The sequence below is a fragment of the Pseudochaenichthys georgianus genome, chromosome 8 (assembly GCF_902827115.2).
Source record: "Pseudochaenichthys georgianus chromosome 8, fPseGeo1.2, whole genome shotgun sequence".
Lineage (NCBI taxonomy): Eukaryota > Metazoa > Chordata > Actinopteri > Perciformes > Channichthyidae > Pseudochaenichthys > Pseudochaenichthys georgianus.
Genome location: NC_047510.2, coordinates 5,522,446 through 5,594,534, shown reverse-complemented (window position 1 = coordinate 5,594,534; position 72,089 = coordinate 5,522,446). Strand labels below are relative to the sequence as shown.

The following is a 72,089-nucleotide window of genomic DNA, read 5'->3' as shown; positions in this document are numbered from 1 at the left end:
CCTGCAACAACTCGGACGGTGGTCCTCCTCCGCTTTCTCATCTTACATTCGCCCCGACCTCAATGCCGTGCTGGCTATCCAAAGGTCTCTCCAACCTTAAACAAATTGGTACGTATGCATATAACTGGTGGTGGTTCTTAGCATGTCAGCACGTATGTTGCCCCACGGCTCATGTTCAATTCTGCATATTTAAACCTGCATGTCCAGGCTGTAAAACCTTCGGGTCTGTATAACGTGTCCCTGCTAAAGCAGGTTGCCCCGCAAAAATGTTCGGGAAGCCTCGCACGTTCCGGGCACCCGGGGCACTGGTCGGGTTGCTCGGTGCGTCCGGGTAGTCCCCGCTCACCCGGGATGCCCCGTACGTCCGGGACGCCCTGTACGGCCAGGATGCCCCCTCCGGGATGCCCCGTACGTCCGGGAAGCCCTGTGTGGATGCCCTGTACGATCCAGGATGCCCTGTACGATCCAGGATGCCCTGTACGGCCAGGATGCCCCGTATGTCCGGGTTGCCCTGTATGTCCAGGATGCCCCGTACGTCCGGGAAGCCCCGTATGTCCGGGTCGTGAAACCTCCGGTCCGTATTATGTTTCCCTGCTAAAGTCAGGTTACCCCGCACATTCGGGAAGCCTCGCACGTTCCGGGCACCCGGGGCACTGGTCGGGTCGCTCGGTGCGTCCGGGTAGTCCCCGCTCACCCGGGATGCCCCGTACGTCCGGGACGCCCTGTACGGCCAGGATGCCCCCTCCGGGATGCCCCGTACGTCAGGGACGCCCTGTATGTCCAGGAAGCCCCATCCGGGATGCCCCGTCTGTCCGGGATGCCCCGTACGGCCGGGAAGCCCTGTACGTCCAGGAAGGATGCCCGGGAGGCATCAGTCGCTTAAATCCTCACACGTATTAACCTCTCCTTTTCATCCATAGATTTCCGCTGCATCCCGCAAGGTAAGATTCACATTCAGTACTTCATCCTTCATTCTTTTGGGGGTTCATCGGAAATGGTTCTTCCCTTCCCGATTGATATCCTACTAAAACCTGGGCCTAATCGCCAAAACAACATTTCATTCATTTGTGATGAACTGTCATCATTATGTTCCATTGATATAATGTGACCGATAATAAATATGTATTCCATACATCATGTCTCTCCTGATTGAAATGAAGCTTAGCGCAAGTTCAGACAGGAAGACCTAACACTCCGTATTGCGCGTCATGGCAATACTTGCTCCCTGCATCTAAATGACAGCTAAACCTATCACGCCCCTCCATTTACAAGGCTAATCATCGCACCTGTTAACCCCTCTATATATGCTCTCCCCTGTTCTATCAGCTGTCTTCCAGGTGTCAACGCGCAACCCTCCTCCACCCCTTCGCCTCCTGCTTCCAACTCAGGGCCAAGCTTATCCTCCTCCCTTCCAACCGGACCTAACCACTTATCACCACCACCAGTGTCTAGACCCAGGGGGGTTCATCGGAAATGGTTCTTCCCTTCCCGATTGATATCCTACTAAAACCTGGGCCTAATCGCCAAAACAACATTCATTCATTTGTGATGAACTGTCATCATTATGTTCCATTGATATAATGTGACCGATAATAAATATGTATTCCATACATCATGTCTCTCCTGATTGAACTTATAATAAAGTCAAAATTGTTTTTAGAATATTGAATTATAGTGTATTTTTTCAAAAAAGCAGTTACTGGTATACGATCAAAACTGGTATCTAAAAGGTTACATTTTTATTGTAATTAATGAAATCATTATGTAAATTAAACACTTCATGAAAAATGTGAGGAACATTTTTTGAAAAATATTGATCCGTCATCATTTTATTGCAGTTCAAATACAAATATTTTATGTTAACATTCCCAATTTTACTTTTTTTAACAGGGCATTAAGTGCAAATTGAAATTGTTTACAAAATATGAAAATATATTAAAAGATTATACAGATAATACAAAATAGGACCAATGTTGTCAATGGCTGCCTACTCCACTCTCCCCCATCTCATAGAAGTTTCCAAAGATTTTCATAATCATGTTTTTTGGTCTCAATTTTTCTGGCTCTTGCTTTCGGATTGTTAGCTAAGCAATGGCTTTGAAGCCAAGTCTTGACATATACATCTGGTCTGAAGTTCTGAACTAGTTCAGTGGAGGGCCAACACACTTGATGAAAAGCAAGGCTGACATGCTTTTTACCTCTAGGGAGCTTCTAGTTGTGGTTAAAATGTTCATCTGACTAAACCCACGTTCACACTCAGCTGTGGAGATGACCAAAGTGTTCACTGCTTGAAGGAGGGGTTTCAGCTCTTCTGGTGCTGGTGGTATCATGTCATCAACAGTTTTGAGTCTTACCAGCTAGCTAACACGAGAGAAAAACGTAGCTAAACTCCAAACTAAGTTGTTATTGCTGCTTATGTCCATAGATTCCACCTTTGTTGACTAAAGTAATAAGTAATGACTAAGATTACTGACTCTTGACTTACCTGAAATGTTATTTTTAGTATTTTTAAATATGAAGTCCCTCAGATCGCGTTATCCTCCTGGTCGCTTGGCCAAGACTGATACTAAAGTCTTCAAGGAAATTAAGTGTAAAGAGGATGCAGAAAAACTCCAGTCAGATCTCAGAGAAATACAAAGATGGTCCGAGTGTTGGCAGCTCAAATTCAATGCAGCAAAGTGCAAAGTAATGCACTTAGGTTTTCTGAATACAAAATATGAGTATAATATGGGTGATAATTCAAACACTATAAACCTATCCGAGACTCAGAATGAAAAGGACCTTGGTGTGAATGTTGACAATACCCTGACATTTAGTGACCATATCCGTCGGGCAAGTAACAAAGCGAATGGTATCCTAGCAATGATCCGCAGATCATACACTTATTTGGACTCTGACGTAGTACGTAGTTTATACATCTCTCTTGTACGGCCACTCCTCGAGTATGGGAATGTCGCTTGCTCCCCCATGTACAAAAAGGATGCTGAGCTCATCGAGAAAATACAGAGAAGGGCAACGAAGCTGGTTCCAGAACTAAAGGACCTACAATATCAAGAACGACTGCAACGTCTTAAAATCCTGAGTATGTATTATAGAAGGGCAAGGGGAGATATGATCGAAGTTTTCAAATATCTCCACAACATCTACAAAACATCATGCCCACTACAACGGGATTATAACACCAGGACTCGTGGACACTGCCTCAAGTTGAAGAAACAGTACTCAAGACTGGCTATCCGCCGCAACTTGTTCAGCCTGCGTGTGGTGGACTTGTGGAATGATCTGCCAGAAAGCGTTGTCACATCCAAGACGGTTAACTGTCTCAAATCCCGCCTCGACCACTACTGGTCAAACATCACCTTCACTTTGGACTATGTGACTGTTGCCAGCATCCATAGTAAATAAAGAATCAGTGATCTACTCATTTATTTATGAGCGACAAAAAGGCCTTAGGCCTATTACAGCCGTATCCGATTGATTGATTGATTGTGATGACCGTTACCTGCGCTTCTGGCATCGATCAAACAGGCGCATCACGGCGCTCTGGCGCCCTCTAGGGCACTCGCATAGTATAGCGTCAGTGACTTGGTAAAAATGTCATTGCATGTGTGCGTGCTCCCTCACCCACAGTATTTTACTCAAAATGCGCAAAATGAATGTTAAAGTAGCAGTAATACCAGTGCCACGTTCATTGATAAAATTACATAAGGGATGGAAAGGGGGAATGGCAGTTTTAGAAGGGGGATGATTTTGACCATTTTTATTTCAGGGGGGATACCATCCCCCCTCATCCCCCCTCAACTCGAGTACTGCAAACAGCAATACATATTCAGTTGCCAGTTCCTTTGGCATTAGGGCAGGGATATCTAGATACTTTCCAAGGTTTGACATAATGAATTGTGCTACTTTTAAAGCAAGCAACAATGTTTTCAAATCTGTAATGAAAAAGCTCTGCAAAAGCGCTATCGAAGCAGTTCTCATTCATAACACTCCGTTCGATGTCTCACTATGGGATGCGCCTCATCGCGGAGCAAACAGAAGCATCAATCTCATTACGCCAATCCTGATTGGCTGGTGATCTTGACGTCAGGGGAAATCACCCCCTATAAGTAGCTTGCGCCACAACGCATGCGTCATTCAAACACCTCTTCTCGCTTCAGAGCACATCTCACAGTAGCCGGGCAAGCTTCACTGTCCACAGACTGAACCCAAAATACCATTTCGGTCGACGGGCGCTAGCCGGCTACTCTTTCTGCTTCGCAGGAAGACGGTAGTACTAACGCCGTTAGTACTTAAAAATCTACCTCGCCCTTCTCTACGAGAAAGTAAGGTAGGTCCGATTTTTTCAAGCTAGCAGCACACCTGTTGCTAGCTCGCTCCCTCTCTACCGACACCACGGTAGCGAGGAAGTTTTTATTTTCTCTTCCCCACGGAGGGGAAAAGGATTAAAAAAGGAGCATACTGCCACACCAGTCAGTATTCTCCGGGAATAAAAGACCCACACCGTCCTTTTTCTCCGGATTAAGGACAAGGTGGTAATACCTTTTTTCCCGTCCCACCTGTCGAGAGCGGGCCCTCTCCACGCCACGAGGCGACAAGGATGGACGCCCCTCTCCCTCACACCAGAGGAGTCAGGGACTCGGTGGCTCGACTCTGCGGCTGCGGGTTGAAGATCTCGGGCACAGACACACACCAGGTCTGTTCGTCCTGCCTCGGGCTGGAACACGCCCGAGGCGCTATTGACAACCCCGGCTCATGCGGACATTGTGTCCGCTTCACAGTCAAGAGCCTCCGCCGACGGCTAGCGAGACAAGCTAGCCTGTCGGAACAGGACCCCCCCATGTCCATGGACCCGCCGGCCGGCAGTCAGGACACGGGGGCGTCCGCCACAGAGAGCAAACCCCTCTCTGTGTCGGTCTGGGGCTCATTGTCAGCGATGGCCTCAGAACCGGAATCCCGCGCCCTGGCATGCCGGGACACGGTGACGACAAGACACGCGGGAACGGATTCCCGCGCTTTACCAAGCTGGGGCTCCCGGTTAGACCACACCATGGTCTCACCCGCGGAGGATGTCCTCGAGTCGGATTATGAGGAGGACGATGAGGAGGACGATGAGGAGGACGCCCTGGCGTTCCTCCTGTCCGAGTCAGATGAACAAGAAGAGGACACCTTCATGTCATCGGCCCAGGCTGCAAAGCCTGGAGCGAGGGCTGCTCTCTCGGGCGACAGCACACCAGCTTCGCCCGGTCTGAGCATGGACCTGCAGGCCGTGTGCAAACTCGCTGCGGTCAGACTCAATGTTCCGTGGCCTGAAATGGCCAAGGAGACCTCCAGGACCTCCAGGTCCCGCTACGAGGGGAAGCATCTTCCCCAAATAGCGGGTGGCGGGTGGCAACTCCTCCCGGTTTTTCCAGAAATCTTGGATGAAGTGTCGGTCTCGTGGAGAGACCGGCCCTTCAGCAACAAGGTCCCAATCCAGGGTGCCTCCTCCCTGGACTGCGATGGAATGGAGAGGCTCGGCCTGCTCCGCATACCGCTGCTCACCGAGCAGGAACCCCACGCTGCCAGCAAAGGCGGACCGCTTTCAGTCTACAATGACTGAAAAGTCCTACAAGGCGGCAGCGCTGTCCGCCAGGGCCCTGAACGTGGTCGGGTAGCCCAGGAGCAGCCACTCTGGACGAGATGGCAGCGGTCACGGACATTTGGAAGGGTCCAGCCGCTGCCTTCGCAGCAGCAGTCCTTTACCCAAGCTGTCTCGTACTCTGCTCGGTTTAAAGCACCGGACAAGCAGAGGTCGCAGCCCACCCCGAGTCCCCAGCCCAGGCTGGAGACAAGGGCAAGTTGGACGAGAAAATCTCCGGTTCCGGCTGCAGCTCAGGCTGAGCCAACCCAGAATTTCGGCCAGAAGTCGAGGAAGAAGAAGCGAGCGGCGTGACAGCCCCTCCTTCTCCCGTCCGTGAATGTGTTCCCGCCGCCTCGAGAGATGCCTAAACACCATCCTCAAGTCCGCACAAACACATGTCACACATTGATTGATTCCTCTGTCATAAAACATTTGACGCTGACGCATCCAGGCTTCAGGCCGAGGGCGCAGCTCAAAAAAATGAAAAGAAAATCAATAAAGCCAATAAACAGCCTGTCAATTGTTCCCCTTCTGAGAGCAGCTACGGCATCTCTCAAAAGGCGGATTATTGGCGGGTCTGTGAAGGCACCACCGCCACGCGCACGCGCAGTGCCGGCTGGGGCTTTAAGGGCCCCACCGTCACGCGCATGTGCAGTGCCGGCTGGGGCTGTGAAGGCACCACCGTCACGCGCATGCGCAGTGCCGGCTGGAGCTGTGAAGGCACCACCGGCAGGCACAGGCGCAGTGCCGGCTGGAGCTGTGAAGGCACCACCGTCACACGCATGCGCAGTGCCGGCTGGAGCTGTAAGGGCACCACCGTCACGCGCATGCGCAGTGCCGGCTGGAGCCGTAAGCGCGACATCTCAGCTGGCTCTAAGGAGCATACAGCAGGAGATACTCACGACATCTGCCTGGGCTTCTCAAAACAGTTACACTTTATCTGTTTTCACAAGCCCAGAGAGAGTCAACCCATATTCTGGAGAGAGAGGTTCTCTCTCTCCTAGAAAGAAGGGTTTTATCTATAATGCCCGCCGAGCAGAGTCAGATTACGCAGACAAATGTCCTCGTAAGGCACCCACTCAACATGGGTCTCATAATAAAACTAAACCCCGCGCGCCACGGCGTGCGGAGAGTATTGGTTATTATGTAATGCGTAGTGGCACTACACCCGACTTTTCTAGTGCGGGACGCGCCTACGGGTGCTGTCCTTTCACGGAAGGTGGTCACCACGGACCCAGGTCAGACAGGCTGATAGGGTATTTACGAAGGTCGCCCGGTGAGAGGTCTCTAGACTCTAGAGCAGAGACCTCCAGCGGGCGCACGTAAATTACCCAGAGCTTTTAGCGGTGTTCCCCATCCTAAAACGCTTCCTGCCTTCTCTCAGAGGACACCATGTCCTCGTGAGGACAGACAACACGATATCGTGTATGAACCGCCAAGCGAGGATGCGTTGTCTCCAGTCACACACACTGGCACAAAAAATTATCCCTTGGAGCGGCAGACGTCTCCTCTCTCTGAGAGCGACACAGGTACCGGGAGTGATGCACCTCGGGACAGAACTACTGTCCAGAGGTGCACCACTCTATGCAGACTGGACTCCTCATCCAAGGATCGTGAGTCCGCTGTAGGTGCGTTACGGCGGAGCCGCGTTAAATCTGTTCGCATAAAGAAAAAATGCTCAATGACAACTGTTCTCTTTAATGCACGATTTAAACGCACTGTTAGGCGGGGACACACTCGTACACGATTGACCTCCGGGTCCTCTGTACGCGTTCCCACCCCTGGCTCTGTTACCCCCAACTCTGGCCAGAGTGAAGGAGCAACGCCACACACTTACTCTGATGTTTCTGCCCTAGCCCGCAACGTACGGGCTGGCGGAGATATATCAGCTGTTGTGCGGGCAGCCATGGCAGCCCCCACCACGGAGGGACAGATTGTCTCAGGCGGGGAGGGCGATCCTTCACCCACGCCCAGAGCACGGGGCACTATGGGCCTGACCAGTGAGTGGTACAATCTGAATACAGTGGGACTCCCTCAGAAGGTGATAAACACTATTCAGAGTGCGAGAGCTTCCTCCACCAGGTCTCTTTACGACTGTAAGTGGAGGGTGTTTGAGGAGTGGTGCCTTCAAGAAGGGCACATCTCTTTTCAATGTCCTGTCGGGGTGATTTTATCATTTCTACAGGACTTGATCGATAAACACAGAGCTTTCTCCACGATCAAGGTGTACCTGGCTGCTATTGCTGCATGCCATGTGGGCTTTGAGGGTAAGACGGCTAGCCAACATCCTTTGGTTTGCCGTTTTATGAAGGGAACTTGCAGGCTCCTCCCTGTCTCCAGGTCGCTGGTGCCCTTATGGGACCTGGCAGTGGTTTTAAATGGGCTCAAAATGACCCCATTTGAACCCCTGGAAGGAGCTGACATGAAATATCTGTCACTCAAGACAGTGCTGTTACCGGCCCTGGCATCCGCCAAGCGGGTCAGCGATACTCATGCACTGTCTGTACATCCCTCATGCACTCAGTTTGCCCCAGGGCAAACGAGAGTGTTGTTGAAGCCCAACCCTGCCTTTACACCAAAGGTGGTTGGTTCGTGTACCCCGATTGACATTGAGGCATTTCCTCCGCAGCTGGTTTCCTCCGGGGAGCAGCAGCAGGATCTGTTGTGTCCAGTCCGTGCTTTACGCACATATGTGGACAGATCAAAGGAGCTTTGTCTTAATGACCAACTCTTCGTGTCCTGGGCTAGCCCTCACAAGGGCAAGCCTGTTACTAAGCAACGGCTCTCACACTGGATTGTGGAGGCAATTGCTTTGGCCTATACGAGTCAGAATTTGCAAGCACCTTCGGGTCTGCGGGCTCACTCGACTCGGGGCCTGGCTACATCCTGGGCTTTGTTCAAGGGTGTTTCCATCCAAGACATCTGTGCAGCGGCGAGCTGGTCCTCGCCGCTCACTTTTGTCCGCTTTTACAGGCTAGACGTCTCCGCTCCAAGCGTGGCCCGAGCAGTGCTGGGCACCTTGTTGAGTCAGGACTCTACCTGTTAAATTCTGGTTGATCGGTGATTTTCGAGATAAGCTCGTCTGGCAATACGGGAGCTACAATATCCCATAGTGAGACATCGAACGGAGATGAGAACTATAGGTTACTTACGTAACCCCAGTCCTCAGAGTAACATGAAGTGAGATGTCTCACCAGACGGCCCTCCTTGCTATGGTGAAGCGAGAAGAGGTGCTTATTTTGAATGACGCATGCGTTGTGGCGCAAGCTACTTATAGGGGGTGATTTCCCCTGATGCTGACGTCAAGATCACCAGCCAATCAGGATTGCCGTAATGAGATTGATGCTTCTGTTTGCTCCGCGATGAGGCGCATCCCATAGTGAGACATCTCACTTCATGTTACTCGGATGACTGGGGTTACGTAAGTAACCTATAGTTCCTGCCGTTGCTACGTAGTTCAAACAGTAACAACGGACAATTTTTCTTAGCGGATGCATGTCATTTTAAATCAATACAACTATTTTTTAAATCAATATTACTATTTTTCAAATCAATAAAAACATTTTCTAAATCTATAAAGCATTTCAATTAATATTGAGAGTCATATCGTTACTTTGTTGAGAATGTGGCCATTTAATAAGTGGGATAATGTGCAGTAACTTGGTCATTATGGGTAAAAGAACACCCTTCATGCTGATCAAGATCCCTCCGCTTCACGTCGGGCTCCTGATCTGGTTGTTCTTTTACCCATAATGACCGCCTCGCTTCACATTATTCCTTACTACAGGGCAAACATGTGCTGGTGCAACACACTCTCACTCCCTAAGCGTCCAATAGCGACGTTTGGTCAGTGTCCGTGGCGTCCAATTTTGACGCTCCTAGTCTCCTTCAGCGTCATAAAGGGACGCAAATAGCTTTCAACTGATTGCAATGTATTCCCATCTGCGTCGGGATTTGACGCTCATGGCAGCACGGCATTCGTTTATGCCGGCTGCCCTTAAAGGCAATGTGAGCATCCATTCCCATTGGATAACGGAGAATTGTACACCCGGAAGTAAGTACTCCTCTTACTGTCGATTGATTTTACAGTGATATCTGCACTACTCATCGACTAAAAAACACCGGATTATCCTTGTTAATTGCACAACATTGATTGGTTTAAATTGTGTGCAATGCTTTTGTATTTTTCCCCTTCGATTCGGAGAAACAAATATGTTTTCTGAGTAAAGAATGGCAGAAGACACTACACTACCCAGAATCCCCAGCTATCGTTTGGCCTACACCATGTGCTCTGTTTGACAAACCCGTTTCTTTCACCATTCATTCCGATGGCTGGCGTCTATGTCACGTGATCTTCAAATTTCTCCCTGCAGAAAAAGAAAACATGGCCGAAATTCGTTTTATTCTGGGTGTAAAATGCCTATTTTAAAGTTAGTTTGGCCATTAAAATGCGTTTTGATGTCATTTGATGCGAGAAATATGAGTTGTTATTTCAGATTATGTGTGCAGTGGATGTACATGATCTTTAGTTTGCTAGTTATTACGAAGATTACTTCAGGAAATCGCGACGTTTTCATTGTTACCAAGGTGGTTGCTAGGGACGCTGCTATCGATATTATTTCTGTTATGTTGTGTAACTGTTTAATGGTGTTATCTTTATTGCTACCCCCTTCCCCGTCAATGTATAGTGTTGGTCCACAGCCTAAACATATTAGTTTAACAAAATCCGCATCTAAAGATAGCCTACGTTATTTCCCCCCTGTGCAATTCCAGTCTCACATCTCAGAGCACATCGTCATTAACAAATACCGGAAACAGACCAAAATAATAATAATACCTTATTCCGAGTGTGCTTGCTTTTCTCTTTGAAAGTCATCACATAACGGCATTGTAATACACGGTTCGGCTGCATTACATATTACATATCTGCCGTAGTTCTGTATTTATAGAGCCCTGATGAGAAGACAAACATGAGGAACTGAAAACGTGACGTGGATCATAAATATATCAGCCATTAAACAACATCTTACATTTATTTTCACACAATACGTCTCCTTGCAGTATCAACACTAATTCGGCTCACTTTTATATTTGATCCAATTGGTAGATAGGCTGTATTTACACCATAAAGGTGCACAGCTGATATCAAGGGACACCTGGTGGTTAAAGCATGTTATTGAATTTCAATATTTTTATTATTAGATATTAATACGATCCCTATAAAGTATATTCATTACTCGTTATTCTCTACTAATAGTTAATTAAAGACTGTATGTAATGACTATTTTGCACATCCCGTTCAAGATTTCATGATTTTCTAAGGTTTATTGACATATCATATAGGACTACACAACTGTGGTGTAGTTCTGCACTGAATAAAAAACTTGGGTTGCAGGTTCCTCAATAGTGCATTACAAGACATCTATCAATATGTGTGCATACCTCCAGCAATGTTAACTATGTTGAAGCACTTATTTTAACTGATATTATACATAATGTATTACTCTTATAAGATGTATGTAGATATTTCATCTCCGGCCTTGTCAGGTATTGAACAATCAATAAATAAAGAACACAGAATTGTTGAATATAAAACACAGAATTTATGTGATTATACTAAATGATTTTCAAATAAACACAACTGCATATTTAACTGTTACACATGCTGATGTAACGCAAATGTTCCAACTTGGGATCAATAAAGTATATCTTATCTTAAGCTGATCGATGGCTACTGCCATATTTGCAAAATGTGCCTCTGAACCTTGACAAGTGCATGTTTCAGGCTTATCAATTAATGTAATGTAATGTTATCACAGGGGTCACACACATAAGACCAGCTGTTAAATAAAGCTCTTCTGACCTTAGCTGGCATGTGGGTATATATATTAATACTGCCCATATTGGGCACAAGCAATTTTCACCCATTTATTAATTATATGTTTTAAATGTGAGTGTTTCCTGTCCCCTAAACCTCCAGGGATGTACACAGTTTAATACGGGCAACTTCTTATTATGGGAAATACGAAAACGTCTTTTAAAACTACAACTCCCAGTAGAGACGTGCCATAGAGAACATGTTGCGAAACAGAATAGCCAGCATGTGTAGTTCTGGGGACGGGGTGGGGGAGGGGGGACGCGGTGGACCCGTTCAAATCCAGTTTTGGACAGTCTGCCGTGGTTCCATCCCATTTCAAGTGCTGTTCGAGAATCGGCTTAACCCTCGGAGCACACTCTCCAATCACAGAGCTTGAGGACTATCACGGGGTTTGTCAAGAGACCATGGTGTAGTCCAAACGATAGCTGGGGATTCTGGGTAGTGTAGTGTCTTCTGCCATCCTTTACTCCTGGGAATGGACGCTCACATTACCTTTAAGGGCAGCCGACATAAACGAATGCCATGCTTCCATGAGCGTCAAATCCCGACGCAGATGGGAATACATTGCAATCAGTTGAAAGCTATTTGCGTCTCTTTATGACGCTGAAGGAGCCTAGGAGCGTCACAATTGGACGCCACGGACACTGACCAAACCTCGCTATTGGACGCTTAGGGAGTGAGAGTGTGTTGGCTGGTGAGGAGCGACAACCGCACCACAGTGGCTTACATCAACAGGCAGATACCTTTTATGATTAATTTACCTATTAATCCATTTCCCATTTAATTCACTTCTTTCATTATTATTACTGTTATTTTTCTGTTTCTTCATAGCTCATTTCTCTTTATTTATATGTATTTATTAATATATATTATTATATTTATTGTTGGCAGCCGAGATGGTTTGAGTCCAGGAAAGCCCTTATCTTATCCCAAAACCTGTTGTCTGGCTTAACCAAATATAACAGGGAGAAAGCAGCTTCTTCCATACTTAAGATGTTTAGGAAGTCCTCCAGCCATCTATTGAAATTGAAGCAGTTGGGCTTTCTGACTTTCCAGTTCATAAGAACGAGGCGTTTAGTTGAAAGGCATATGGGCTATAAGTTTATTTGCAAATGTTGATGTTATGCCATTGAGCGGGGATCCCAGCAAGCATGTAGCTGGAGTTATGAGTATCTCTATGTTCAGGATCTCAGCGAGAGTATCTCCAACTACATCCCATAGAGATTTTACAGCCGGACTGACAGGACCAAAGACAATTTAAAAGGGTACCCACTTCCGCACAACCATGCCAGCATAGGACTGGCCTGGCCTGGCCTGACCTTTTTAGACAGATTTAGCAAATAAAACCTCTTCTGGGGCCATTTGGGTGGATTTTCTATATCTCTGGCCCCCCTTGGTCGATTTTGCTGATTGACATCTCTAACCGTCAGAACCAATGGAATCGAGGGGAACTCCCACATACTCCTTATTTGGTAATGTGTGTAACCTGATCTCACCAGAATGCGTGACTCCACCACAACTCCCTAACACTGCATTGCATGGTGGAGTCACAAACTTTGGTATATTTACGTGTCTGCACCACGCGAAAAAAAGTGAAATAGTGCAATAAGAGCCTACAAGTGATTGGAATATGATATATTAGATACATCATTTCTAAGTAGCAGCCAGATGAATGTTATGGATGTTGTTTCAAAGTTCAGGTGTTTCAAACCTCTTAAGCCCCACGGACCCGGTTCCGAAATTGCGTCATTTGCAGGAAACAACTTCTAAGGAACCTTAATATTTAATAAACTATGAATATTTTATATCCATATAACGGGAAAAAACTCATTTAACTGATCTATTTCATTCTTCTTCTTTTTTTAAAACACACAATGCTAACAGTGAGCCTCTGAATTAGCCCCGAGCGAAAAATGCTAACCTATTACTGCACCGAAAATCACTCCTAGCTCCCTTATTACTTATCCTAGCGGCACATCCAACACATCGTTTATGATCGTAAAGACACAGAATCTAACGGTGCCCCCCTCAACACTGAAAGATACAAACTTGCGACGTTATCAACAAAAACGTACATCAAAACATGTGGCGCTAGGTAGTCTACAACGCTAACATGGCTTACCTTGGTTTTGTCTGGTCAAAACTGGTCTTCAATGGCATTAAAACGATAACAACGATGCTGTAGTTAATACATAGGTTAATATCTAATGTGACTGTGTCCCCTTTGAAATGTTCTGATAATCTGTTGCGTCCTGGCTCAAAAGGCCACAACAAAAAGGAGACACAACATGTCAACGGGTAGGTAAAGGTGTTTATTTGCACCACACTGTTCAAGTCAACTCGTGGTTTATACTCATCAGTGCCTGCAGGAAAAAGCAGAGAGAGAGAACAGACAGGAGCAGAGAGGCTTTAAAATAGCTGTAGAGCACCAGACCCAGGTGCCCTGAGTTACTGCAATCAGTGCGATCAATGCAGCCAAGACAGGACAGCCACATCCTCTCCACTGATGAACCCACAGGGGCATCACAGTCCCCTTTGAAATGTTCTGATAATCTATAAGCAATAAAACTGCAATTCCGTTTTAAAATATCAGAGCAGGCCATTCCTACGCTCTGTAGCAAGATTGAAAGCGCAAAGTCACAACCTTTTTTTAACATGAGTGTGTGGGGGACGATTTCCCTTCGATTCTATTGGCTCTAACGGTCAGAAAGAGATGTCACATGTCAAAATCGAAGAAGGGGGGCCAGAGATAAGGAAAATCCACCCAAATGGCCCCAGAAGAGGTTTTATTTGCTAAATCTGTCTAAAAAGGTCAAATACCACTTGTTTTGCATCAATCTTGATACAGGGTACTTATTATATGTTGTACTTTGGATTCCTAAAGCTTTTAGTCTACTAACCCATCATCCAAGGTTAGTTTTCACTATAAGTACAACATATTTTTTGGACGGACACTATAATTTACATGTTTTTACTCTGCACTTTCCCTCCTCACCTCATACCTCAAAGACCGCACCTACAGGGTTATTTGGAGAGGGTCGGAGTCCGACCCTTGTCAATTAACTACAGGGGTCCCTCAGGCAACTCCTTCGCATTCTCAGTTTGCATTTCCTCTTGTGTATTTTACTATACAGGTCCATGATGGCGGAGAAACTGTCAGATATTGTGACTTTCTTGAGAGGTTGAGGTGTCCCGGAAGACACGATCAATTTCATTGAAGAGCAAAAGGTATTTTTCGGGAATATAAGATGGACCACTCACATTGTGTTACTCAGAGTAGGAACTTGAAAGTTTTCTTTTTTTGTCCATTATTAGTAATAAATATATTTACCCCTACATTACTTCATCATGATTGTGGCCCTTCAAATAAAGGGCTGGGCTTGCTCAAAACCGAACATATGATTATTGGCAACCACGTTGGAATCCACATGTAATAACTATTTTTGGATTATATGTACATGATAATTAAAATTAACCTTTTTCCAATTATATATAGCGGTTCAACTATTAGTCGAACCGCATAATCCTGCTTTATCCGACCATTTCATAGTAACTTTTGAAGTACTGTTACTAGACTACAAACCATTAGTCAAAAGTTCCTGCAGCAGAAACCTATCTGTTAGTGCTATAGCCAAATTTAAGGAAGCGATTCCACCAATACTTAACTCGATAGCATGTCTGCATGTAAGGGAGGAAACTTATACAAAATGTACACCACCCCAAATTGATCATATTGTTGATAGTGCTACAGATGCGCTGCGAATAAAATTAGACTCTGTTGCTCCTTTGAAAAAGAAGAAAATAAAACAACATAGACTAGCTCCATGGCATAATGCCGAAACCTGCAAAATAAAGCAAAAGTCGAGACAACTTGAAAGGATATGGCATTCCCCTAAACTTGAAGAATCTCGTTTAATCTGGCATATTACTCTCAATGAATATAAGAAAGCACTGCGTAAAGCGAGAGCAGCCTACTACTCTTCATTGATAGATGAGAATAAGAATAATACAAGATTTCTTTTCAGCACTGTAGCCAGGCTGACAGAGAGCCACAGTTCGATTGAGCCTTCTATTCCCATAGCACTCAGTAGTAATGATTGTATGTGCTTTTTTAACGATAAAATTGTTACTCTTAGAAACAAAATTAATGACCTCTTGCCTTTGACCAGTATAGTGTTATCAACAGCTCCCGGAAACGTAAGTTCTAATATTACACTAGATAGTAAATTAGAATGCTTTTCAGCCATAAACCTTGAACAATTAAATTCAATGATTCTCTCTTCTAAACCATCAACGTGTATCTTAGACCCAATTCCAACTAAGCTGTTGAAGGAAGTTTTTCCATTAATTAGCACTTCTTTATTAAATATGTCTTTATTATCAGGCTATGTTCCACAATCATTCAAAGTAGCAGTGATAAAACCTCTTCTTAAAAAGCACAACCTCGATCCAGAGGTTCTAGCCAACTATAGACCTATTTCTAGTCTTCCGTTCCTCTCAATAATTCTTGAGAAAGCAGTCGCAAAACAGCTGTGTGATTACTTAAAAAACAATGATTTATTTGAAGATTTTCAGTCTGGCTTTAGAACACATCATAGCACAAAAACAGCTCTGGTTAAAGTCACAAAATACCTTCTAATAGCCTCAGACAAAGGACTTGTCTCTATTCTTGTCTTGCTCGATCTTAGTGCTGCATTTGATACTATCGACCATGACATCCTATTGCAAAGACTAGATCACTTAGTTGGCATAAAGGGAACTGCTTTAGGCTGGTTTAGGTCCAATCTATCTGAACGCTATCAGTTTGTATGTGTCAACGATGAATCTTCCATGCAAACCAAAGTTAGCGATGGAGTGCCACAGGGCTCAGTGCTTGGACCTATTTTGTTCACATTATATATGCTTCCCTTAGGCAATATTATAAGGAATCATTCTGTAAATGTTCATTGTTATGCAGATGATACTCAACTATATTTATCAATCAAGTCTGATGAAATTAATCATCTAAATAAAATTCAAGACTGCCTCAAGGACTTAAAAACGTGGATGACTTTAAACTTTTTGATGTTATTGTACTCGACCCAAAGAATCTACTAAACAAATTATCTAAAGATATACTAACTATGGATGGCATTAATTTGGCCTCCAGTGAGACTGTAAGGAATCTTGGTGTTATATTTAATCAGGAATTATCCTTTAACGCCCACATAAAATCAATTTCAAGGACCGCCTACTTCCATCTACGTAACATCGCAAAAATCAGGCATATCTTGCCTCAAAACGATGCCGAGAAACTAGTCCATGCATTTGTTACTTCAAGGCTGGATTATTGTAACTCTTTATTATCAGGGTGTACCAAGAAGTCAGTTAAGTCGCTTCAGCTGATTCAAAATGCTGCACCACGTGTACTAACCAGAGTTAGGAAAAGGGACCACATTACTCCTGTTCTGGCTGCCTTACACTGGCTCCCTATAGAACACAGGATAGAATTTAAAATGATTCTTCTCGCCTACAAAGCCCTTAATGCGCAGGCGCCATCTTACTTTAAAGAACTCATTATACCCTACTGTCCTACTAGGGCATTGCGTTCCAAGAATGCAGGGTTGTTGGTTGTTGTCTCTAAAAGTATAATGGGAGCCAGTATGAAGGAAGATGTGGTGCAAAATGCGAGAGCATGTAAAACAGGGCTTCTCAAACTCCGGACCAAGGTCCGGATCCGGACCGAACTACAAATCAATTCGGACCGAACCCTGTGTCCCATTATTAAAAAAAAAAAAAAAAATAATAATTATTGGACCTATTATGCTATATTGTAAAAATATATTGTAGGGCCATACCTATACAAAACATGTATGTGAAGCTTTTTGCTTAAAATACCAAACAGTTCACCCATTGTAGCCATGTCTCATACTGCTTATACCCCTCTTTTGCAGCCCTGTTAAGCCCCTGTCACACTGTCCCGAAATGTACACCCGATGGACACACGAATATTGAATTGTGAATTTCGCACGAAGATGGCCCCGAACCACATACAAAGGCAACATTTACATTACATTTAAGACATACAACTGCAACGAAAGTAACACAAACAATTATGTTAAAGTACTATGATACTGTACTGATATTTTCAGACTTTGTTCTTTACTTTCTCCGTCTTTATATGTAGAAGATATTACGTTTTCTCCGTCATGTTTTTGTTTCCATAGCAACAACAACTTCCTGTCAACTTGCCTTCAAAATAATATATTATATCCTTTTCAGTTTCACAGAACACAAATTGGGTTATTTACATAATATGTTTACATGACTTTGTTGTGCAATAAAACAACCAGATGGACACACGATAAAGGAAATGTTCAAATTCGGCTCTGATCGTAGCAACGTCGGGCCATTCGTGAGGGCATCTTAAGCCTTCGTATGACCGCCGGTGGAGTTTCTTTGGCATGCCAAAAAATAGCCGAAGGGCCTTGCGAAGGTACATTTTCGTGTTGAATTCGTGTGTCAATGTTGCCCTTCGTAAAGGCCATCGTTAGGGCATCTTGTTATCATCGGTGCCATCGGGCATTCACCCCGATCAGAGTGAGGGTGAATGCACCGATGATAACACGAAGATGACACGACTTGACAAGATGCCCTCAAGAGTGCCTTACAAAGTTGCCGCTCACAAAGTTGCTGCCGGAGCCTGAGAAACTCCACCGGCGGTCATACGATGGCTTAAGATGCCCTCACGAATGGCCCGATGTTGCTACGATCACAGCCGAATTTCCTTTATAGTGTGTCCATCGGGTGTCAATTTCGGGACAGTGTGACAGGAGCTTTAGAGAAAAGCGGATTTTGGGTCCTTAGCTTAATAAAAAAAAAAAAGAGGAGGCGGAGCTAATGCCTGATAAGAATTCTACCGGAGATAAAGTTAAATTCTGCTGTGATAAAACGCCATCCTGTTCTAAACCACATTAAAGATTATTTCTGAAACAAGATGGAGCTCAAATGCTTGTTCTCTTGCAGGTTTATCACAAGGTGAGTTCCTTTTTTATTTCCTGCTTTTTAAACACATGTGCTTACAGTACAGGTTAGCTCTGAGTGTTAGCGAGGCTTGCTAATGTAAACAAAGACGAGATTACGTCCAAAACACGTCAGGCATTGTTTCTGATAGCAATTTTCTGTGGGTCCGCTGCCGATTTGACGTCAGATCGGCAGAAGATCTGTATCCTCTCGTTGTACCCCTGTTTTTAAAAGATTTGGGTACGGAGGAAAAGAGAGAGGGTTTTATTTTCTGACGCTGCGTGAGTTCCCCGACGTTCCCCGGGGACACATATTTATGTATAAAAGACATCACAAAGTGCATTTTGCATGATAGGTCCCCTTCAATGTATATTTTCTTGTGTCTGACGCGTTGTGTGAATGAACGTGCATATTTACTTGTGTGCGCGAGCGTGACATGCATTGCAGTTAACCGCAAGTTTACCATGCCATCATACTGTATGTATGTATTGAATGTGTGTGTGTATACAGGGGCGCCGTTTACCGACAGGCAAGTGCTTGGACCAGAAGGGGGCCCCCAAATAAGGTAGATTAATCCAATCCAATCCAACTTTATTTATATAGCACTTTAAAACTTCCAGACCAAAGTGCTGTACAGAGAGATACATAAAATATAAAATCACACAGCTCAGCTCACAAAACATAAAATAAATAAATACATTTAAAATAAAAGATACAAACACAAAACAAACCAGAATAAACGTAACAATTTCAAAAAATAAATAAATAAAAACATAAAAAAAGATTAAGAAGGTCCACAGCAACGACAACATGAAACACCCTGTAATTTACTGCAACGACTAGTTGGGAAACCACCTCAAGGGGGCCCCATGCATAGCGCTCCACAACTGCTTCTTAATTTCAGTTTTGTTGCTCCGCTCCGGGGGGGGGGGGGGGACTTTACTGGCATTGATCCGGACCATTGACCTTGTATAAAATTCACGAGTGGACCTTTAACAAAAAGGTTTGAGTACCCCTGGTGTAAAACCTGATGTGAGCACTTGCAGAAAAAAAATCTGAGCTTGTGTGCATTAGGGGTGTAACGGTACACATACCCGTACCGAAATTATTCGGTACGGGCCCTTCGGTTCGGTACACGTGTGTACCGAAGTGTACCGAACGAATATAACGTTAAACGTAAAAAAAATTGAGAACGTGAACAACTTCTTGGAGGTAATCTCAGGTGCTGCGTCGCAGCATTCAGAGTAATTTGCTCCCATTGTGTTCAACGCGTCAGAGCGACCAAGTCATTTCATTGGACGAGCTGGTCAGAGGGATGCGTTCAAATGTAGTCAGTAATTTGAGGAACTGTCGAAATGGCGAACGCAGATAAAGTTGAGCTCGAAAATCCTCCAGCATCATTGAAGTCTCCGGTTTGGGAACATTTTGGTTTCACAGTTACGTACAAGGATGACGGACAAAGACAGGTGGACCGAACCAAAGCTGTTTGTCGGCATTGTTCAACTAAAATTGGTTACGCGGCTGGCAATACATCAAATTTGCACATGCACTCATTTGAAAAGGCATCACCCGAACGTGAATATCACCGGTACCAAAAGACTGAAGTGCAAACCCAACTCCCACTAGCATTTAAGCCTCCACCACTCGCAAAAACTTCAGACCGAGCCAAAGCTATTACAAACGGCAAATATCCTTATGTTGCCATGTTAGCAAAGCGCTACCTGGCTGTATCTGCTACTACCTCTGTCCCTAGCGAGATGGTGTGTTCTCCACAGCAGGAGACATTGCTAGTGCCAGCAGATCTGCCCTTTCGGCAAGCAATGTGGACAAGTACATTTTTCTTTAAAAAAAAAACATGAAAATACAATGACAAGCAAGTCATTATGTCTAACTGGCTGCTTAGGTACTAGTACAGTACAGTTCAAATACAGATTATTTCAGTTCATCGAAAAGCTGCACCTTAATGTTTATTTTATTTTATATTTATTTGAGTGAATATTCATATTTTAATAATAATTAAAATCCCAAAACTAATAGTTTATGTTTTGTGAGTACTAGTACAGTAAAGTTCAAATACAGATTATTTCAGTTCATCGAAATGCTGCACCTTTATTTTATTATATTTTGTATTTATTTGAGTGAATACATTATTCACAGTTTAATAATAATTAAAAGAAAATATGTTATGTTTTGTGATGATTTTTTCTGCTGTACCGAAAACGTACCGAACCGAACCGTGACCTAAAAACCGAGGTACGTACCGAACCGAAATGTTTGTGAACCGTTACACCCCTAGTGTGCATACATTTACACTTGTATAAAATATCCACGTATTGAACCAAATTTGTGAACCAAATTTGAAGTCACATAAGTAGTGTTAATTTCGTCAGCTATTTTTTTATTTAGTTTTAGTCTTAGTCCTGTGATAAATTTCCTTTTTAGTTTTAGTCATATTTAGTCACCTTCATCCTGTTTTTATTTAGTCAAGTTTTAGTCAACTAAAAGTCTGAGCATTTTAGTCTTATTTTAGTCGACTAAAACAGTAAACATTTTAGTCAAGATTTAGTCGACTAAAAGTCTGAGCATTTTAGTCTTATTTTAGTCAAAGAAAACTGTTGAGTCTTTTTAGTCATCAGATTATATAGAACATTTCAGTCAAACTAGTCTAGCCAAAACCAATAATTTGTCATTTTAGTCAAACGTATTTCACAATAAGATTATATCTTGTCCTTATTTGATGAAAAACACAGGTTGAATGATTAAGAAAGCAGCTTTGCAGAGAGTATCTGGTCAGGTTTGTGGTGTTTGTACCTGTGTTATGGCCACATTGCTTCCCTTCTGATAAAACAATGCATTCGCTTTTTTTCTCAGCCTCATTGTAGCGAAAATGGGCCCAAATATCACATTGTTTCTTTCTCCCAAGCAATGGTGGCTTTAGACTTTTTCGTTGTCAGTCATTTTGAGGGACAGGATCGTAACATTTCCGTCATAATCCATTGTTATCCTTCGAGTGCACAATGTATCACTCACTCGCGCTGACGGGGGGGTATTCGGTTAACGCGAGTGCGACCACTGCTCCCAAGCCCTGTTGTTGCCATTTTATTTTCTGTTAAATAAGGTTAGTTAGACCATGAGTTAGACCATGAGTTAGACCCGAGTCTTCCTGACAGTTCACAGTGCCCGGTGTAATTCAAATGTACCACCGCGCGCACCACAGACACACAGCTGCTGCCCTGCCGCAGCACCGTAAATGGAACTGCTGGGAGAAAAACTGACTATCAGAGATGTAACGTTATCTTTGATAATATTTCGTCTCCTCATTTTTCGTCAACGAAAGTAAAGAGAGATTTTGGCATAGTTTTTATTTAGTAAACTACATTTTCGTCTCGTCACTTTTCGTCAACTATATTGCATGATGATTTCGTTACAGTTATTGTTTACTGCTGTCGGTGCCGTCTCGTCATCGTCTCGTTTTCGTCATGGAAAAAAAGGTTGTTGACGAACATATTTCGTCATAGTTTTAGTCAACGAAATTAACACTACACATAAGGGAAAAAAAGTTGTGTAGCTTGTAGAAAAAAAATTAACTTAGTGAACAATGGAGGGTGAGATGGGCCGGAGAATCGGAGCAGCGGGAGCGGTACTGCAGTCGCTTTACCGCACCGTTGTGAGGAAAAGGGAGCTGAGCCAGAAGGCAAAGCTCTCTGTCTACCGGGCCATTTTCGTTCCTACCCTCACCTATGGTCATGAAGGATGGGTCATGACCGAAAGAACGAGATCGCGGATACAAGCGGCCGAGATGGGTTTCCTCCGCCGGGTGGCTGGTGTCTCCCTTAGAGATAAGGTGAGAAGTTCGGTCATCAGGGAGGGACTCGGAGTTGAGCCGCTCCTCCTTCGCGTCGAAAGAAGCCAGTTGAGGTGGTTCGGGTACCTAGTTAGGATGCCACCTGGGCGCCTCCCTAGGAAGGTGTTCCAGGCACGTCCAGCTGGGAAGAGACCAAGGGGTAGACCTAGGACCAGGTGGAGGGATTATATCTCTTCGCTGGCCTGGGAGCGCCTTGGGATCCCCCAGTCAGATCTGGTTGATGTCGCCAGGGAAAAGAAAGTTTGGGGCTCTCTGCTGGAACTGCTACCCCCGCGACCCGACCACGGATAAGCGGGAGAAGATGGATGGATGGATGGATGAAATGTTTACTTGCAGAAAAATATATATTTTTTAAATATATTTTCCATTACAACTGCAACTTGGTTATTACAACCTCTCAAATCAGTCATTACAACTTCACGAATCTGCTGCGAATCTGCTCTGTGCTTGTGCTACACTTCTTGCGATGAATGTGTCGCAAAAGTAATTTTCACCTGTAGGTGTGGGGGAGGGAGGGAGGTTGGAGCGAAGGGGCGGAGCTATCAGAACGACGAGGCTCGGGTCAGTCACACACAGTCACAGCCACAGTCAGGTCGAACCGGATGACTGCGGGGCTAACGGTTCGTGTCGCTACCAGTCCGCTGACATGGCGCGTCAATCAACGGTAAGTTTTACCCATTACTTCCCCAGTATTACTTTGAATATTATTATTGTGATTTAGGATTACATCTGCTATGAAGACCACCATTTTATATCGTGCAGTTTAGCGGCAAAATAACATCAGTTAGCTAGCTAACGCTAGCTTTGTTGAGTTTATGTTAGCTAAACAAGTAGTGGTTGTAGTCTATACAGCAGTAATTCATATATTATAGCCTACTGCTTTGGCACTAACGGTTGATAACCGTTTATGAAAATAAAACCAATTGAACTGTACTGAAATAATGACAAGTTTTATAATTGTCTAGGGCTCCTGCTGTGTTTTTAAAGCCTTTGTAAATTATCCATGCTATTTTCTATTTAGAACGAAGACAGCATAATAACCAGACTGTACCATTACAACTACAAGTACCAGTTCTAGATCCTTGACTTTAGACAAACAATTCAAAGACACAATGTATTTAAAGACCAATCTTTATTTGAAGGTGCCTCTTAACCTGGGATATTAGTTATACAGTAATAGTATTGACAATCTAGCAACTCAACGGTTCACTTTTATATTTCTTATTGTCTAAAGCATTTATTATTTTCATTTTTCTCCTCTCATATTCAGTGTGGACGGATTGAGACAGCGTGGTGTCCAGAGAGCTGCAGAGACTTCAGGGAGAAACCTCCGTGTGATGGACGGATTGAGACAGCGTGGTGTCCAGAGAGCTGCAGAGTCTTCAGGGAGAAACCTCCGTGTGATGGACGGATTGAGACAGCGTGGTGTCCAGAGAGCTGCAGAGTCTTCAGGGAGAAACCTCTGTGTGATGTCCCTAGTTTTGCTGCTATAGGCTTAGTTTGTCGGGGGACACCTTACTTCTTCATTCTCTCTGTCTGTACCTGTGTACTCTCATGTTCCGAATAAACCAGCTTCCCCAAATTTTCTTTTTGGTGTCTATCTACGGTGGGATCCTGAGTTGTGGCTGATCCTGTTGCTGTGGTCCTGGATCGCAAGCCCTGGATCTTGAGTCGTGGCTGTGCCTGTTGCTGTGGTCCTGGATCATATGTCCTGGATGGATACCCTCGTGGATTCATCTTCTTATTACAGACACATGCATTTCCAAACATTCGGTCTACCTACGCCGTAAAATGTATTATCTCTTCGATTTACACAAGGCATCTATTGCACGTCTGTCTGTCCTGGGAGAGGGATCCCTCCTCTGTTGCTCTCCCTGAGGTTTCTCCCATTTTCCCCTTTAAACTGTGGGGTTTTCTCTGGAAGTTTTTCCTTGTACGATGTGAGGGTCTAAGGACAGAGGGTGTCGTATTGTCATACTGATATTCTGTACAAACTGTGAAGCCCACTGACACAAATGTAATATTTGTGATATTGGGCTATATAAATAAACATTGATTGATTTAAATAACTGATCATTGAGATGGGGGTCAACTATTATTATCTAATTGATATGTTTTATTTTCAAAAGACATAACTTCTAAATACAAAAGTCCTGACTTTATTGGAAGGGCCATTATTATTGTTATTATGGAATTAAGTCATACCTAAAATACTATGAGTTTTGAAAATTCTTCAATTAATTTATATTTTTCGAACATTCAACATCAATGTGATTTAGGAACTTGTTATAATTCACATGTAGTAGTAAAGAAAGTGTTACCAAAAAAACTAATTATTAACTGAAGTTTTGTAGGAATAAGATATTTAGTTGTATTACTAATTAAATATTTAGAGAAGCAGAGGTGTGCTTCTTAACTGGCCTGTTTAGATAACTTTCATGTTAGGCTTAATATTACTTTTAAATATATAAGGTACTTGTCTCATCAGACATGCTCATATTCTCTATTTACAGATTGACAGAGATGTCATCCTCCTGATGGAAGATGCTCAGCTGGCCAATTATCTTCCATCTTATGGAGACAGGATTGCTGTGTTTAATTTTTGCAAGCATCACACTAACACAGGGGTCTGCAACCTTTTTGACCAAAAGAGCCATTTTGCTCCTTTTTCCAAAACATTTTTTTGTCTGGAGCCGCAAAACGTCATAGTTTTTTATTGTTATATCAGACAAAAACTACAGGTTTTTTGCATTTATTAGGCTATTTATTACATGATATAAAACTGTTAACCTCTAATAAGAAACAAAGAACTCTTATAAGGAGAATTAAAAATAATACACAGGCCTACTTTAAAATAAATTAAACACAGCACTTGGGGAGTCCTCTGCACATTTGAAGGAAAAATTATTATTAAAATGGGCTCACTTTGAAATAAATAAAACATATAGCTGCACCCTAAAAAGAGTTAAAGGTAGGGTAGGTAAGAATGGAGAAACCAGCTCGAGTGCGCTAGAATTTGAAAATACACAACCGGAAAAAATATGCCTCTTCCTTCAGGCTTCCTTACAGAGCCCCTCCTCCAACACACACGAACATTCAACATCAATGTGATTTAGGAACTTGTTATAATTCACATGTAGTAGTAAAGAAAGTGTTACCAAAAAAACTAATTATTAACTGAAGTTTTGTAGGAATAAGATATTTAGTTGTATTACTAATTAAATATTTAGAGAAGCAGAGGTGTGCTTCTTAACTGGCCTGTTTAGATAACTTTCATGTTAGGCTTAATATTACTTTTAAATATATAAGGTACTTGTCTCATCAGACATGCTCATATTCTCTATTTACAGATTGACAGAGATGTCATCCTCCTGATGGAAGATGCTCAGCTGGCCAATTATCTTCCATCTTATGGAGACAGGATTGCTGTGTTTAATTTTTGCAAGCATCACACTAACACAGGGGTCTGCAACCTTTTTGACCAAAAGAGCCATTTTGCTCCTTTTTCCAAAACATTTTTTTGTCTGGAGCCGCAAAACGTCATAGTTTTTTATTGTTATATCAGACAAAAACTACAGGTTTTTTGCATTTATTAGGCTATTTATTACATGATATAAAACTGTTAACCTCTAATAAGAAACAAAGAACTCTTATAAGGAGAATTAAAAATAATACACAGGCCTACTTTAAAATAAATTAAACACAGCACTTGGGGAGTCCTCTGCACATTTGAAGGAAAAATTATTATTAAAATGGGCTCACTTTGAAATAAATAAAACATATAGCTGCACCCTAAAAAGAGTTAAAGGTAGGGTAGGTAAGAATGGAGAAACCAGCTCGAGTGCGCTAGAATTTGAAAATACACAACCGGAAAAAATATGCCTCTTCCTTCAGGCTTCCTTACAGAGCCCCTCCTCCAACACACACGAACGCGCACATGACCAATGAGGGCACGAGATAAGTTTGTGCACAGATGGAAGGCTGACAGGCAGGTAGGCCATCCAGTTATTTTAGCCGGGCCGGCTCAGATGATTGGTCGTGCTTTTTACAGCGCTACGGCTTCCAGAGATTAATTTGTGTATGTATTTATTGTCAAAGCATTTAATATATTCATTGCTATCAGGACGTTAAGAGCATTCCATGGAATATAACAAAAAGTGTTTTCTGAAATAAATTACATACCCCATTAAATTATGACTGAAGATCGTCAGCTGTCTTCCTCCAACTTCTCTCTACATATCAAACATACAGGTAAACCAGCATCGTTTGCTGTGAAAGCGTATAACTCTGTCCACGCAGATTTAAATCCTGTGTTCCTCCGGTACTTTTCTTTGATTTATCCATAGTTCGCTCATCGAGCCGGGGCTCAGGTTATTCGCCTCCAAGAAAAGGCGCTCGCGCGGGACCGTAGCAGGATGTGACGCAATTTTTAGTTGACCTAATTAAAACCGTTTTGTTTTTTATTTGTGTGTCACAGTATCACCTCAAAATACAGGATACGAAACATTTTCAACCATGCAACAAAATATAAATAGTCCTACAAATACTTTTATTTTATTTCCTTCTTATTTTTGTCTAAGCTCAAGGGAGCCAGAGCAGAGGGCTTAAAGGGCCGCGGGTTGCCGACCCCTGCACTAACACATCAAAACGAAAAGAGGGTCTGTTTGACAAACTCGGCAGAAGCTCAAACTAAGAAAGGAAAGCCACAGTAAAGAGTAGGTGCCAGAATCGTCCTGCAAATCAAGAAGAAAAGCTAAACAGTCCACAAGAAATATTGAAATAGGATGGGTTCACACTATTTCTAAAGTAACAAAACAGGTCAGAGCAAAGCAGGGTGGGGGCACAAGGAAGGTCCCTATTAACGTTCATGGAGGTTTTAACGAAATTATTAAAAGAAGGAAAGGCGCTGTTCTTCCCAGAGGGTAAATCAAGCAAAGATCACGAATCTGATTTCAGTTTGACGTCTGGGACTTCAAGCTAAATCCTTTCCCGGATGATGTTTCTATCGAAATGATGTATGACACTGTCAAACTCCCACTTGTACGCTTCTACATAGCAACACAACCAAAATCAGTGCTGCATGAAGAGGCTCATGATGACTGACTGTGATAGTGTTGTGTCTGAGCCTGATTTACTGCCACAATAGAGACAAATAATCAGTTGATGACAGACGAATCTCATGACTACCTTCCAGAGGTGTTCATTATTTCTGAAGAAAGCGTCACAGAAGAAAGCTTCACAGAGTCCTCAGTAAACAGAGAGAACCCTGCAAGTCCATTTGCCAACATTAACAGTGATCCTATCACTTTGTCTGCAGAAACCAACTATACTATTTCAGAAGCAGATACCTCTGACCCTGAGATCACTTTTGGTCCAGCGCAAACAGGGGGTGATGACAGTCTTAGTGACACACTGATATATCAACCTGATGAGCTCCCCCAAAGCCCTCTTCGCATTTCGCCAGACAATACTTTACACCATTCAAACAGCTTCAATGAAGTGACGGCAGCATTTTCTGACCCTGACATTATGTACAAAACATTGAAAGTGAAATGTCTACTTCCTGACAACATCCACTACAAACTCCTGGTCCTCACTTACAAAGCCCTTAACCATCTGCCCCCCCGCTACCTCACTGACCTCCTCATCCTCTACCAATCCCCCCGGTCCCTCAGATCCACCTCAGCCGGTTTGCTTTCCAGCCCCAAGGCCAAACTCTGGAGCTTTGGGGACAGAGCCTTCTCTGTGGCAGCCCCGAAGCTCTGGAACTCCCTCCCCCGAGACCTCCGTGAGTCAGATTCCCTCACCCTGTTCCAGTCCCGCCTCAAGCCCCCCCCCCCCCTCAATCAACTTCCTCATGACTGCTCTTTCTGTTTATCTTATTTTATTTGTTTTATTAATTATTTTTTTTTTTTTTTGATTTGTTTTGTTGTTTTTGCCTGTCCTTGTTTGTCTACCCTCTCCCCGACTGTAAAGCGTCTTTGAGTTTGAGAAAAGCGCTATATAAATAGAATGTATTATTATTAACTCAGTAGAAACGGGTAGTGGGTCTGGAGTTGTCAGAGATGTCTACAGTAGCTTCTGGAACCCTTGGAACAACTGTAAAAGTGCCTTTCCTCAGGCATGATTTCTCTACTGCTACATGGAAAGCTATTGGGAGAATTGTTATGAAAGGATTTCAAGATTGCCAGTGCATGTCAATCAAGCTAGCTCCACCTTTTCTAGAGGAAATGCTGTTTGGGGCAGCACACGGTGACCTGCAGACAAGCTTCCTTCAATGTGTGAGCCGCCAGGAGCAGGATCTCCTCAGGGATGCTTTCTGTCGATGCTGATGAACTTCTTGACGTGCTAAACAGCTATGAATGTAGGAAGAGGGTCACTGCTGCTAGTCTCCCAGACATCTTGGATGAAATATCTCACAAAGAAAAGGTACAAAAACCAATGTTTGTCATCGACTGCTGGAGGGAGATCATTGAACTCTTGGGAACTCGCCAACATGTTCAGTGACCTCAAACCAACACCGAAGAAGGTGTTACGTGTGTTACACTTTCCTACAGAGATGACATCAAAGGAAGCTGAGGTCACACTTCACCTGAAGAGGTACATCAGGGAACTTGATGAGGAAAAGCTTGGAAGATTTTTGAGGTTCTGCACTGGCTCTAATTTGTTGACATCTGGTCAAATCGAGGTGGCGTTCATAGCTCAAAGCAGTTTCACAAGAAGGCCAATTGGACGTACATGTGGGATGGTATTGCAACTGTCTTCCTGACTTCCACAGCGAGTTCAATTCTATTCTGGAGAGCAACATCTGCATTACGGACATTGTGTAGGCAGGAATATTGATATTGAAAGCTGTTGGTCAGACATTCTCATTCTAAGCTTAAGTGTGACAATTATTTGCACAAGCAAACAGATACATTCTTTAAAACATGCTGAAAAATAACATTCACACACATTCTTGTTGATTACAGAAGAGGGTTCCGAGACACTGTTTAAGAGTCTCTTGTTTACAGGAAGAATGACTGTTAGTCCTTGTATGTACATGTGCATACTTAAAACGAATTGTACATGTCATATTTTGTTCAGGTAATTTCTTAATGAAATGATGATTTCAAAGGTTTTCAAGGCTCTTTAGGTTTGAAGTAATTGTACTTAATGTACTTGTACTTACTCATTCAGAGGAAAATATTGTTCAACACTCACAAGGTCATTTCTTTCTTATTTGAATACATTTGATGAGTAACACATTCATGAGATCTTCTTGATACTACATATACAATAATGTCTTTGTTACTTTCAGCACAGGACACATATTATACAATGTATCACTTGCTCTGCAATAAAGGAATAGCACTGCTCCAATTAGGTGCATAATGCTTTTGCTTTTCATTGCTCCATCATTTTATGACTTTAAATATGATGTATTTATTATTATCTCTGCACCTTCCTTAACATAGACTTTCCAAAAGGTCTGTAATGTTAACAAAGTTAGGTTACAATAATAGGTGACAGTGTTTCTGCAAATTTGAAGTGTCTTTTCCGGGGCAGTGCAGAAACAAAGTACCCATTATGATGGGCTATTTAAATAGTTTCAAGTATTTCATTTCTTAAGAGTGAATACAGTTCCACTGCACTATACGCATCCACAGGAGAGCTCCAGCCATGTACACCCATTAGGAGAACGCACAGTTCAAAAACAGTCTCATCACAGCAGGGGCACTGCCCTTTTGGGGCGCACTCCTCCTTGCACACTGCAACCTCCTCAGGGAGAACACACTGGAGTCGGTCCTCTGCTGCTCCATAGAGAACATGAGAAAGCTTGTTCCATGCCTTCCCAAACCGTTGAGTATTTCACGTCAGGAAATGTTACGTCATGTTAAAGATAACATTAAACAGGATGCTGTCATATTTTGCATTTATATTAAATACATCATTTAGATTTTTAAACATTTGAAAAAAAAGGAAGACATTTAACTGTAAAGTCAAACAGAGCCTAAGGCTCTAATTAATGAATTAAGAGATTAAAATGGACAAATTATAAACATAAATATATATAAAATAAGTATAACAATAATATATTTCTTGGAGAAAACTCAGATTTGAAAATGATTTCAAAGCTACGTTAAACAGTTAGATTGATTGACATTAGAATGTAATACAAATACAGTTCTACTGCTAATAATAATAAATTAAAAAAAATAGTCAGAGAAATAAAATACTATTAGTTTATTTATTTAAATGAAGATAATAAGAATAATTTAACAGTAGAAGTTTGGTTATTTCAACATTAACTTCCACTGCCCCCTGGCGGTCAAGATGTATTGAACAATTTATGCACAATTACTTCATACATAAGTTTTACTCGTAGGTAGTCATGACAAGAAATGTGTTGTAATAACATCAAAATATGGTGTTATACCTTGAAAAATACGAGTGCCAAGTTAAGTCTAAAGAAAATGAAATAAAGCAAAAAATAAAGCAAACACACAGCTGGCTTGTCATTAGTTTCTTTAATAATCTTTTTCCAGTACAAGACGCTCTTTCTTTCTTTTTCTTACATTTTATTAGGAATGCGGTAATAAAGATGTGTCCACAGTGAGCGATCGGTGAGTCGGGCTCTTTGTGCTGCCGTCAGGGTTTTTTTGGTCCTTGTGGAGCCCGACGATGCTAAAAACTGGAATGATTTGTAATCCTGCTACAAAAACCAATAAGAGGAATGTCGTATCAGCAGATTATCGTCACTGCGGTGCCTCCTGATCAATACTAGTCAATAAAAAATAACTAAATGATATCATCAGGTTTTTAACAATACAGTAAACTCCCAACGCAGGAAGGAAACACGAGTAAACTGGCAGGAAGTACTCAACAGGAAGTACTTGTACACACTTGGCAAAAGATTGAAATGTACTTTAACTGAACCAGGACCCTGCTTAACAAAAATACAAAATGATTTATCGTCTGCATGTTTCTACAGGGATTTTTCCTGAAAGCATCTCAACTTATCATCTTAAATGTTGACTTTGTAATCATGGACACTGGTGCTGTCTGAGGTCAAACCAGCAGAGGAAATTAGAAAAAGCAACAAAAAAGAAAAAGCCAATATTTCGTTTTTTGTGGTTAAAGTATTTATATAGTCTATTTGCCAGCTCATATAGTTTTATGTTAGAAATGTATAGCATGGGTCCCCAGCACATAGAAACTGTCGGATGCTAACTTTCATATGTTGGGCAATTTGAATAATCGGCATAAATAACGGCATAAGTGCGTTATTTATTACCATTATAGCCTGGGACAATAGTTTAAAAATTGCTTTGCCAATTTGGCCAATTTTAGACTGGTTTTTGTGGTTACTTAAAGATGCAGAGCCAATTTCTGACATTTTCATGATCAATATGGCAGTTTTAACCAGAAAATGCCAATACTTGAACTCTCAGTGGACTGATTTGTAGAAATTATGGGTCGATCTTTAAGATTAAGGGGACTCTGAATCATTCAGATTGGACAGATTGGCTATTTATGTGAAAAAGAATGTTCCACAGTAGAGATAATAAGGTTCATATTGTACTCTATATCCAATGTCCGCAACACTACTCATGGTATTCATAATCAGCCCACTGAGAGTACAAATATGGCCACTTTCTGGTTACAACTGCAATTTCTGATCCTGAAAATATCAGAAAATGGATTTGGTATCCTAAATAACATTTAAAACCACTCCAAAATTGTGCTAACTATTGCCAACAGGTTATAATGCATTTTACAACATATGCAAGTTAGCACCCGGCTGTGGGTCCCGTACTATACATTTCTAACATAAAACGTTGAGTACTCAACATTTCCGGATTCACTAAGCTGCCAACTCGACTAATAATTAATACAAAAAAAAGTGTAAAACTTGCAAAAAAAGGTTTTTATATTTTGGCTGAATGTTTCATTTTCAATACATCATTTATTTTAGTAGGGATGCACGCTATGGATGTTTTTCAGCCAATAGTAACTTTAAAAAAACAGAAGTTGATAACTTGATGAAATATTCAAATAAAGTCAAATGAGCACGTTTTTTTAAATACAATAAAATCAAAAAGATGTTGCACACTGCACGCGTGCTTCTTCTATCGGTTTGAATTAAATATATTTGATTTCCTATAGTAATAATGCTTTATTTGGATTATAATTCAAAGTATAGACATCCTTATATTGCATTCGGGATTTTGGGAAACGGTATTTCGATCTCTCCGTCTGTACACACAAACTGAAAGATTGACAATATAGTTGACTTTGATATTGGGTCCAATAAAAATCGTGCTCCCTACTTTTATTTTATTTAATATGATTTGAGTTTAGTTCCCTATTTACTTTCATAACTATCTACTTTAATTTAGTAAATAAAGAAAAATAAAATGTGATAATTTGATGTGTTTTACTACCCTGTTAGTTGAATTGCCTTCATTATTTAAACATTAATAAAAAATAAAAAATACAAATTTAGTTCCCATTTATTTTCCTTTCTAGGTTAACGTAAATTAACATTCCTTTTTTTTTTATCTGCAAATGTTCATTTGTACCAGGTGGCGAATAACATTCGTACATTTACGAGCAAAAAAAATTACGAGAGTTTTTGAAACAAAAAACTACCACTTTAATCTCAGAGAATTTCTCAGGTTTTTTCACTTAACTCTGTTGATTTATTTCTCGTAATAAAGTATTCTTTCATATATATGTACCACTTTAATGAGTTTTTTTTTTTTTAAATGTAACATCACCTCTCTCCATCATCGTTTGTGTGCAAACAGTAGTGAAGTAAAATTCCTCTGGATTTAATCCAGATAAGAAACATTTTAAATGAGGCTATAAAAGTACAAAACATTTCTGTATTCTGTTACACATTATCATGTACAAGTACTCACTGTGAAGTACTGCGTAAGGAAACACCTGAGCGCTGGTGAAATATAATACTAATATTAATAATACTACTACTAATAATGATAGTATTGAGGATGAGTAAACAGCGTCCTGGTTCAGCTGCTGGTCTCTTTCAGTAAAAAACTAAATTAAGTACTCAAGATTGGTCACTGAAGTATTTGTGCTTGTATCAGAATAAGTAGTGGGACTTCAGTTTAAAGATTATCTACAGTCCCGCCCCACCCACACACAAACACACAGTACATGAACACACACGCAGACACTTGCATAAGAGCAAATCAGTCAGAGCACCCTGCCCACAGATATAATGCAAAAGGTATGAAAATGTAAGAAAAGATTCATAAGGAAAAAACTTTATATATAGTATTTATAAAAAAAGAGGAATAATACTTTGTTTCTCCGAGAGGTTAAAGGGTGTGGAGTTTAGCTGCTGTCGCTGCCCCCCCCACTGCCACTGCTGCTGCCACTGCTGCTGCTGCTGCCGCTGCTGCCGCCGATGCTGCCGCCGTTGGCCGTGTCGGCACGATCCCGCTTGTGGATCTGCTCGTGAGCTTTGAGGTGGCCCGACTGGCTGAAAGTCTTCCCACAGTGGGGGCAGGCGTACGGCCGCTCCCCCGTGTGGATCTGCTGGTGAGCCTTCAGGTGTCCAAGGCGGCCAAAGCTCTTCCCGCACTGCGTGCAGCCGAAAGGCCGCTCGCCCGAATGGATCTTTTCGTGGGTTTTTAGTACGCCCGAGTTGCTGAAAGTCTTGCCGCACTGCGAGCAGGTGTAGGGCTTCTCGCCCGTGTGGATCTGCACGTGGTTGCGGTAGCTGGACTCCTTGGTGAAGCTCTTGCCGCAGTGCTGGCAGCAGTACGGCCGCTCTCCTGTGTGGCTCAGCTGGTGTGCCTTCAGCTCCTTCGACTGGCCGAAGCTCTTCCCGCAGGTGACGCAGATGAACGGCCGCTCGCCTGTGTGCAGCCGCTGGTGCGAGCGCAGGTCGTCGGCCTTGGTGAAGCCTTTGGGGCAGTGTGCGCACACGTAGGGCTTCTGCCCCGTGTGGATCAGCTGGTGGCGCTTCAGGTTCCCCGCCTGGCCGAAGCTCTTGCCGCACTGCGAGCAGGTGTAAGGCCGCTCCCCGGTGTGGATGCGCTGGTGAGTTTTCAGGTTGCCCAACGTGCTGAAGTTCTTCCCGCACTGCGTGCAGGAGAAGGGCTTCTCCCCCTGCATGTTGCGATTTTTTCTCGACGTGGCGTTCTGGGTTTTGGTCGACCTTCCCTGCCCCGCCGCCTCCCCCGCTGACTTCCCCACCTCTGACGGCTGCAGCTCGTACAACGCCCCCCCTCCGAACTCGGGTTCGAGCTTCATGCCTTCCAAGAGCAGCGCGTCGGGCCGCAGCTTGTTGAGCTCGGTGCGCAGCTCGGCCATGTGGATGGACTCCAGGCCGTTGTGCGGCAGATGGCCGGACATGTTGTCGGGGTACTCACACTTCAGGCCGCTCAGCTCCGTGGTGTAGTAACACTGCAGGTCCACGTGGTGGTCCGACTTTATGTACTCCAGCGTGTCCGTCACCTGCAGCAGACAGGCAGCAAACCATTAAGTACTTGATAATGACACCAAATCACATCATAAGTTAACAAAGAAAATGTAAATAGAAAATATTGTTTACATTTCGTGATTCGTTTTGTGACCATGTTTCTGGAGATTAAGGCACATTAGATTAAAGACATTTTAAAACCACTCAGAATAAAATTGTCAGTAAATCAACTGTGACATTTTTGCGAGAGGCATTTGGTAAATTATAAAAAAAAAAATATGTGCATTATATTTATAAAATCCCACATTTAATCACTGAGAATTTGTAACACTTTTGAAAGATTTTTTGAAGACATTTTAATGCCAATTAAGTTTACTAATTCAATGCCTATAAGACTTAACCAAGTATTACCCTGTGTTAATAAACACGAAGTGATTCCTTCCGTATTTCCTAGTTGTTTGTAATCTTGCGGACCTGCAGAAAATGTTTCTCTGGACACTTTCACACTGCAATAAAAAGATAAACACAGCCAAGTCCTATTTTGGGCTGCATGGAAAATCTAAGTAAAAGTATGTGATTACAAACAGGAAAACGTATTTTTCAAAGTACTTTATCTATCAAAATGGTTTCTTCTATACTTTGTCAATTCACTTAATGATTAATTTATAAAGACTAGTTATAAAGCGCTCAAATAATAAAAGTTAGGTAAAAGTACAATATCTCCCTGTGAAATGCAGTGAAGTAAAAGTAAAGAGTAGCATGAAAAGAAAACATTTAAGTACCTTAGATTTGGACTTAAGTACAGGACTTAATTAGATATATTAAGTTACATGCCACCACTAAATGTGTATATTGAGAAGTGTGAATAAAATTGATTGAAGTTGAGTAAAACGAGCAGTTATAATCCTGTTAAAGCCAACTGAACAGTAGGGCTGTACCCGAATAATTGGTCGTTGGCCTACTATTTGGTTTTCAATTTCGTTATTCAGATATTCGTTTTTTGTTTTTTTCCCCCTAAATGTATGCTATCAATAAAGGCGAATTACCACATTCTTATACTATACTTTTTAATTGCACTGTTAAAATGCGGGAATATATACAATCCAGAGTTCCCGGTCAACATGTCCGTTAAAGTTGAAATCTCCGGACAAATTGAGAAAAGTGCCGGTCAAAGGTCTTCTTTGTTATTTATTGAGCTTTAAAAAAAATTGATATGATTCAATATTAAACTAATCATAGTAGATTAACTACATTATTCAAAAGTGAACAGTAACTTAATAACAATTATAATAATAAACGGAGCGCTCTCTCCCTCTCCTGACAGCTCGTCAGTATCATGCAGCTCGCGGATCAGTAATGAGTGACCCGACAGTGAAACTAAACATATCTATAACTAGTTACGGTAGTTTGAGAGGTAATTAAAATTGCTACGTGTGATATTCTAACCTGAAGTGTGTGTTTTGTCCGCTGACCGCTGCATGTGATCATGCAGAGCTGCGTGTCGACTCGTCAGCAGCAGCTGATCTCTCTCTCCCGTCAGATTAGACTTCACTCGCGTGTTTGTCCATATCGATCAGATCCAGCTAGTTCTAGCTAATGATATGACTACCTGCTTATTAAAAGACACCTAAACAATAAGTGTCGCTATGCAACTGGGTGAGGCCGCAAAGTATAGCGGAGGATTATGCATTTGTTTACATGCCCACCAGAACCCCGAGGCATTACCAACAGATCAACGCACAATCAACCCACACAGGACATCTCTTTCTCCACATTACGTGTTAGACACATAGACTCTATATATAAAGGGTTAGACATTAGAATTGACTATTCTTGTCTGTCACATACTCTTTTGTCTGTCACATAAATGGTGCAAGTTGCGCAACTGATGTGGTGTTGCGCCAAGCGGAAATTATTTTGAACGGACACTTTGACCGGAGAGATTTAGATTTGCCGGTCTTCAGCATATTTTACCGGTCATAGTCCGGTAATTACCGGCTAACGGGAACTCTGATACAATCTCAGCTTGGGCGCCTGACATCGCTTTCAATAACTAGATCTGATCGATATGGACATAAACGCGAGTGAAGTCTAATCTGACAGGAGAGAGATCAGCTGCTGCTGACGAGTCGACACGCAGCTCTGCATGATCACCTGCAGCGGTGAGCGAACAAAAAACACACTTCAGGTTAGAAAATCACACTTAACTATTTTAATTACCTCTCAAACTACAGTAAACTAGTTATAGATACAGGGGTAGACATTAAGGGTAACATTTCATTCATTCACATTGTAATCGAGATAAGATTTATGATTCGAAAATTATAAAAGGGTTTTAGGACCCGTCACTGCACCACTCTATAGAAGCCAACTCCATCGATCAAGCCAGTGTGGCTGAAACGTTCTCTCCCTCTTCTTCTCCAACTCCCTCACTCTCCTTTAACTCCTCCGGTGACTTTCTTTTATTTGAAGATTGTTTTTTTGCCCGGCGCTTGGCCGGTTACCGCTGGTATTAAAAAAAAATGTGGCGAATGGTTAGGTGGCGTGATAGTCTGTAGTGAAGGAGCGCGCTCCCGCTCACGGGAGCCTGCTCGCACTGCGATCCGCAGCAAACAGCGGTTTGCTTTTCACCCAACAACGACAACCGCTTCTCGAAACCCTATGTTGTAGCGTTGATAAACGAAACAATTTAACAAAATCGCTTGTCAAAATACCAATACCACAGGACAATTTTTTTTTTTTAAAGCAATATTTTTAGTGGCCCCAAGTGGAAAGTACGTTATGCTGACCCGGGGTGTCTAAATAGTGCTTCGGCAGCGGGCCATTTATAATGTTGAGCCCTGAGATATGTTTAGTTTTACTGTCGGGTCACTCATTACTGGACGAGTAATGAAAAAACAATCTAGCGCTACACCCCAGCCAGAGCGTTAAGGTCTGCTGACCAGCTGCTACTGGTAGTGCCTAAAACCAGGCTAAAAACCAGAGGGCACCGAGCCTTCGTGGCGGCTGGCCCTAGGCTCTGGAACACTCTGCCCCTCCATGTGAGGTCGGCCCAGACCCTAGGGGTTTTTAAATCAAAACTAAAAACTCACTTCTTCACCCTGGCCTTCGAATCATAGCAGAGCACGACTCATGACACTTCCCTGTGTTTGATTCTTATATTTGCTGTTGTAATTTATTGTCTTCTGTTTACATCGGTAGTAATGTGTTATTTATTATCTGCATGTGCAGCACTTTGGCTCGACCGAAAATCGTTTTTAAATGTGCTATAGAAATACAATTTGATTTGATTTGATTTACTGATCCACGAGCTGCATGATACTGACGGGCTGTCAGGAGAGGGGGAGAGCGCTCCGTTTATTATAAATTACTGTAAACTTTTGAATAATGTAGTTAATCTACTATAATTAGTTTGTTTAATATTTAAAATCATATACATTTGTTTTAAAGCTCAATAAATAACAAAGAAGACCTTTGACCGGCACTTTTCTCATTTTGTCCGGAAGATTTAAACTTTAACGGAAATGTTGACCGGCAAAAACAAAAACTCTGGGCACAACAACTATGAAAAGTCACCTGAATGCTGTAAGTAGTAGCTTAGCTTAGTTGTTGTCCAGTTGCCATGATGAAGGCTTTAACCCGCCGTAAACAGTAACGTTACACATGATAAAAACGTGCACGCCGAATATTCGCTGCTGATGACTAACACCAACACCACCAAGATTTTTCTAGTCGACCAATAGTCGTCAATTAAGGCGACTAATCGTCTCACGTTTATGATGCCTTATGATTATAAATATATATATTTTTTATTCTTTTTTTCTCTCTCCCAAAATGGTTTCAGTTTCAAAGGCTGATGAAGAGCGTTATTATAACAGCATGGTACGTTGTGCTTCACATCAAATATAAAATAAAAGTAATAATGAACCTATAAATTAAATGTAGAGAGCGCATGAGAGTCACAGCGCACGGACGCAGCGGTATAAACAGCAGAAGCTCCGGTAAGGATTCTTATTGTGTGTGTGAACAAGCAACATTTAGTTCTAGTTTCTATTATTCATATCTGAATATAACAACCCGATAAATACTACAGAGGAAACGGAAAACACTGAAAATATAAGCGTCGGCAAAAATCGCTCATCATGAAATTAAAGCTTTACCGTTTTCTGGGGTCAGAATGATTATATATTATAGGTCTATATTAGGGGTCGACCGATATTCCGCATTTGACCGATTATCAGTATCAGCCTTTTTTTTTAATCAAATTGCTGATAAAACTTTGGCTTCCGTTTCTCTGGCTGCAGTCACCACTCTGTGTACACGAGCAATGTCCCGCCCACAGCGCTATCTGATTATTACTGAAGATTTTCCGGGCGGGAGCCAGCCAGAGAGGCGGGACCTTCTCAGATTACAGGCAGGTGCGAAAGAACACAGACACAGACTGAAGCAAGCAGCAGCGCTGAGCGGCAGAGCCTACATGTGTTAAACCGAAGTCCAATAAACATCCCAATCCCCTATGCTGAAGTTGCAAAAACACCACGATCTTATGATCCAATTCTATCAGTTTCCCAGTTACACAGGGACGCGGGAAGTCAGTTAGAAGCTCATTAGCTAGCCAACATGTATCTAGCAAATGTTTAGCAAAATATTAGAAGTGAGGCTACTAGACTAACTAGGTCTACTGTAATAGCCTCACTTTTAATAGTTTGCAAAACATTAGCTAGCACTAGTGTTTTGCAGTTACTAGCAGCTTATTGGGATTTTATACTAGATAGACAGGCATTGTTTTGATATAATAAATTAAGCATTATTGTTAGTTAAGCATGTCAGCCTGCAGCCCCACTTCTTGTCTCTCTCTAACTCATTGCAGATGGCTGCACTAAAGAAAAGGGCACAAAGAGAGGAAACCAGTTGTAAGATGTTTAAAAGTTCATTAAACATAATATATGCTTAAATGCATTTCAAAGAAGTTGTGTTGGAGTTTGTGTTATTCTACATTTTGACACCAAGATTTTCTGATTTTACTGCAAATGTATATCAGTTCCAAATATCGGTTATCGGTCTCCTTGATTACTAATAATCGGTATCGGCCTTGAAAAAGCCATATCGGTCGATCCTAGGGCTGGGCGATTTTTTCGGTCTTAACGATTAATTTGCATTTTTACTTTCCTACAGTTTGTGAAATGGCTGAACCGAAGCCATTTGAGTTGCTTGAAGAACCCGCTACACAAAACAGATAGCAACACCTATAAAAACTATTTAAAAAAAAAAGGGGCTACTGTATCGACCTATATAAATATATATATTTTTTTCAAAATACCAAAAAGATCCTGCATTTTAGCCATGCCTCATTTCGCTCCATTTGCTCTTTCCAGCGCTGTTTTTGCAGGGGGCAGATTCTGTGAGCTGCAGCTGACCACGCCCCCCTGCAGGAGAGGGGAGCGTGCTCTGAGATCAGCTGCTGGGCTGTCAGAAGAGGGGGAGAAAAAGAGATCTCCGTCCTCCGTGTTTTATTCTTATAGAAGTAAGAAGAGAAGTAATGGGGCAGAAACCCTCCTTTTTACACAGCGGTCCAGACATAGACATCAAACAGCGACACATATTCAGTTGCCAGTTACTTTTGGCATTAGGGCAGGGATATCTTTCAAGGTTTGACATAATGAATTGTGCTACTTTTAAAGCAAGCAACGATGTTTTCAAATCTGTAATCAAAAAGCTCCTCAAAAACACTATAGAAGCAGTTCCTGCCGTTGCTAAGTTAGTTCAAACAGTAATAACGGACTACTTTTCTTAGCGGATGCATGTCAATTTAAATCAATACATAAAACTATTTTTTAAATCAATAAAATCATTTTCTAAATCCATAAAAGCATTTCAATTAATATTGGGAGTCATGTCGTTACTTTGTTGAGAATGTGGCCATGTGTAATAAGCGGGATAATGTGCACATTGCATAATGTGCCTTCATGCCGATCTAGATCACTCCGCAAAAAAAACGGCTCGTTCGCGGGCGAGAGCCGGCTCCCGCCGTTCACTTAAAAGAGCCGGCTCGTTCGCGACTGACACATCACTACTGACAGTGTCGTCTACCTCTCAGTCAGAGCAGGACAAAAATGTAACATAACATAAACATAAAATGTAACATACAATAATTCTTTAAACACAAGTTGAACATCTTTCTATTAGTAGATTGGAAGTAGTTCTGATAAAGTGCCAACAAAACATTCAACAGCATTAATTATCAGTGCATGAGAGCATCAGGTGTTTTTTTAGTTTGAATATCCTCTTTTCTAAAGATTCTTAGCCAGGAAGACAAGCCTGTCTACCACCTCTGGCTTTAGACATGCCCGGTGGCATGTAACAATGCCCCCCCACACACTGAAAACCCTCTCTGAGGGTGCACCTGTTGCTGGGATTGAGAGGTATTTTTTTGCCAGGACACTTAGCCTAGGAAAATTCGGTTGGTGGCGCTTCCACCACTCAAGAGGATTGGTGTCTGGGTCTACCTCAGGGGTCAATAAGAAAGATTTCAGCTCAGTCTCTATCTTTTCTGCCTCTGACTGGTTGGGTGATGACACTGGATTCTTTTTGATGAAGGCCGCAAAAGTCATCTTTTTCCTGGGTGGAGGCTGTGCATCTTCTTGGCGCACCTGCACAGCCGTGCCAGGCTGCTGTGGTGTACTGTTGTTGGCAGGAGCAGGTAGAGACATCATCTCAGCAACAGCTCTTTTTTTGACTGGTTCCACCTTGTCTGGGTCAATGTAGGTGATGTTGTACGTTTAGCTGTTAAGTGACCACGGCCCCTTTAAGACGAGCGGTATGTCTTTCATGTCATTCACAGAAATAAACGACTCACGCACTTGCGTGGTCAACGTGAGAAATAGTTTTGCCACATTCTTCACGCAATTTCCACAACTCTATGCATAGCCATTAGACTTACTTACCGATAGCATTGTGTAATCTGTGTCCAAAGCACTGGAGGTTGGGCCACGCATTGTCCTTCAGAGCTTTAATCATGTTGCTGCCGCTGTCAGTAGTCATGCAAATGAGTCGGTCTTCGGCAAGGTTCCATGAGTTTAGGGCATCTTTTAGCCCCTGCGCTATAATTTCACCTGCGTGGTCCTCTGGAAAGTATGCCGTTTGGAGGCAGACGCTCCGCAGAGTCCAGTCGTTTTTAATAAAGTGCACAGTAAGACTCATATACGGCTGCATCGTCCGACTCTACCATAAATCTGTGGTGGCAGAATAAAAGGACACCTCTTCCAACTCCTTTGCGACCCGTTGTCTTGTGCTATTATATAGCTTAGGCAAGGCAACTTCGGAGAAGAACTTTCGGCTTGGTAACACATACCTGGGGTCCAAAACTTTAATCATGTTAATAAACCCCGGCTTTTCCACCGTATATATTGACACCATATCCTTTGCTATATACATACCGACCGCATCTGTAATGGATTTCCAGCGGGCCAAATTCTTGTCATATGGGATGCAGTTTGAAAATGTCTGTTACGGTAGACTGTATTTCGGCGGCTATGCGTGAGGTACTTGTAGTGCCGCTGTCTTTTTCATTCCACCGCAACATTTCTCCCATTCAGCAGGATGCTTTTGTTTGAGGTGCTGCAGTACATTTGTCGTACTGCTGCCTTTGCTAGCAACAGACTTCAAACATACTTTGCAGTGGGGTGTTGTCTGGTCTAAATCTGACCTCGCGAACGCAAACCAATTCCAAATAACGGATGACACCGTGCCTTTCTTTGGAACAAGTTCTTCCCTGCTCGTTGTCATGTTGTTTGTGTATCACTCTATTTGGTAAATGCGCGCACTGTGCGGGGGGAGGGCTGAGGCTCAGCCCATTCCGAACTACGGGAGCCCAGAGGGAAGCGTTGGCGGATGTTGAAGAGAAAACCGATTTTCAAGTCGACGTGAACTACACACTCGAGTAGGGTATCGTTTCAATTGCCACTTTTCGATTCCAATTCTTAACGGTTCTCAATTCCGATTCTTTGAGGGGCAGGGTAAAAAAATGATACATGCTTCTTCCACCAAAAAAATTACATTTATTCGAGAAACTTTTACACAGGTTAGTTTACAGTAATATTCACATGAATCAGTCTGTTTATATTCACTACTATGTAACTGTAACCTGAGAACCACTGAAGCCACAACAGTGCAACAGTCCAACTTTTAAAGAACAGTTCTTGTTGAGAAAAACAAGCACATCTGCCTTCTCAGGCATACAGGGAAGAAAGGTTTGAACATTTTGAAGTAAAATGCTTCAATCTGGTGCACTTTAAGCAGAATTACTAGAGACTAGATCTAGGGGGTACAACTCTAAACACCCATATGAAAAAGATCGGTTTACATTTTAATAATTTAATAAGTATGTGAACATAACCAATAACCTACCATAGCCAATAACAAATACATGTAACTTATTTAAATTTTATTTATGCATATTTTTTTTATCTCCAGTTTAAAACGATATGTCTGGTTTACTGTCCTATAGTATACATTGGAATGATTTCAAACCTGTTTTATCCCAATAATTATAAAGGAGTGCCTTGGAAATATGTGTTTACATAAATTGTGATCAAAACGTTTGAGACCCACTGAGATAACTTAGACTCAAGTGAACTATCTAAACACTCAAGAGTCCTTTACCTCACTGAGCCTCTCAGTCTGACTGGAGAGGACTCTTCCTCCACATAATTGTAGAAACATCTTCTTCTTCTTCTTCTGTTAAAGCAGCTAGTACCAGATGCTAATAACAACAGCGCCTTCCCTTTCTCCCTCGCTCGCTCCCACGCTCACTCGCACTTTGGCTGTGAGCTGCGGGTGCCAGATAAGCCAACATCCCCCATTTTCATCACTTACAGCGCCCATCGTACAGGGCAAATGAAAAGTGTAACTGGGATGAAAAGGGTGTTACATTTACTTAATTATGAATGTTGTTACATCAAGGCCCGAAAATTAGGATGAGCGCCAACGGTCAAAACATTTTTTTTTTTCTCCCAGAGCTGTCAGCGCAGTGCCTCCACAGATCTGGCGCCCTAGGCGAACATGGTTACGCTGTAGGAAGTGTAGGTACAACGCTACATTTCCCGCCCCACTGCAGTCATACAGTAGGCTACGGAGAGCAGCGAGAAACATTTCCTCAGGCATCGAAAAGCGGAACCGAAATTCACATTTCTAAATGATGCCGTTGGAATCGAAATGTCGGAACCGGTTCCGAACCGGAACCGGTTCTCGGTACCCAACCCTACACTAGAGATAATCGATAAAATCGATTTATCGCCCAGCCCTACGTCTGAGACAGACCCTGATACAGACCCACTGCACTGGTGGAAGCTACATGAAGCTAACTTCCCAAGACTGAGTAATCTGGCCAAGAAATATCTCTCCATTCCTGCCACAAGTGCCCCTTCGGAGAGGGTTTTCAGTACGGGGGTAACAATGTAACATGCCAAAGAGCATGCCTCAAGCCAGAGGCAGTAGACTTCCTCGCGAAAAACCTGTAGACAACAAAAACGAAAAACCTGTAGACAACTTCCTAGAAAGTTAAAGGGATGTTATTTTGTTTGAGGGTATTTTTTTATTATTCATTTCATTATCATTATTTGTTGCATTTCATTGTACACGTTTTTTCAGGGATGGCCAAAAAGAGATTTTTTTTTCAGTTTGATTTAAAAAAAATCTTTGCACATTAATGACAGCCAAGTGCCGTGGTGCTGTTTTTATTTTATTTTTTTTAATTCTTGAACAACTGATTTGTTCACATAGGCCTAGACTACCTGGTAATCTCATTTATTTGTATTGTGTTAATAAAGAAAATATGTATTTAAATTTTGCCTTGGTCTGGTTTGTTTAGAAAAAAACAGAAAAAAAAATCGAGGTTTAAATCGAAAATTGAAATCGAGATTTAATTTTTAGGCCAAATCGCCCAGCCCTAGTAGATCCCTAGTCTATATGTGTTGATACAAAGCTAGGCTACTGCTCACTGCTGCCGTTTTCCAACAGACGTTGGGGATAATTAAGCTCCGTGTTTTGTTATGAAGCCGGCATTCAGGAAGCTCTGATGGTGTGGATATGGAGGAGACTTTTTGCCGTCGTAGTTTGCCTTTACTCGCTCAGAAAGTAGATCCACACTTTGGATTTCCTGCCCGACCAAATTCAGTTAATGACCAGGCTCTGCTCTGAATGAAGTCTGAGGCTTTCTGGCTGACCGATAATTATCGGTCCGATATTAGGAATTATGACGTCATCCCGATAAACCCGATAACAGTATTAATAGCCCCGATAATATACAATATATTTTTTGGGTAAAAAGAAAGAAAGAGATCCTGCGGTGTGGGTGGATTGGGATGAGGGGCGCTTGTTTTTCACTCGGCTCCTCCCGTTTTGCCAGTACTGTGGTGTTAGTGGTTTAGGAAGAGGGGAGTTCTTCACAAATCCAGCGCTCGCTAATACTTCGAACCTGATCAGTCACCTGAAACATCGCCAACGAAGCGTACGAAGACAATAATACAATACAATACAAAGTGTGTGTGTGTGCGCGCGCGTTGGAGCTATGTGCAACTGAAGGCATATGCTCGAACCGGAGCTGCCTGGAAGCTGCACTCATGTTGCACTATCCGTGCTGCTGAGTGTGCTGACTTCTCCTACAATGTCCCGCTGTCTGCTTCCTGCATAAAGTCAAGTGCTCGGTGCAGTTGTGGCGAAATGTCGCTCCTCTGTTTTCATTGAAACAGCTCCTTATATCCGTTAGCGCAGCTAGCTAGCACCAGATGCTAACGTAAGGTCTCTCTCTCTCGCTCGCTCGCACCACACCCTCCCGGTCCTCCAGATGGCCAGTCGGTGCCTGCCGGTGAGCGTGGAAGTGTGGTCTGCCACAAGCGGGCAGCAGGAGCGGGGCTGTCAGCATCAGCTTGTAGATGGTATTTTAAACTCGATGCGCTCTGAAACTACGAGGCGGCCAAGGAAAAAAATGTGTTAAAATAATTTGTGGCGTACATTTTTTTATTATCGGTTATCGGTATCGGTATCGGTCTTGAGAAGCAGGAAGTTATCGGTATCGGTATCAAAAAACCAATATCGTGCATCCCTAGTTGTATATATAATTTTTTTTTTTTTAAACTAATGAAGCTTAGCGCAAGTTCAGACAGGAAGACCTAACACTCCGTATTGCTCGTCATGGCAATACTTGCTCCCTGCATCTAAATGACAGGGAGCGCCACTCCTCAGCTAACCTATCACGCCCCTCCATTTACAAGCCTAATTATCGCACCTGTTAATCCCTCTATATATGCTCTCCCCTTTCTATCAGCTGTCTTCCAGGTGTCAACGCGCAAGCAGCAGCAGGGCTTCGTCCCAGCTCCAGGCATTATTCATCAGCTCCGCAGTCTGGCGGATTAAGCTACAGGCGGCGTTCCCCAGTCGGCTAGCGGTTCCAGCCGGCCGCCCCGCAAACCCGGACGCGGGAGGAAAAGACAAGGAAATCGGGCTCCACGGAAGTTCCTCCAGCTTAATGGAAACGGGCTACTTCACCCAAACAATTGACGCACGCCTTCAGTCTCTCAAGAGGGCATCACTGGCTTCATGGCCGCTCAAATGCGGCGCTTCCGGCTTCACGCGGAACGGGTCCTCATCGCATGCGAAGCTTTACCCATTCTGGCTTCAACCACAACCCCTCCTGCAGGCAGGCAGGGCTCAAGCTACATCCCATTGGAGCTACTTCCTCCTGCGCCTCACTCTAAAACAGGCGTCAGGGTAGCGCTGGCAAGAGGCAGTTGCAGCAAATTCACGAGATGTTTCGTTATATTGTCATGACATTCGGGGCATGCAGAGCGAGATCACTACCCCTTTAAGAGAGGGGTGTGGCGCGTGCAGGTGTGCTGGGCATGGTATGGTAGAGCGAGCGGGATTCATGTTTTCTAGAAGTAAACAAGGCAGCAGAAAAAGGAATTTCTGTGATCTTACGAAACAGAAGAGCTAAATAAATGCAACGACCTCCCAAGAAGAGCTCGCCTCTCTCCAGTCTTTCCGATAAAATGGGTTATTGAACCCGAAGCGTGTCTCCTCGACTACGGTCTGGGAGCCGACAGGAAGTTCAATACGATGCATTGCTACCTTTAGTTCAGGGTAAGGCGAGTTCCAGGCAGTGTTGGGTGTAACGTGTTACAGTATGGAGTTTCAGTAACGTATTACTTGCATTACTAATGCAGTCGGGTAATTACTACCCATTACAATGCTCAGTAACTAACGCAGTTTCAAGCTTCAACACAGCGTTACCTGAAATGAATGGCGCCAACTCATTTCTAATATGCAAAAGACAAACAAATGCGTCTATGATGTATTTTCGATCAGACGAGATCTCTCTCCCCGGTCTGCGTGCGAGGGGGCGGGGCAGTTTACACACACGCAGCTGCTCCATGCAGCGGAGCACTCTGCGGAGGTGGCGGAGAGAACGCGCTCCGAGGTGTGGTTAAACTTTACCCGTCTCGACGTGGAGAATGCTCGTTGCCAAAGTGCAATAAGAGTTTAGCTTTTGTCTAAATATTTATCAAAAGTGCAGCACATTCAGACAAGGAATGCACCGTTTTCGACTGTCTAGCAGCTCTGTAGCCCCATCCACGAGTAACGTTTCACGTTAGGTGTCATGTATGCTAGCAGCAACACACAGAGTTCACTAAATTATACAAACATGGGTTAATGATTAGAGGTAACTGAGTATTTTATTTTGTTGTGCTAGAGTCTTTCCCACGCTGTTTTCCGGGAATAATAGTCAAAGCCGTCAGGTGCAGCATAGGCAAGACGAGAAGATTTGTCATAACTTTAACGAAAACGTCTGCTACCACCCATATTGTACATTCCTCCACATCTGCAGTCCTGCAAGGACGCTCATCCGAGGTCTGTATGCCCCAGGCGCAACCGCAGCTTTGCCAGTACCTCACGCCAGGAACCACGTGGCAAATAATCTTTCGAACCACCCCCCCAATGTTTAGTGGTAGTGTTCACGTAAGCCCGGCGCTGATTCCGGCCGTCGACTTCCGGGTCAGCATCTTATGATGTACAGTAAGCCCGGCATCGATTCCGGCCTTGGTTTAGTGGTAGTACGTAAGCCCAGCACTGATTCCGGCCGTCGGCTCTCGGGTCAAGCATCTTATGATGTACAGTAAGCCCGGCAGCGAACAGTAAGCCCGGCAGCGATTCCGGCCGTTGTTTAGTGGTAGTGTTCTCGTAAGTCCGGCGCTGATTTTGGCCGTCGACCTTTGGTTCAGCATCTTATGATGTACAGTAAGCCCGGCAGTGATTCCGGCCGATTGTTTAATCCACATTTTAATCTCTCATTTCATCCATAGATCACCGCAGTCAGCCCACAAGACGTTCCGGAACCTCTGCCCAGGAGCCAGCGCTCAACCCGTCAGGATTCCTCCCCGCATCTCCTCTCTCTCTCTTAAATAGAAGCCCCCTAGAAAGGCACCTCGAATCAGCCAGGTTTTATGAGGAAGGGCTTAGCTGCGTCCACCCTCAAAACATATGATTTCGCTTGGAGAACGTTTGCGACGTTTTGCTTTTCCGTAGGCATCACACTTAAACCTGTTCTCATCTCCACCGTGTGTGCCTTCATGTGCTACTGCGCCACTGATCGCCAGCTCAAACCCTAATACATCCGGGGCCTCTTAGCAGGAGTTCAGTTTAACGTTCGCTGTTCCGATCCCGGCTTTCCCAGCCTGTTCGCAAACCAGTCAGTCAAACTCATCCTCAAAGGTCTCATTAAAACTTTTCCCCCCGTCTTAGACCGGAGACGCCCTATTACACTCTCCACTTTACGCCTCATGCTCTCCAAACTTAGAAGTGGGTTATTCTCCCCTTATATCGATGCGTTACTCGATGCTCTATTTCTCCTAGCTTTTTATGCCTTTCTCAGACCAGGCGAATTTACCACCGCTTCCCTTACTTTCGATTCCAATCGAGACGTCAGCTTTTCTGACATATCCTTTCACGCTAGCCACTTTAGTTTATATCTTAAACACTCCAAATGCGGCGGCGCCTGCTCCGTCATCGCCGCCCGCATCGACTCCCAGTTCTGCCCTTACAAGGCCATGATCAAATTCCTACAGCTTAGACCTACCTCTAAACCTCTCTCACCATTATTCCTTATCTCAGGGAATTTTCCTTTAACTCAACGACAGTTCAATGTCTATTTAAAACAAGTCCTCATTAAATCCGGGTTATCACCCCTTCTATACACGGGGCACTCCTTTAGAATAGGCGCAGCTACTTCCGCTGCTAATCAAGGCGTCTCATCCTCATCCCTGCAACAACTCCGACGGTGGTCCTCCTCCGCTTTCTCATCCTACATTCGCCCTGACCTCAATGCCGTGCTGGCTATCCAAAGGTCTCTCCAACCTTAACAAATTGTTACGTATGCATATAACTGGTGGTGGTTCTTAGTATGTCAGCACGTATGTCGCCCCGCGGCTCATGTTTATTTCTGCATATCTAACCCTGTATGTCCAGGCTGTCAAACCTTCGGGTCTGTATAAATGTGTCCCTGCTAAGGCAGGTTGCCCCGCACGTTCGGGAAGCCCCGCACGTTCGGGACGCCCCGTACTTCCGGGACGCCCCGTACGTCCGGGACGCCCCGTACGTCCGGGACGCCCCGTACGTCCGGGACGCCCCGTACGTCCGGGATGCCCTGTACGTCCGGGAAGCCCTGTATGTCCAGGAGGGATGCCCGGGAGGCATCAGTCGTTTAAATTCTCACATTTATTAACCTCTCCTTTCCATCCATAGATTTCCACTGCATCCCACAAGGTAAGATTCTTCACATTCAGTACTTCATACTTCATTCTTTTGGGGGTTCATCGGAAACGGTTCTTCCCTTCCCGATTGATATCCTACAAAACCTGGGCCTAATCGCCAAAACACCATTTCATTCACTTGTTATAAACTGTCATCATTATGTTTCATTTATATAATGTGACCGATAATAAATATGTATTCCATAGATCACGTCTCTCCTGATTGAAATGAAGCTTAGCGCAAGTTCAGACAGGAAGACCTAACACTCCGTATTGCTCGTCATGGCAATACTTGCTCCCTGCATCTAAATGACAGGGAGCGCCACTCCTCAGCTAACCTATCACGCACCTCCATTTACAAGCCTAATTATCGCACCTGTTAATCCCTCTATATATGCTCTCCCCTTTCCTATCAGCTGTCTTCCAGGTGTCAACGCGCAACCCTCCTCCACCCCTTCGCCTCCTGCTTTCAACTCAGGGCCAAGCTTAACCTTCTCCCTTCCAACCGGACCTAACCACTTATCACCACCACCAGTGTCTAGACCCGGGGGGGTTCATCGGAAACGGTTCATCCCTTCCCGATTGATATCCTACAAAACCTGAGCCTAATCGCCAAAACACCATTTCATTCACTTGTTATAAACTGTCATCATTATGTTTCATTTATATAATGTGACCGATAATAAATATGTATTCCATACATCACGTCTCTCCTGATTGAAATAAAAAATTGCCTCGATGATGACTTAATTAGTTGCCTAGTGATTCATCGACTATTTGGGGGCAGCCCTAGAAGACATGAACAAAACATACAAGTATCATAAAAGCTTTTTTTACCACAGATCTCGTTTTCTACAATAATCAGAGAAACTCTTGCGATGCTAACTTCTGGGTTGGTCTTCACATCACTGCACCACTGTGTATGGCTCCAGTCCCCCTAACCTGCTGTCTGAAGCAATACTTGATGCTGTATTTCTTGGCTTACAATAAAATGTGTCATATAGAGCAGTGCTTCTCAAACTTTTTTCAGTAATGTACCCCCTTTGAAACATTTTCTCAGCCAAGTACCCCCTGACCGACCCCGACATTTTTTGATAGAAAAAGCCTATATAAATAATTACAATATAGTGATGTTCCATCAGTGTGTGATTTATTAACTCCATGCATGAATTACAACAAACTAAGGATATTTTCATCTTTATGCATGAGAAATTTTTTTAAAAACAGATTTTTAAGTAATATATGTTTAACAAACCAATTAACAAAATGATATATTATGCAAAAACTATAAAATACAATACACAAATATTATAATAAAATCCACTGTGGTGCCTGATGTGCAACTATACTAGGGCTGAACGATTAATCGATTTTAAATCGAAATTTCAAATGATGTGATTATCAAATCGCAAAGCCTGCGATTTTTTTTAACTTTTTTTCAAGTATCGATACACCGTGCAACACTAATGCATATACAATAAAACAGCATTAAATTAGCAGTCTCTAATGTAGTGACCACAATGCATGAGAGGGTTAAACAAACAACAACGTTGTGACTGAAAAAAATGTGCAATTACAGTGGGGCAAAACAGTATTTAGTCAGCCACCAATTGTGCAAGTTCTCCCACTTAAAAAGATGAGGCCTGTAATTTTCATCCTAGGTACACTTCAACTATGAGAGACAGAATGTGGGGAAAGAATCCAGGAAATCACATTGTAGGATTTTTAATGAATTAATTGGTGAATTCCTCGGTAAAATAAGTATTTGGTCACCTACAAACAAACAAGATCTCTGGCTCTCACAGACCTGTGACTTCTTCTTTAAGAGCCTCCTCTGTCCTCCACTCCACTGTATTAATGGCACCTGTTTTAACTCGTTATCAGTATAAAAGACACCTGTCCACAACCTCAAACAGTCACACTCCAAACTCCACTATGGCCAAGACGAAAGAGCTGTCAAAGGACACCAGAAACAAAATTTTAGACCTGCTCCAGGCTGGGAAGACTGAATCTGCAATAGGTAAGCAGCTTGGTGTGAAGAAATCAACTGTGGGAGCAATTATTAGAAAATGGAAGACATACAATCCAATCCAATCCACTTTATTTATATAGCACAGTTTAAAAACAGAGGGTTTGCCAAAGTGCTTCACAATGAACATAACATTATAATAAAATATAATATTACACGAATAGATAAAAAAAGCACACATAAGAATAAATACAAGGCACATAAAGGCTATGGACAGACAGTAAAAGCATACAAATAGGTATGACATAGCTCAGACTGACTGGTTAGCGAGGGAAAATAGGTGGGTTTTTAGGCGGGACTTAAAAGCTTCAAGAGTGGGCGACAATTTAACATGAGGGGGCAGGTTGACCACAAGACCACTGATAATCTCCCTCGATCTGGGGCTCCACGCAAGATCTCACCGCGTGGGGTCAAAATGATCACAAGAACGGTGAGCAAAAATCCCAGAACCACACGGGGGGACCTAGTCAATGACCTGCAGAGAGCTGGGACCAAAGTAACAAAGGCTACCATCAGTAACACACTATGCCGCCAGGGACTCAAATCCTGCAGTGCCAGACGTGTCCCCCTGCTTAAGCCAGTACATGTCCAGGCCCGTCTGAAGTTTGCTAGAGAGCATTTAGATGATCCAGAAGAGGATTGGGAGAATGTCATATGGTCAGATGAAACCAAAATAGAACTTTTTGGTAAAAACTCAACTAGACGTGTTTGGAGGAGAAAGAATGCTGAGTTGCATCCAAAGAACACCATACCTACTGTGAAACATGGGGGTGGAAACATCATGCTTTGGGGCTGTTTTTCTGCAAAGGGACCAGGACGACTGATCCGTGTAAAGGAAAGAATGAATGGGGCCATGTATCGTGAGATTTTGAGTGACAACCTCCTTCCATCAGCAAGGGCATTGAAGATGAAACGTGGCTGGGTCTTTCAGCATGACAATGATCCCAAACACACCGCCCGGGCAACGAAGGAGTGGCTTCGTAAGAAGCATTTCAAGGTCCTGGAGTGGCCTAGCCAGTCTCCAGATCTCAACCCCATAGAAAGTCTTTGGAGGGAGTTGAAAGTCTGTGTTGCCCAGCGACAGCCCCAAAACATCACTGCTCTAGAGGAGATCTGCATGGAGGAATGGGCCAAAATACCAGCAACAGTGTGTGAAAACCTTGTGAAGACTTACAGAAAACGTTTGACCTCGGTCATTGCCAACAAAGGGTATATAACAAAGTATTGAGATGAACTTTTGTTATTGACCAAATACTTATTTTCCACTATAATTTGCAAATAAATTCTTTAAAAATCAGACGGTGATTTTCTGGATTTTTTTCCCTCATTTTTTCTCTCATAGTTGAGGTATACCTAGGATGAAAATGACAGGCCTCTCTCATCTTTTTAAGTGAGATAACTTGCACAATTGGTGGCTGACTAAATACTTTTTTGCCCCAAACAAACTATGTAATAACACTGCAACTTTCCACCGCAGCGGAGCCGGCTCTCAGTACCGAAAGCCGGTTCTTAGCTGGCCCCACTCGGCTGCCTGGCAAGTATCAATACTTCACGCTTACGTCGGAGGAGGGCGAGATTAACCTGAGCAATAACAGTTAATCGCGAGTACGGAAAATACAAGTTGTAACAAGCAGTAGCGCTGAGCAAAGTGACTACGTGACCACACACTTGTAAAAACAGAGAAGAACCAGTTAAGCACTAGAAAAGCACAAGAACGGATGTTGAACCCTTTGTGGTTCTAGGAATATTTTATATACAATTGTGTTTTCTATTTAACTTATTGTACTATTCTTTTTGTAATCATGCATGGTATTTTTTTAATTAACCTTTTTTTTTATCTCACGTACCCTCTGCAGTACCCCAACGTACCCCTAGGGGTCCACATGCCCCCATTTGAGAATCACTGATATAGAGAGTAGCACTTATGAACATTGAACATGCAAGTATCATAATCGTGTGTTTACCACAAATCTAGTTTTCTATAATATTGCAAAATCAGATGGAATAATCCCAATGCTTTTTGTCCAGTGAGCCGTTGTGATGCTTAGTTCAGGCTCGGCCTACAAAAATAAATCATCACGACACCACTAAATTGGATACGGGCAAACAGCATATAATGTGGAAAAAATCTGGCGCCGCCCCTATTTGTATATAGGGAAAACACTGGTGTTGGGTATCGTTTGGATTTTAACGATTCCGGTTCTGCTTTTCGATTCCGGTTATTTTCGGTTCTCGATTCCGGTTCTTTGAGAGGGTAAAAATAAGTCCCATGATAAACTGGGAGAAAAATATATTTATGAAAACATTAAGTCAAATCTGTATTCCTATTTACAAATCACTTCATACTGTTGAATTTCGTTACGGTTATTAAATAAAAATACATAAAAATAATCTCTGCATTGTTTAGTTAGTCCTCAGTGGTGCAGTTTGAGAATGTACAATTGGCCCAGTCTCCTGATGTTACACTGCAACCTGCCTGTGAGACAGAGTCCAACCACACATGTCCAACACATAGGCCTAATAATAATAAATTATATTTATAATAGCCTATAGGCCTAGCGCTTTTCTACAACTCAAAGACGCTTGCACGCTTACACATGTCCTGCAATACACATGCTGCAGCTGCCCAGCTGCTCACTGTTTGTAAAAGAAAATAAATAATATTTTCATTTCAATAATGTACTTTCTATACCCTGCTTCATAAACAATACTGACATCCCTGTGCTCCTCCGAGTCTGGGGGTCCGGGGATGTGAGGACAGCGCGAGGACACAGACAGGGAGGCTGCTTTACTTCATAAAGGAAATGGTGGTCAATATTAACAACACAGGAGCTAAAACGCTTAATAACCTTCATTATGTGTTAGAGAAAGAACATAAGAAAGTTTGACAAAGATGAGGCTGTTAAACGGGCAGCGGATCCGCTGAGAGAGAGAGAGAGAGAGAGAGAGAGAGAGAGAGAGAGAGAGAGAGAGAGAGAGAGAGAGAGAGAGACTGAGCTGCACCGTGCAGCGATCAGATGATACGGAGCATAGAGAGAGAGAGCTGCGGTCCGCGGGGCTCCGCCTCCTGTCCTCACAACTCTTATTAATCCCGGGACCGGACAATTGTTATTTGTTCCTACTCGGAAACGAGTTTTGCTTCCCAACCCGGCCACTGTGCTACACTTCCCGCCCCGCTCCCGTCTAACTGTACAAAAAGCGGCGAGATTCATTTCCTTATGAATCGACAAGCAGAACCGAAACTAACATTTTTAAACGAACAATGGCGGACACGGACAATTTGCGAATGAGTTCTGCCTTTTGTAAACTGAATGTATCAATAATTTGTCAATAAATGAGGGCGAAAAATTTCACTTGTCCACCGGAAAAGTCAATTGAAAGATCTACTTGTCCGATATTGTAAATAACACGTCCTGGAAGGTGGGACGTGTACTTTTTCGCACACTGCATTACATTCCTATTTAGAGCCAATACAAGCATGATGTTTGTTTAATACGTCTCACTACGTTTCCTTACTTTGCTAACAAAATGAAAAAAGAATCATGTTAAGAGATGAATATCCCTTACGTTTTTTAAATATTATATAATATGGTCACATTACTAAAACAAAAATAACTTGACATAAATGTAAGGTCATATTGCACATATTCGCCATGGTAACGGCATAGTGATACTGCTCTCAGTAAACTGCACAGATCTAGACTCACAATTAATCCAATATCAATTTTCTGTGCAATACTGTACGTGTAGTAATTTTTATTTTAACTACTCAGTCTACTTTTCTTTAACAACAAAATAAATGTATATTTATAATATTCCTGTACTTTTTACTTATATTATATTTTGCTTTTCTGTACTTCTTATCATTGTTGTCCTTTTGCTGCTATGACACTGCACATTTGTATCGTTGTGGGACTAATTAAAGATGCCCCTATTATAGTAGGATTATTGGAATTAGAGTAAAAACGTTCTGCCTTTACTGTTACCAGTTACTGTACCTTTAGCTGACTATCATAAAGGCAAAAGTAAACCTACTGTGAGCAGAGGGGTACCTGGGAGATGTAGTCAAACACGGAGCTGGAATCGTAGTGGGACTTGTAGTCCAACTCCGTGGCATCGCTGTGGGTGAAGTGGCCCAGGTGCTGGTCCACGTGATGGCCGTGGTGCTCCGACTTGATGTAGTCGAGGCCGCTGATCTCCATCTTGATCTGCTCGTGGCCCAGCTCGGCGGTGGACAGCGGCTGGATCTCCGACAGGTCCACGGTGCAGATGGGCTCCAGGTCTCCGTCCTCCGGCTCACTCTTCACGCACGGCAACATCACCAGAGGCTCAGCCACCTCCGAGACGTCTAGGGAAGGGGGAGGGGAGCTGCACTCAGGGGGCAGGCCGAGGCTCAAACAATCGGCCTCCAAGTCAGTCATGGTGAGGGGCGGGGCTGATCCTCCTCACCTATCTGCGGTACAACACCTCGGGTAGCGCTTGGGACCAAAACCTTCTCCGCCCTGGTCCTTCCTCCCTCCCCTGTAGAAATGTACCCGTCCCGAGTGGCGGTGGGGGGCGTGTTCCTCAGAGTGTGTCCTCACTGCTGTGGTCACCACCCACACCGGACTGGCACCAGCCTGCAACAACGTGAAAGACACCGTTTAAAGACACTTGTAGATCAATTAAGCAGCCGTAAAGATAGTGCGTTCTCTGCGCGGTTGTTTTCCTTTTTGGTTTGTTTTGATGCGCGGAAAGTGTGCTCAAATGAGAGTGATGCTGTCGTGTATTTTTCAGGGAGCCCATAGTTTAAAGTATATTAACTTGGAATGCAGCAGTGCGCATTACTTATCATTAGACGAGGATAAACCACTCACAGCCGACAGATATCTTTACTTTCCCTAAGTCTACAGTTTGTACCGACCCCTAAAGACAAATAACTTAATGTAAAACATAATTTAGGCATTTTTTCATACTTATTTAATTGCTTTAGAAGCATGAAGTTATTTTCTATTAGACATATTTTCCACAATTAATTGTATTGTCACTACTATGTCTCCATAGACTTTGTGGATCAGATTGCAGGTCTTTGTCTTGAGGATGGGAAGGTTATATAGATAGAGATACATCCTAGTTATACTACAGAAAAGTAAAACCAGCAATTCAAGCTAAAACAAAAGAGCCATGAGAGAGTGATGTATTTACATATCTTTAGTAATGTTATGCTTGCACTGAATGAGTGTGCTGGAATTTATGTCTGTATAACTTGTGTCAGAAGTGTCAGAACATTGCACTACATAGTTTTATATAAAACACTGACAATAAATATTTTTAATGCAAACATATTTGTAACTCTACATACAGTTTACTGAAAAAAATGACTTCACTTTAGGTAGTTCAACTACATTTAACTGTACATAAAAACATGTATTAATTAACTACCTGCACAATCATTTCTTTAACCGTCAGTACTTAATTTACATTTTACTGGTAACTCACTACTTTTACTTACATTTTAAACGCAGGACATGTAGTGCAGTTCTTTTCACAAGGCAGTGATAATGCTTTTTCTGAAGAAGAGTTTCAGAACAGTTCTTACTCTTGGTGGCTGCAGAGGCCACCCCGCACACACACACGGTAAAGTTTGCAGGCTGGTATCAGCCGTTAACGTTAAACTCCGACAAGTCTTCACTTTTCTCTAAAAACAGACCGTTACATTCCTGCCGAGCCCCGGCTGCAGCCCCCGGTGTGCCCGCTCAGTCCTCTCTCTCTTCGGGCTGAATGTGAAGGGGTTACCTGTCTCTGCAAACACTCAGGTAGCCTTTCAACCCGCCACGCAGCCTCTCGCAACAAACACAATCTGGCGGTGATTTACCCCTCAGAGGATGCCTTCACAATAACACCGCTTCCCCTGGTTCATCCGCGGGGAGGTTTAGTTTCGGTGGTTGTTCCAATCGGGGGAGAAAACTCCACATGACAGAGGAGGAACATGTATTTAAACGCGCATTTCTGGCATACAAAGACAGGGCAAGATGCCATGTCTCACAAGCTAGCAGAGCTAACCAGTGGCCATCTTGTTTATCACACAAGCAGTCTGCTAAGCTAACTAGCTGATGTTAGCACGGGGGTGAGAAAGTGAGAGTGGAGCGGAGAGGCAGGCGGACGGAGAGGAGTAGCTAGCCTCCGCCGCTGTCCTGGGCACTATCTCTGTTTAGCATGTGGGGTGGGCTCCGCTGGATGCTGCTGACAGCTCAGAAACAAAAGGGTCAATTTATGAAATCTGTGCTGCGACCCGCGAGGATCTGTCAGAGAGCGGTGCAGGCTGTGAGGAGAAGCCGGAAACTGAGCAGAGCGGCGAGGAGAGAAGCAACACACCGGGGCAGAGCTGTAAAGATCGGAGGGGCTTGTGGTACGTTACCTGCGGGTGGTCCGGTGCATTGCTGTCCGCCTCAGTCACTTGTAGCTAACTCCGCCGGACCCGCCACGTCCACCTCGGCATAACAACCCGCCGCCTCGCCTCCTCTCCTCCCCTCTATCGCTGACTAATTCCGCTCCCTCCTTCCTTTCCTCCCTTCCTTGCCTCTCTCCCCCTTCGATCCTTCTTCCTTCCTGCCCAATGGTCGCTCGTGCGCATACCCGTTCTGGCGGGTACACAGGTAACTACGGCAACGGTAGTGGTGAGAGGTGGGCTATTCTCGCGCGCAGTTGCCCGAGCGGGTGCGCGCACGGTAAACATGTGTATTGTTACAGCATCATCTGTGCTCGTGTATTTATGTTAGCTCCACGCGCCCTGTGTATAATCACAAAGGAATGAATGAGCGTGTAGCACGCGCCCCCGCTGATCCGGGTCAACGCGGTCAAGTGGCGGGTGGAGACGTCACTCCGCGGCAATTAACAAGCTCATTAAATAAATGATGTCATATTTAAGAGAGACACGACAGGTGAATAAATATCACATCCGCAGTTGAGTATTTACATTATGTTGTGTATTACAAGTTTTCTGAAATGTTACATTTAATATGCAAAGGACGGAGGCATTCTCTTATTATTTTTAGTAACGACGTGTTCTATTAATTAGGCTCTAAATGATATTTGTAAAACGCTTCAGAATATAGAGAGGAATGAAACTAGAAAGTGTGTATGTAAGTAAAATCAGGTATTGTAAAACTCATACATTTTGTACACACTACAGGTGGAAAAGAGTATACAAATCATGTTTTACCATTAGTGTCTCACATAATTGCATGAAATGAACCCCCCAGGCAATATGATTGGCAGAAAACATTTAGACTAATTTGAGTGTGTTTATTAATACATATATTATCAACTATTTTGTTTATGTTCAATTTAGACTTCAGCTGCAACAACTTATCATTTTTTAAATTAGCTTTGTCTCTATTGTGTTTTGGTATTTTGTTTTTTTTCTTGCATTAAAGGTGGGGTAGGTAATTTTGGAGAAACCAGCTCGAGTGTGCTAGAATTTGAAAATACACAACCGGAAAAAAATGTGCCACTTCCTTACAGAGCCCCTCCTCCAACACACACGAACGCGCACATGACCAATGAGGGCACAAGATACATTTGTGCACAGATGGAAGGCTGACAGGCAGGTAGGCCATCTAGTTATTTTAGCCGGGCCGGCTCAGATGATTGGTCGTGCTTTTTACAGTACTACGGCTTCCACAGATGACATTTTGTTATGGATTTTTTGTCAAAGCACTTAAAGGAATGGTATGCTCATGACTAGTGCTGCGTACCGGTACGCCGAACCGGTACTGGACTTGTAAAAAGTTTCGGTTCAAGTCCGGTTAAAACCGGAACGTCGGGAACCGGTACTTACGTATATTCTCCTTTTTGTTCTAAACCATCTAAAACCTTCCATAGATCGAGATATTTGCGCTGAGAAAAGACGAAAAACATTGTTTTGGTTTCTGATATGGCGGCCATTACTGAAGTCTCGCAAAATATCGCAACTGCTCGCGAGATCTGTGTGGCGTCAAGGGAAGCTGGCTTAGACATAGTGGACACTGACAGCGTGGGATGCTAGTTGCCATATTTGGTAGTGTAGCTTACTGACAGCGTGGGATACTGGTTGCCATATATGGTAGTGTAGCTAAGCTAACTCCTAAACACAATGCCGCGGTGCTTTAAATCCAGTAAGGTGTGGGACCATGTGACGAAACTGCCGCTAGATACTGCGAAGTGTAACCTGTGCGGGAACGTGATCAAGTGCGCTGGGGGAACATCGAACATAGCGAGGCACTTGAGGAGAAACCACAACATTGAAACAACTCCACATGCGGCCTCAGCCACATTGGCGGCGATGTTTGGCGACCAAAATAACAACGATCGAGGTAAGCTGAACAATACTTTTTGGAGGATTTTCAGTTCAGGAAATAGGCATTCTTAGCATTATAGCAAGATATACTAAATCAAATCAAGTTTTATTTATATAGCACATTTATAAACGATTTTTGGTCGAGCCAAAGTGCTGTACATAAAATAAAAATAGCCTACAGTAGAGACACTTTACAGCAAATACAACAGCACAGATTGTTCAGAATATCAGTATGAGAAAAACGACACCCTCTATCCTATTACATACTAGTAGTAGCATCGGTCCGACTAGCCGACTAGGGCGTTTATTCAGCGTCATCTTTTATTATTATTATATATATATATATATATATATATATATATTATATATTAGTATTATCAACTGATTCTTAAATACAACATTTTTTTTAAATCATGGCAAGTTTGCAACGATAGGTATTATGAAATCTATGATAGTCTTATTTATTTTGCATGATCACCTGGCAAGATAACTAATAAACAAGTAATAATATATTAAAGATTGCTTATTTCCTTTATTATTTACACAGTAACCCTGAGAAAGTAGGACTATGCTTTGGTTCAATTGGTTAATCAATTTTATTTTGCTTTCAGCCCAGGCCCAACCTCCACGTGCCCCACAGCCCCCACCTGCGTCCCACACTGCCACTACTGGGACACCTGCCTTACCATCACTATATTCATTACCGTCAAGTTCCACTTCCACTGTGGCCAGCACTAGTACTACTGTAACGCCTTTCACCTTGGCAAAGCTTACCAAGATGCCTGCAGAGAAACAGCATAAGATAACCGGCAGATTGTGTCATTACATTGTAAAATCACTGCGCCCATTCTCCATCGTGGAAGACACATACTTTCGGGCATTCCTAAGCGAGCTGAACACATCCTACAAAGTCCCAAGTCGTGGAGAAGTATCAGAGAGGTTCCTCCCCAAGATGTACGAAGCAGCCCTTCTCAATCTCAAGACTGAGCTGCAAGAGGTGGAGTACGCGGCCTTGACTGGAGATGGTTGGACATCTAGGGTGGCTGACCATTACTTAACACTGACTGTCCACTACATGAAAGGCTGGGAGATGAAAGTAAGAGTCCTACAAACATTGAAGGCAGAAGTTTCCCAGACAGGGGACAACATCGCGGCCGAGATTGGACAGTGTTTGGAAGACTTCAGCCTCAAGGGCAAAGTAGAGGTAATGACCACTGACAATGCAAAAGCCATGGTCAATGCTACTACCAGTGCAGGGATTCCACTGTCTCTAGGATGTTTTGCCCACACTCTGAATCTTTCCACACAGAAGGCCATGAATGTGCCAACTGTAGGCACAATGCTAGCTGTCATCAGACCTCCCATCATATTTTTCCGCAACTCATATGTTGGCAAGATTGTGCTAAAGGAGAAACAGAAAGCGCTGGACAGACCATCTCACAACCTAATCCTGGATTGCAAAACCCGCTGGAACAGCTCTTACATGATGGTCGAGAGATTTGTGGAACAGTACCCAGCAATAGTGGCTGCATCATTCGATGAGAGACTTAAGAAGAAAGACAGCTTTAAGAAGCTGCAACGATGCACAGAAAAGGACATTGAGAGGATGGAACACTTCCTGGAGGTGATGAAGCTCCCTTACATGATAACTGTGGCCATGTCATCTGAGAAACGCCCAACATCAGGACAGGTGCTCCCCATGATTGACAAACTAGAAGTCCATCTGGCTGTAAAAGAAGAAGATGAGAAGTTCATCAAAGACATCAAATCAGCAATCAGGAATGATCTATCTACCCGGTACCAGGATAATGCAAGGAGAGAATTCCTTCAAGAGGCTACCGCCCTAGACCCCAGGTTCAAGGGTTCCCCTGTTGTGACTGTGGATGTGTGGGATCGGATAACAAACAAAATCGAAGTTGCCCAGGCCCAAGTACAGGTGAAGAAGGAAGCTGAGGAGGGGGGTGCTATGCCACAGTTGCCACTACAGGTCAAACAGGATGGTCTTCGTGACACTGACACACCTCCTCCTGCTAAGAAGGCAAAGCTAACAGCCATGGAGGAAATATTCCAAGATGAAGACGATGTCATGGTGAACCACGTTGAGCCACCCCTGCCTGTCCAACTACGTATTCAACATGAGATCCTGAAGTTCAAATGCATGCCAAAGCTGAAATCAACAGATGATATTATTGCTTTCTGGGGGGGGAAATCTGATGAGCTACCATTGCTCAGTAAATTGGCAAGGAAGTACCTGATTGTTCCTGGTACGAGTGTACCAAGCGAGCGTGTCTTTAGCACTGCTGGTGATATAGTGTCTGCCGAAAGAGCAACACTTCACCCAGACAATGTCAATATGCTGTTGTTCTTGAACAAGAACACATAGACTTGTACTACTCTTGCATATTGAGTCTTGTATGTACATCACTATGTATGTAGTTGTGTTGTGTAGTTAGTAACACATGTAGAGTTGTAAAAAATACATGGTGTAGACACAAGTTGGAAAGGATCACAATAAACCTGACGAGTTTGAATTTGAGTTGATTATGAGTTTATTTTCAATTGATAATTAGCTCACAATAAGTTCACTTTGGTCACACAACTTGACACAAGTCCGGACTTATAAGTCCGGACTTGAACCTGAACCTCTGGACTTGAGTCCGGACCTGAACCTGAATGGGAGTCCAGGTACACAGCACTACTCATGACACTCATTTTTAAATAATTATCATCTGATAAAACAGACCAGTTTCTGCCAGTCTTTCTTTTTTTTTTTTTAATCCGATGACATTATCAGTGATTTTAAACTGATTATATACCGAAATAACATCAACACTGTGGGCGCCGCAATTTCCCGGACGTGACGTAAACCATGCGTTTGGTTTTCGAGGACACGTTGATCTCCAGGTTATTTACTGTAGTTTCTCTCTTCAAATATGCCTCACTGTATCGCGAAATATTGCCACAATTCTGATAGGAACAATCCACGGAATGCTTAGTTCCATCTGTTGCCAAAAGGTAAGCGTAAGAAGTACATTCGGAGGCAGTGGCTAGCGAAATGTGGCCGGCCCGAACCGAAAGATTCACAGGCTCATGTATGCAGCGAACATTTCAAATTTCCGGACGACTACTCTGAGAGTATGATAAAACATAACATGGGATTTATGGAACAACCATTACTTAATGGAGATGCAGTACAATCGGTCTTTCTGGTGTCATCACCGACCAGGACACCAGTTCGGCCAGTTGAGAAATCGTCCTCTGCAAGTGTGAAGCGACGGAGGAGCAGAAGTAGTGCTCGGAGTAAGAATAAGGTATGTTATAGCGCATTTCCATTGCAGCGGCTAGCCCCGTTTTAACGTCCAGGCCAGGACAGTTTTTGGTGGCCTTTCCATATAGCGTAGTACCGGCTAGTGTGTATTTTCCCCAGTTTTTTCCGGCCCCATAAAATCGTGATTCTATGGCCAGGGACAACGAAGCTGAGTATGCTAAACTAGAGAGGGAATCGCTAGCAAGGGTGGTACTACATGCATACATATAGTATCTTATATCATCTTCCTATTATACACACATGCATTTCCAAACATCTGGACTACCTATGTTGCAAATGTATTATCTCTTCAATTTACACACGGCATCTATTGCACGTCTGTCCGTCCTGGGAGAGGGATCCCTCCTCTGTTGCTCTCCCTGAGGTTTCTCCCATGTTCCCTTTTAACTGGGGGTTTTCTTCGGAAGTTTTTCCTTGTACGATGTGAGGGTCTACGGACAGAGGGTGTCGTATTGTCATACTGATAAAACATCAAAACTTCTTCCTCTGCTGACGAGTCCGAACTCAAATATTCAGCCATGTTTCCGTGTGTTGACAAAGTGAACGCATGGATGACGTCACGACCATCACGTGACTACTGAAAATGGCAAAAATGGCGGCGGCCAGACGGAATATAAAGGTTTTGATAAAAAAGAGCTATAAAATCATTATTTACCGGGGAATATCGCTGATTTCTTCAGGGTATGGTTTAAACATAATGTTTCACTAAATACTGAAGTTTTGATTAATTATCTAATGAGTGGACCATTCCTTTAAGATATTCATTGCTTTTTTTTGTTATATTCCATGGTGGAATATAACAAAGTGTATCTCGAGCCGGTTTCTCAAACTTACCTACCCCACCTTTAAAATAATCCTTTACCCATAAAATGATCATTTATACAGTCGCTCAACCATGTAACTTTAAATTCGTAGAGATGACATCTTTAAGAGTGTGAAAAAATGAAAGAGAAAAATCCATTTATTAACCATGTGATAAATCCCAAATGTTATTTAGTCATGTTGTTTTATACCTCAGTAGCTGTTAAGCAGCGTTTATTTAGTCTCTCACAAGAATACAAATGTTTAATAGGAGTCGGATGTGGTTTTTCAAAGGAGTTTCTATGGATCTTCTTATCCTCTTAGGATAAATTCGGCAAATTTTCAGGTTCATAATTGTATTTTACTCTCAATGAATATAAGAAAGCACTGCATAAAGCGAGAGCAGCCTAATACTCTTCATTAATAGATGAGAATAAGAATAATTCAAGATTTATTTTCAGCACTGTAGCCAGGCTGACAGAGAGCCACAGCTCGATTGAGCCTCTATTCCCATAGCACTCAGTAGTAATGATTGTATGTGCTTTTTTAACGATAAAATTGTTACTCTTAGAAACAAAATTAATGACCTGCCTTTGACCAGTATAGTGTTATCAACAGCTCCCGGAAACGTAAGTTCTAATATTACACTAGATAGTAAACTAGAATTATTTTCAGCCATTAACCTTGAACAATTAAATTCAATGATTCTCTCTTCTAAACCATCAATGTGCATGTTAGACCCAATTCCAACTAAGCTGTTGAAGGAAGTTTTTCCATTAATTAGCACTTCTTTATTAAATATGTCTTTATTATCAGGCTATGTTCCACAATCATTCAAAGTAGCAGTGATAAAACCGCTTCTTAAGAAGCACAACCTAGATCCAGAGGTTTTCGCCAACTATAGACCTATTTCTAATCTTCCGTTCCTCTCAAAGATTATTGAGAAAGCGGTCGCAAAACAGCTGTGTGATTACTTAAAAAACAATGATTTATTTGAAGATTTTCAGTCTGGCTTTAGAACACATCATAGCACAGAGACAGCTCTGGTTAAAGTCACAAATGACATTCTAATAGCCTCAGACAAGGGACTTGTCTCTATTCTTGTTTTGCTCGATCTCAGTGCTGCATTTGATACTATCGACCATGATATCCTATTGCAAAGATTAGAGCACTTAGTTGGCATACAGCAGTGCTTCTCAAAGTGTGGTCCGCGGACCACTGGTGGTCCGTGAACGCCCCCTAGTGGCCCGTGAGTATATTGGTAAAATTTCACATTTGAAATAAATAAATGTATTTAAGTTTTCCGCACTCTCGCGGGAATATCTCCGCAATCGAACGAGCTTAAGTTTCACTTTCGATTGCATGATATAGCCCAGATAAACACCTTCATCACACATGTTGTCACTTGTTTGTACCATTTTAAGGCGATTTGTAAAAAACTATGTGTTTTTGGATATTTGTGGAGTTAGGTGGTCCGCGAGTGTTTTTTTATTAGTTAAGTGGTCCTTGGTATGAGAAAGTTTGAGAAACACTGGCATACAGGGAACTGTTTTAGGCTGGTTTAGGTCCTATCTATCTGAACACTCTCAGTTTGTACGTGTCAACGATGAATCTTCCACGCAAACCAAAGTTAGCAATGGAGTGCCACAGGGCTCAGTGCTCGGACCTATTTTGTTCACATTATATATGCTTCCGTTAGGCAATATTATAAGGAATCATTCTGTAAACTTTCATTGTTATGCGGATGATACTCAACTATATTTATCAATCAAGCCTGATGAAATTAATTATCGAAATAAAATTCAAGACTGCCTCAAGGACTTAAAAACGTGGATGACCTTACATTTTTTGATGTTAACCCTCTGGAGTCGGTGGACGCGCCAGCGCGTCCAGGTGCGCATAATTTTACGTAATTAATCATATATTTTCGATTATAAGGAGTAGAAATATGATTCAGATATCCGCGGAATCGCTGGAAGAGTAGCTTTCCAGCGGTATCTCCTGTGAATGTGTGGGGAATACCGCGAAAATTAACAATAGGTTTATTGTAGGGCTGTCAAATGATTAACATTTTTAATCAGATTAATCACAGCTTAAAAATTAATTAATCATGATTAATCACCATTTGAACTATGTCCAAAATATGCCATTTATTTATGTATATTGTTGTGGGAATGGAAAGATAAATGAAAGAAGGCGGATATATCCATTTAACATACAGAATCTATGTTTATTATAAAAAATGTCTGCGTGTCAAAATGAAAGACAACCCACACACCTATCAATCATCAAACCGTGGGGTCTTAAATCATTACGTGTTGATTTCTATCAACGGGGGAGTACTTCAGGAAAGTCGACAGAGGGGGGAGCTAGTGTGACCACAGAGTGTGAACATTGTGATCAGCTGTTTTAGCGCAGTTCTCCAGTGAAGGGGGGGGGAGTCTCCCTCCGCTGCCGGTTGGCGTAGTTTTGGCACAATTCCGTTGTACAGACCGACGTTAACAGCAGCCCTGTCTGTGCACACGGAGACCGACTCTGTCGTCCGGTGATCGAACCGCCTTCTAGAAAAGCTTCACAAGTACGTCGGTACGCAAATGCGCTTTGTGACACAAGTGACGGTACGCATTTCAGATTACGCACATAACCTGCGTACCAGTTAGTTATGTGCACCCCTGTACTACAGCAAAAGTATTCTCCGTCGGGACTTCCTGCAACAACACAACGCCGTTATCTTGATTCTGATTGGCCAGAAGACATTATCAAAGATGTTCTATTGAGAAGTCGATCACTACGTGACAAAAGTTTTCAAAACCGTGGCTACTGAAATCAATCTTACTAACTGCTGTCTCTGCAATTTACTCCGCGCGAGTTGGCAGACTTTATTTTGCTTACTTTAACATCATTTTCATGGTGGGGCTAAGCCATTTCTTGGTATGGGTGTAGCCTACCCCAGCCATACCCTGGCGCTGCCACTGGTGGCACGTATGGGCGGGCCATTCTGCACATGCGTTAAATGCGTTAAATATTTTAACGCAATTTAAGTCAAAAAATTAATTGCCGCCGTTAACGCGATAATTTTGACAGCACTAGTTTATTGATATATATTTTTTATCGATAGTCATGAACTTTTTATTGGACAAAATAGACACTCCATTAGCAAACGTTTACTCTGTGTTAACGTTATGTTGGTGTGTAAAAGTGAGATTACATGTGTAGATGATTAAATGAATCATTTATTTGTCCCACAACGGAGACATTTACAGTGTCATGTTTTTGCCATCGATTATTTTATCATACTGTTCTGTACAGATGAGACTTTATCATAGATTTATTTATATGTGTGCCTGTTATTATTTTACCGTCCTGTACAGATGAGACTTTGTAATCAGATGTAGCCTATGTATATGTGTGTCTGTGATTTTATACTGTGTGTGTGTGTGTGTGTGTGTGTGTGTGTGTGTGTTGTGTGTGTGTGGTGTGTGTGTGTGTGTGTGTGTGTGTGTGTGTGTGTGTGTGTGTGTGTGTGTGTGTGTGTGTGTGTGTGTGTGTGTGTGTGTGTGTGTGTGTGTGTGTGGTGTGTGTGTGTGTGGTGTGTGTGTGAGTGAGTGAGTGAGTGAGTGAGTGAGTGAGTGAGTGAGTGAGTGAGTGAGTGAGTGAGTGAGTGAGTGAGTGAGTGAGTGAGTGAGTGAGTGAGTGAGTGAGTGAGTGAGTGAGTGAGTGAGTGAGTGAGTGAGTGAGTGAGTGAGTTTCCTTCTCCAACCTCCCAAACTTTCTTTGTATGTGTGCATTGTTATTTGTGCTTGAGCAACATTTTACTTGAACTTTATTTCAATGAAATTAGTTGCAATTATTATCCTACATTTTAATTTGTTTTACAGAGATGTTTCACAGCTGCCTGGGCCTAGTGGCCCACAGGCGGCGTTTATCCAGCAGCCAGAACATCCATCTGTGGCTGCCACCAGGTCAAGATACACCTCAGCACAAAGGCTCCACCACAGCCATCACCTTCAACCCAGCCAGCAAGGAGGTCTCGTGGAGGTCTCGTATAGCACTTGTACACACCACCTACACAGCAGCCCATGCACCATCACCCCCATCTTCACAGCAGCCAGACCCACTGTCTTAGAAGACATACAAAGACCTTGACACTGTCTTGACATTTATAATGAATAGTTGGTTGAAAGTTCTGATGTTCAATATTGTAAATAGTTAGATTTTCCAGTTTCTTATGTTTATATAAATAGTTGGTTGAAAAAACCATTTATAATAAATTGTTGTTTGAAAAAAAAGGTTGAATGCTCAATTTGTGTTTGTACACATCACATGAACCTTGGTATGTAATATGAAGTCATTATTCAGTCCTGATGTATCTCAGTCCCTGCTGTGGTGAAAGTAGAGTGATAAACACCTATTTTACTCAAAATTCGAATTGAATTTTTTTCATTTTAGACATGAATTACACATTTATATACAGTGTAATTCAAATATTTCACTGCTTTTGTGATCCTAAGACTTTGGTAACCAAATCTAAAACACCAAAACAATTCGATCACATGAGTGAATTTGTGTTTTCACAAAAGTTTTGAAGATTTTCCGAAAATCGGATGTCAAATTTTAAGCTTTTGAGCTACTTATCTCATCAAACAGTGCTCTAAGGTGAGTAATTTGCATATATAGCAATACCAGAGATTGTCCTGAACATTTTGATATGTAACACATAGGGTGCCATGTTAGAAGAAATACATTTAAAAGGTGATTTAAGAAAACATCTAAAAATCGAGAAAATACCCTTCGACTGCAGGAGTGGAGTGCACCAGCTGGGCGTAAAAAAGTAGGGCTTAACTCTAACGTCAGGCTTAGCTACGTCCGACGTAGTGATTCGAATTTACACCGAGTGCACCAAGCCTGACTAGTCTCGGGCGTAGCTGCGCCTGGTCTTAAGATGCGCGTCCACGTGCATACACGCGAAACAGTAATTGTTGCCAAGCAACGCCTTTTTATCATTTTACAGACTCAGAGGACCGCAGAGAAGAGGGAATTCCCACACCCACAGCGATGACTCAAGGGGAATCCCAAATGGCCACAACCCGAAAGAGAAAGAGGGATTTGTCAGAGCTACAGCGGGAACTGACGGAGAAAGAAATCGTTCGTGTGGAGGTGGAGACCGTCAAATTGAGAGCGGAACACGAAAAAATGTAGCTGGAGAAGGAGAAATTGAGACTCTTCTTAATGCCCTTTCATTGTTAAACATGTAAACAAGACGCCCTGCCATCGTTAATATCCTTCTTGCCTGTTTTACGTTACTATGGATACTAGTCTGTCTTTCCGATTTACGCCTGCTCCATACTAGGCGTAAATGATACACCAGGGCGCAACGCATACAGGGCTTAAGTCTAAGTGGTGCACTAGTCATAACTTTAGTTTGGTCTTAACCTTCGGTTCTACGTCGGACGTAGAGTTACGCCCAGCTGGTGAACTCCACTCCAGAGGGTTAAACACGACCAAAACTGAAGTTATTGTACTTGGCCCGAAGAATCTACGAAACAAATTATCTAAAGATATACTAGTTATGGATGGCATTAATTTGGCCTCCAGTGAGACTGTAAGGAATCTTAGGGTTATATTTGATCAGGATTTATCCTTTAACGCCCACATAAAATCAATTTCAAGGACCGCCTACTTCCATCTACGTAACATTGCAAAAATCAGGCATATCTTGCCTCAAAACGATGCAGAGAAACTAGTCCATGCATTTGTTACTTCAAGGCTGGATTATTGTAACTCCTTATTATCAGGGAGTACCAAGAAGTCAGTCAAGTCGCTTCAGCTGATTCAAAATGCTGCAGCTTGTGTACTAACCAGAGTTAGGAAAAGGGACCACATTCTGGCTGCCTTACACTGGCTCCCTATAGAACACAGGATAGAATTTAAAATTCTTCTTCTCGCCTACAAAGCCCTTAATGGGCAGGCGCCATCTTACCTTAAAGAACTCATTATACCCTACTGTCCTACTTGGGCATTGCGTTCCAAGAATGCAGGGTGGTTGGTTGTTCCTAAGATCTCTAAAAGTACAATGGGAGCCAGAGCCTTTTCTTATCAAGCTCCACATTTGTGGAATCAGCTTCCAGTTTGTGTTCGGGCGGCAGACACCCTATCCGTTTTTAAGAGTGCTCTTAAGACCTTCCTTTTTGATAAAGCTTATAGTTAGGGCTGATTAGATTCAGCCCCTAGTTTTGCTGATATAGGCTTAATTTGTCGGGGGGCATCTTACTTCTTCCATCTCTCCGTCTGTACCTGTGTACTCTCATGTTCCGATTAACCCAGCTTCCCCAAATGTCTTTCTTTTTGGTGTCTCTATACGCCGGGATCCGGAGTCATGGATGATCCTGCGATCCTGTGTCCTGGATCGCGAGCCCTGGATCTTGAGTCGTGGCTGTGGTCCTGGATCATCGGTCCTGGATGGATATCCTCGTGGATTCATCTTCCTATTATAGACACATGCATTTCCAAACATTTGGACTACCTATGTTGCAAATGTATTATCTTTTCAATTTACACACGGCATCTATTGCACGTCTGTCTGTCCTGGGAGAGGGATCCCTCCTCTGTTGCTCTCCCTGAGGTTTCTCCCATGTTCCCTTTAAACTGGGTTTTCTCCGGAAGTTTTTCCTTGTACGATGTGAGGGTCTAAGGACAGAGGGTGTCGTATTGTCATACTGATATTCTGTACACACTGTGAATACCACTGAGACAAATGTAACATTTGTGATATTGGGCTATATAAATAAACATTGATTGATTGATTGATTGATTGATTGATTGATTGATTGATATTTTGCACTAGCCAATTGAAGCCCGAGTGTAATGATGTCACTATGTTACAGAAGTAAACAAAGGGTTGCGTTCAAATTGTCAGTTACGCTTAGGAAGGTTCCTAACGGAGTGAAATTACCCGGTCATACCCAAGTGGTAGCCATGAAAAGAGCTGTTAGAATTCTCTAGACTAGAGGGTAGGAAAGGAGCTTTGAAACGTCCTTTAGTTTAGGAAACACTGGGGTTGCGGTCGGATAATCCAAAAATCAGCTCCTATCGTCTAACCCTATCGTCTATTCCTTGACCTCTGAGTGAAACGTCACGGGGTTAAGGGATAGTGGATAGGAGAATTCAAAGGAGAAGAGACTGCAGTACTTTAGAGAATCCGACTGCACTTTCACTATCCGACGTGTTTATGATGCGCCAGCGAACGTCATGAATGTGCGTCTGCTGCTGTGGGGAAACTATGGAAACTACAGTTTTCTATAGCAGACTACAACATGGATGTTTAATAAGAAGGAGGGACTACTGTAAACTCATCTAGAGACTCTGCACCGTGCTCTGATGCTGCTGCTTTGCTTTATGAACGTGGACAACAGAGAAACATATTCTTCATGACCAAAGTTGGAATTTAAATAAAAAAGGAAAGTGAAATGTATGCTCTTCGTCACCCTCTACCTCCGGTCCACATTAATACAAATGATCCCAATACGTATGATTGTATGAACTATGAAAATATCTTAAAATCAATACAAAATGTATTTATTATAAACGTAAGTTCTTAACATGTATCACTGTGTATATCACCATTCACACAGCTCAGTAAACACTGAAATGTTGACTTTATTTGTGACCCGCTCTATCGAAATCAGTCGGAAGTCGCAACGGCTCATTTCAAAATAAACGTGGATTTGCGTAAAAAACAAGGTTCGGGTGTTTTGTTTGATTTTAAATAAACAAAGTCTTGGCTTTCAGAATATGAAACTTTTATTTCCAAAATTACACGATAAATACATGTTTGAAGCTTGTAAAGGGACGATGACAGGCACCTCTCATTCGCACTCTGCTCTTCCGCAGCGCCACCCCCCCTCCCTCCGGCTGACATTATGAATGTACGCGTATAGTAGCCTAATCATAAATAACACGGCAGGGTCCGTTACAGTTTGTTTTCATCTGATTTCAAATAAACA

At 42.8% G+C, this 72,089-nt stretch overlaps 2 protein-coding genes across 3 annotated transcripts; one reads left to right on the top strand and one right to left on the bottom strand.

Moving 5' to 3' along the window:
• Window positions 1-30,863: 30,863 nt before the first annotated feature.
• Window positions 30,864-58,307, bottom strand: LOC117450957 (zinc finger protein 436). Of its 2 annotated transcripts, none has more exons than XM_034089004.2 (3): window positions 58,038-58,307; window positions 55,693-56,259; window positions 30,864-34,842 (listed from the first exon to the last, which is right to left on the bottom strand). In XM_034089004.2, exons 2-3 carry the CDS (start codon window positions 56,059-56,061, stop codon window positions 33,715-33,717), a joined length of 1,497 nt encoding a protein of 498 aa, XP_033944895.1. In that variant the 5' UTR covers window positions 56,062-56,259; window positions 58,038-58,307; the 3' UTR covers window positions 30,864-33,714. The 2 variants fall into 2 exon arrangements, with proteins under 2 accessions (XP_033944895.1, XP_033944896.1); XM_034089005.2 differs by lacking the exon at window positions 58,038-58,307 and adding an exon at window positions 57,132-57,214.
• A 1,114-nt stretch (window positions 58,308-59,421) lies between these two features.
• LOC117450959 (E3 SUMO-protein ligase ZBED1-like) lies at window positions 59,422-62,417 on the top strand. The gene is made up of 2 exons (XM_034089007.2): window positions 59,422-59,973; window positions 60,569-62,417. Exons 1-2 carry the CDS (start codon window positions 59,754-59,756, stop codon window positions 62,338-62,340), a joined length of 1,992 nt encoding a protein of 663 aa, XP_033944898.2. The 5' UTR covers window positions 59,422-59,753; the 3' UTR covers window positions 62,341-62,417.
• Window positions 62,418-72,089: the final 9,672 nt, after the last annotated feature.

What these genes read in the sequence shown, in the direction of transcription:
- LOC117450957 (XM_034089004.2), bottom strand. Translation starts at nt 56,061, where the DNA reads ATGACTGACTTGGAGGCCGATTGTTTGAGCCTCGGCCTGCCCCCTGAG. An exon ending in TGTTTGACTACATCTCCCAG is followed by an intron (nt 34,843 to 55,692) that starts GTACCCCTCTGC and finishes TGTCTGCTGCAG; the next exon opens with GTGACGGACACGCTGGAGTA.
- LOC117450959 (XM_034089007.2), top strand. Translation starts at nt 59,754, where the DNA reads ATGCCGCGGTGCTTTAAATCCAGTAAGGTGTGGGACCATGTGACGAAA. An exon ending in CCAAAATAACAACGATCGAG is followed by an intron (nt 59,974 to 60,568) that starts GTAAGCTGAACA and finishes TTTTGCTTTCAG; the next exon opens with CCCAGGCCCAACCTCCACGT.